This window comes from Mytilus galloprovincialis, chromosome 7 (genome assembly GCF_965363235.1).
Source record: "Mytilus galloprovincialis chromosome 7, xbMytGall1.hap1.1, whole genome shotgun sequence".
NCBI lineage: Eukaryota > Metazoa > Mollusca > Bivalvia > Mytilida > Mytilidae > Mytilus > Mytilus galloprovincialis.
The window spans coordinates 1,433,001-1,501,056 of record NC_134844.1 but is presented as its reverse complement, the minus strand read 5'-3'; the positions used below and the strand labels follow the sequence as shown (position 1 = coordinate 1,501,056).

The following is a 68,056-nucleotide window of genomic DNA, read 5'->3' as shown; positions in this document are numbered from 1 at the left end:
TCTATATATTTCAATTTTTGCTCTGAAACATAGTATGACTTGAAAATGCAAAAACCTAAAACTGTCAAAAAATAGTTAAAACCATAATAACCCTTATCTGATATTTTGTATCCAAAAACTAATTGTTTAACTGATATCTTATTTTTAAAATTGAGTTGTGCAAGAAGATGTTCCACTTTATTCCAAAAGTCTTTTAAAAAAGAACATGTTATAAAGAAATGGAAGTAATCTTCATCTTCTGTTTGACAAAAATTACATTTACTATAAGTAGAAATTTTCCATTTAAATAGTAATTGCTTTGTGGGAATAATATAATTTAGCAGTTTCCATCTAAACATTTTCATCTTATTCTCTCTTAAAAATTTAAATATAAAATCGTTTACGAATGACATATTTGGCTTGCTATCTAACTTTAAATTTCTTGTCCAAATATTAATACCAATTGGCTGTGTATATTTTTGATCTACTAGACTATTATATAACATTTTATTATAGATATCTTTTGCTTGTATTTGTTTGTTTCCCCATCTCAAGTTATTCTTATTGATACTGATTTTACTCTTTACAGAGTTTTCTTTAATTAGAACTTGCTGCCATTCCTTTGGGATGGAAGATTTTAATATCGTAAACTCTGCAATCCAATTAGACTTATTGCTTAATTTTTCTAAAATAAAACCCTCTGATAACTTTCCCTCACGATCAAGTATGTCGTTGATGTAAATCAACCCACTTGCTACCCAGTTTTGAAAGCACAAACTTTTGTTACAATGTTTAACGTATCTATTTCCCCAAATAATCTGTTTTCTAATATTTGAAAAATTATCTTTAAATTTTGTAAAACCTCCCCCTGTTTTCACCCTGCTTGAAATTACTTGCAAATAAAAGTCTGGTATATTTTCAAATTCTTTTAGTGATTTAACATTATCTAAATTCATGTTAAAGACAAGATAATTTTTTCCCAGATTGTTGAAATATTTGGTAGGAATAATCTTCCAGTTCGGCATAGTGGTTGAATTAAATTTGGAAACCCATGAAGCTTTCAGTGATGTAAAATAGCTATCAAAATCAACCATTTTTAACCCCCCTTTTTGATATTCGCCAATTAGTGTATTTCTTTTTACTTTGTCATTTTTACCTTCCCAAATATATTTAAAACAACAGCTTTCAATCTCTTTTATGTATTTGTTTGGAACAATACACAAAGTAGCCAAAAATGTAAATTTAGGTAAGATCAGAGATTTTATAATTAATATTTTTCCAATTGTAGTTAATTTTCTTTTTTTCCAAGCCTTAAGTAAGGATTTCATTTAATCAATTTTAGTTTCCCAATTTAACTTTTCACATTCGTTTGTGTTGTGACCAAAATAAATTCCTAATGCTTTAACTGGTTTGTCCGTCCAGCGTATTCCCTCAATTTTATCTTTACTATGGTTAAGCGCCCCTATCCATATTCCTTCTGTTTTACTACGATTCAATCTCAGTCCTGAGAAAGAACCAAACGTTTCTATTATATTCATAGCATTTGATATGTCAGTTTTTGAACTACAAAAAAGAGTTGTATCATCCGCCAATTGAGATATTTTTATGCTTTGTGTTTTTTTATCAATAGTAATTCGAATACCTTTGATGTCAGGGTTTTGTCGTAATCTCAAAGCCAAAATTTCTACTGACAAAACAAAAAGTAAAGCAGATAAAGGGCATCCTTGACGGATTCCTCTGGAGTTTTCAAAAATCTCAGATACCCATCCATTATTTATTACACATGTTTGTATTCCCTTATATAAAGTTTCCACCCATGATATAAATGATTCATTAAAACCGAAATGTTTTAGAACGCTTAACATGAATTCCCATTCCAAAGAATCAAAAGCTTTAGTAAAATCAACAAATACGATAGCCCCATGAATTCCGTATGATTCTGCATAGTCCATAATGTCTTGAATTTGCCTTAAATTGAATCCAATTAAACGATTTTTTACATACCCAGTTCGATCTTCATTAATTAGTTTAGGAAGCAGTTTTTTAAGTCTCTGAGCCAAAACATGGGATAGTATTTTCAAATCGACATTTAATAATGATATAGGACGATAATTGTCCAAAGATAATGGGTCATTCTTTTTAAATAATAAAGATAGTACACCTGTTCGTTGGGTATACGATAAAAGTTTTTCCTCGTGTCCCTTATTAAGAACTTTTACTAACATTAGTTTTAATTTTTCCCAGAAAGTCTTATAAAATTCCAAAGTGAAGCCGTCAAGACCTGGTGATTTATTAAGCTTCATCGTATAAATTTATTGCACTAGTGCATTCATCTATAGTTACATCCCCATCGCATTCTTTAAAGTCATCAATATTTATATCCTTTTCCATAATAGTATCAGAAACGTATGAATGTAACAAATTTTTATCGGGGCATGTTGTAGTGTATAATAGTTTATAATAATTCTTTATCATTTCCAAAATTTCTTCCTGGTTTGTTGTTACTTCGTTTCTTTCGTTTCTAAGCTTATTAATAGATTTTTTAACCTGTCGCTGTTTTTCTAATCCTAAAAAATAAGCGTTATTCTTCTCCCCTAATTCCACCCATTTTTCCCTTGATCTAATTTGAGCCCCCTTGGCTTTATATTTATAAATTTCTTCTAAATGCACCTCTAATTGTTTTATATCATTTGTTAACTTTTCATCTTCCTTTCATTGTTCATCTCTTAATTTCGTAAGTTGCTCTAATTCGTTTTCCAACTTTCTTGTTGTCTCCCTTGATAACTTTGATTTTCTTTTACAGTAAAGTATAGATTCGTACGGAAGCGTATTAGCGCCACACATTTTTTTTTTTTATTTTTCTTCCTTTGTTTGCGTTATAACGCAAACCTTTGCGTTATAACGCAAACATTTGCGTTATAACGCAAACCTTTGCGATATAACGCAAACCTTTGCGTTATAACGCAAACCTTTGCGTTTTAACGCAAACCTTTGCGATATAACGCAAAACCTTTTGCGTTATAACGCAAACCTTTGCGTTTTAACGCAAACCTTTGCGTTTTAACGCAAACCTTTGCGATATAACGCAAACCTTTGCGTTATAACGCAAACCTTTGCGTTATAACGCAAACATTTGTTTTATCTTATTTCTTATTTAAGATTCAAAGGAAACAGTAGTTATTAATGGAGGAGGCTGGATATAATAAAATTTATCACCTTTGTAGTAATTGCAAAGTAAACTACTTGAATAATTATATCATATCAATGACTAATAATGAGCATAATAATATAAGAAGATATGGTATGAGTGCCAATAAAGAAACTCTCCATCTAAGTCACTATTCGTAAAAGTAAACCATCATAGGCCGAATTACGGTCTTCAACACGGAGCATTGGCTCACACTAAACAACAAACTATAAGGTCCCCAAAAACGATATCCAAGTTACTACTAGTATATATATTACAAAGAAAATTGAGTAAATTGAGGTTATACCTAAGAAAAAAATCAACCCTGCTAATATAGCTATAACCGAATATAAATATACTTCCAAAGTAAGCTCTCGTTTGAGAACTGTGTAAAGTAGGTGACATTCAAACAAGCTACCCTTTGGCAATAAATGTATAGAATGAAGATGTTTCATTAATAAAATTATGTTCTCTATTCAAATTGCTACCCAAGCATCTTAAAAATACTTCATTATATTGAAATGAAAATTCAATGACTTTCTATCAAAGAATCTTGATCATATTCTGAGATTTAAAAAAAATGTTTCCTTATTAATAGTTCATTTTAAAGCAGAAAGATCATTTTGTCTATTTGACTTGGAGGTTTCACAATTGTATGACATTATTTTTGATCTTTCAATTTTAATATGACTATATACTATATCTATTTTCTTCTTAAAATATATACTTTTCTGATGCACAAATCAGTCTTAATTTATGTATAATTGCACTTCAATTATTCCATTATATCTATGCATATTTATTATAATGATTTGGCCTTGTATGTATGTTTCTTTTTTTATCTACTAGTAAATCACATCCGAAATGAATGACAGACGGACATATATACAAAACTTAATGAATAATTGAAATAAAGATGTTTGCGTTATAACGCAAAGGTTTGCGTTATATCGCAAAGGTTTGCGTTATAACGCAAAGGTTTGCGTTACAACGCAAACGTTTGCGTTATAACGCAAAAGGTTTGCGTTATAACGCAAAGGTTTGCGTTATATCGCAAAGGTTTGCGTTATATCGCAAATGTTTGCGTTATAACGCAAAGGTTTGCGTTATAACGCAAAGGTTTGCGTTATATCGCAAAGGTTTGCGTTATAACGCAAAAGGTTTGCGTTATAACGCAAAGGTTTGCGTTATATCGCAAAGGTTTGCGTTATAACGCAAATGTTTGCGTTATAACGCAAAGGTTTGCGTTATAACGCAAACATAGGAAGAAAAATTAAAAAAAAAAATGTGTGGCGCTAATACGCTTCCGTAGATTCGTCCCTAATTTCGACTTTTAAATTGTCCCATAGTAAACGGATATCACTGCTGTCGCTATTGATTATATGACCTTTAAACCTGTTTATCACATTATTGATTTTATCTTGATATTCAATATCTTTTAAAACAAAATTATTTAATTTCCAGTACCCATTTCCTCTTTCAGAATCTAAAACCCGAATGTTAACTACTACCCCTTGGTGGTCAGTCACTTTAATAAGCGCTGGTTTTATTTTACAATTCTCAACAAGAGACTGAAAGTCTTTCCAATTAAAATATAGTCTATCCTACTTGCTTGGGTCTTATCTTTTCTTCTCCATGTAAATTGTTGTGTGCAAATCTTTATAACATTGTTAAAGTTGCATATTGTATACTAGTTTACGCACATGGTTGAATATCAACTGATTTTACGAAATATGTTAAGCCGTTGGAAATTGTTTGAATATGTCTGAAATGCTGTTGCTTTCAACAATATTTTGAATACATGGCCTCGGTTGCAGAGTTGTCTAAGTTATTTATCACTGTATCACTAGCCTGTCAACACTGCGGTTCTGTGTTTGAATCCTGCACGTAGAAGATGCGTTCCATTCCAATCTTGATTGTTTAGTATTGTAAGTTTACATGTAGAAGGTTGTTAAGTCCCTTTGGGCACTCTGACTTCTTTCACCCATAAAAACTGGGTGCCACGAAATAGCAAAAAGTGCTGCAAAAGAGAGACGAAAGATACCAGAGGGACAGTCAAACTCATAGATTGAAAATAAACTGACAACGCCATGGCTAACAATTACATATAGAGAAACAGATAAATAACAGCACGCAACAAAGACTAAGCAACATGGCGTTAAAATTCAATTATCAATCAAGTAATCAATTAAAATCAGCACAACCTCTATAACAGAGCTTATTTTTCGATTTTCGTCGTTTATCGTGTTTACCATGCTTTGTCAGTCTATTTTGGGTTGATATGTCCTTTTTGTATTTTTACCTCTCTTTACATTTCGGAATCATACAAAGGGATGAAAAAATAAGGTTATCATTTGTATTTTTAAAAAAACTTCAGCTTAGAACGTTTATTTTTTCATTCGGAGACAAAATTAACCTACTGTTAATAAGAAAATGTGTTTTGTAAAGTAAAACCGGTTTGCAAATACTTTCAGGAGATGCTTTTAATTACAATGCAGCGATCCAAAATGGGCAAAAATTTACAACAAAAGATCAGGATAATGACAACTTTTATAGTGGAAACTGTGCTGTTCATTTCGAAGGAGGGTTTAATGCCCGTCATAATGCTTTTCTGAATGGAGATTCTGGAAACAACGGACGAAAATGGTATCCATGGGCTAATAAAGTTACATACAGTGTTATAATGATCAGACAACTCATTTGAAAGAAACTGTAATGGCAGATATTAATGTTAAAAGTAAAAGATCGTAATAATATTGATTTGTTTTTCGATATGTTTATCTGTGCTGAATATACCATGCTCGTTCTTGACCAACACGATGAGAAAAAATCTAAAGATAACAGTCTTTGATATATCGTAACTTTGGTCAGGTTGTTGTTAATTAGACACATTTGCCATTTCCATTCTATATTCTATCTTATCTGCTGTAAGCAATCTGTCAGTCATGCATATTTCCAATTGTCCTTGCGTAACACAAAACTGTTGATTGCACACAAATACTTTGAGAATGTCATAACTTACAATAAGAGTTTCTAAGTAGAACTGTCAGAATCAGTTCTAGGTAGAACTGACCAAATCAGTTCTAGTCGTAGAATTGTCAGCAGAACTGACCAAATCAGTTCGAACCGTAGAACTGTCAGCAGAACTATCAGGATTGTAGAACATTTCTAAATGACGTCACTGCAGTAAGGGCATTATTCAGTGCTATTAGTATATATACTTTATTCTTTTGGCTTATTTATATTTAAGACAAAGAGTTCTTAAAGCTGTTCTAAGGATAGTGCATTACGATATTTCTCCATTCGAGACAGTTAAATTTTATGATTAAAATTTAACTGTCGCAAGTGGAGAAATATCGTAAGACACGAGATATAGTTTTTGAATCTGTTTCTCTGATAATTTTTATCATTCTTTTTCAAAGATTATCAGAAACTTGTGTTCTTTATATGCGACGTCATCAGGCAAGTTCGTCTTTTTTCATGACGTTACAATATGAAAATTTAGAAGAAAACAAAACATTTTGACGTCAAAATCAAATTTCGACTAATCATTTACCGAGAACAGATATTTCACTAGTGAGGAGAAATATTTTTCTCACACCGGTCAAGAAATGTGAAAATAGCGCAAACATTATAGAAGGTCAGTTATAAAACTGATCTAGGGTAGACCTGTAAGGATCAGTTCTAGGTAGAACTGTCTAAATAAGTTCAAGGTTAGAACTGTTCTAGCTGGAACTTTCTAAAAGAAGTCAGGGTGACAGTTCTATATACTACCCTAGAGCAGTTCTATATACTCTCCTAGAGCAGTACTATATACTCTCCTAGAGCAGTTCTATATACTTTTCTAGAGCAGTTCTATATACTCTTCTAGAGCAGTTCTATATGCTCTCCAAGAACAGTTCTCCTGACAGTTCTATATATTCTCCTAGAGCAGTTCTCCTGACAGATTTGATGAGAGGTAAGAAGAGATATCCACTGTAAATGTGAATCTGAAATACAATTTCTATTTTAAAGTTTTAGGGCTTAAATACACGAAGGTCAAATGTCATTTTAAAAAATTGACGGCAGCTTAGGACAATGCAAAAATGAATCACGGAATGAATAAATAAATAAAGAAACACAGTTAAGAAACCTCCTTGTACTTGTGTATTCATCCAAACTGCAGTGCGAATAGGTTTACTTTGTTTGAAAGTATAATAAAAAACAAAATTATTATCTTTAATTCAAAGACAAACATGTAACAATATATTAACGATAAAACATATTCAAAAGATGAATATCACATGATGTGATGTATCAATTAAACCCGGAAACATATAATTAGTTTAATAAATACAAACAGTTGCCCTATTCCAACAAAAACATCGAAATAAATACAAATCACCAATATGTACGATGTATTACTATGCAAAAGAACAATAAGATACAGACACATATGAATAGTTTTCATCATGTTTATTGAAAATCTTGGTGATACTAATCCAAGAAATTTACATAAAATGTCATGCAAAAAGTAAAAGCAAGCATATTTATCTTTGGTATTAATACTCATGAAACATTTTTTTTTTTCTATATTCAATTAGTTTTTGATTGATTGCTAATCTTAATGGAGTATAATTAATTTTTTGATTACTGCGTTATAGTGACAATGGACCATGGATTTGATCTTTCTCGCATGTTTGTCGTATAAAGTTTTGGAAAACAGATAATATATCTCTTCAAAATAACATGGACATCCCCTTCAAAAACCCACAAAAAACAAACTTAGATTTTTGAACTTTTGAATATATGAAACTTCAATTGTAAAATCTGAGCATGCATCAAGTCTCACGCTATTGATACAATTCTCTCAAGTTTATCTCCCTTCTTTCATACATATTAAATGAATTTAGAGATTGGCACCAATAAGAGAGAGGCGAAAGATCAAACAGGAATATTCAAACACATAAATAGGAGAAAAACTAATTTCGATATGGCTGGAAACGAAAAACGAGTAAACGATACACAACATCATACACACCACTATATAAAAAAACTTAAGATTGAGCAACACAAACATTACCAAAACTTTGGTTGATCTCAGATGATCTGGAAAGGAAGTCTTGCTAAAAAGTATTATTTAATTTTTTTTTTAATTATTTAAAAAAATTAATTCTGAAGCATACCAGTTAAAGTGGTTTGAAATTTAAAAACTTTGACTGTCAAAAACTAAATTGTTAAATAATGCAGCTGTTATATCAAGTCATCCTTTTAAAAAAATAGATCTTTATAAAATCAACAAGAAAATATAAAAATTGATAACAACGATGGTAGGCAACAATAAAGAGAACAATAGTATATCGCTGTCCAATAGTCAAAATTCCATAAAAGGAAAACATTTCGGCATAACAAACTTAAAGCCAAATAAAATATCAGCAAACTGTTGTCGAGTCTTCTGCTACAAACGACTGAATAATAGTATCCGTGGTCGGATTTGGCGAGAGTGCTTGTCCTGTTAAGGCTGAACTAGCTTCTGCAACACTTTTCTAAAAATATAAAAATAAAATATCATTTTCCTGTATGCAAACACACGTCATTCAAATTTGAAGACAACCGGTTATGCTGGAGTAATATTTTATCCTAGAATTATCTCATTAGTTTGTTTTGAAAACTTCATTCTATGGTCCAAAGTGTAAGGCAATACCATTTGATCAGTCAGATCATAAATGTACGCGACAGTAGTTTACAAATGTTCCTGCACTCTCTTGTATTTTATGTTGCTATAATATAAGTGAATATATAGAGAATAATAGATGGCAAAATCCGTATCATATGTCGTATCATCCCGAGACATCAATATCAGCCCAAGGGCCTTTAGGCCCGAGGGATGATATTGGTCGAGGGTGATACGGCATGTGATACGGATTTTGCCATGTATTATACACTTTATCATATATTTCAACAGAAGAGTATTATATTATATGAACTGTTTTCTGATCCATAGCACTGGGTTACCTTCAGTTCTACTTTTGTCTTGTTTCAAAGGCCTTAAAAGAACTGCTCAATTACTTATCCGAAGCACCTGGGTTACCTTACAATTTGCGTGCTGTTGTTTTAAAAATATTTTGTTTATTATTGTATTACTGAATTTGTGTGTTTTGTATTTTTCATAGTTACATTTAGTGTGCCAAAAAATATGAAAACTTGACGTTCGTGACGTCACATACAATATGAAAACTCGACGTTCGTGACGTCACATACCAAACATTGACGTCATTCAAAAAATTTACCTATTTTGAGGAAAATTTTTCTTAAGCAAAAAAACAAAACAAAACTGACTATGTAAAAAAAAAAAAAAAAAAAAAAAATAGGGATGTGATAAAGGGTATGCGATAAAGGGTAGGGGTGTGATAAAGGGTATGCGATAAAGGGTGCGCATCAAAGTTGCGCGATATGGATTAAACAGCAGGCTATTTATCACATATGCAAAACTACTTGTATTTACTACTAAACATATGATAAATGAATATATTACATATGGCATGAATATAATTGATTCTCATTGGTTTATTTGAACACGTATTTTCCAATATATATGTAGGACTCTATTTATTAAAGTGCGATGGGGACGCTAAAATGCGATGGTCACGCTAAAGTGTGATGGCCTACGCTAATGTACGATGGTTTGATACGCTAAAGTGCGTTTTTCTGCAAATACATCGACGTTATAAACGTTCCACAGCATTATGACGAGAATGTTTGTCCAGATTAAGGATTTTTATTATACTTCAAGAGTTTTTTTCCTTATGAGTGCAGCAATGAAAAATAACCCAGATATTAATGGTATTAAGATAGATAACTCTGAATATTTGCTTAGTCAGTATGCAGATGACTCAACCTTAACTTTGGATGATGATGAAAAATCGTTAGAACAATCTCTATATATTTTAGAAAAATTCTCTGAGTGTTCTGGTTTACGAGCAAACTTAGAAAAAACTGAAGCCATTTGGATTGGGTCAAAAACGCATTCAAAAGAAATATTTCACCAAGGAGAAAGATTAAACTGGAATCAGACAGGGAAATTTAAACTCTTAGGTATAAACTATGATCTATTTGCTGTCGACAAGACTGCCTATAATTTTAAAGAAAAAATTGAAAAGATAAACTTATTATTAAATACTTGGATTTACCAAGATCTTACATACCTAGGAAAAATAACAGTCATAAAGTCTTTAGCATTGCCAATTCTCATTCAGTCATTAACAATATTGCCAAATCCCTCTTTTGAAAATTTTAAGAAAATTGAAAATATTTTTTTTAAGTTTCTATGGAATGGCAAACCAGATAAAATCAAAAGAAATGTACAAATTGGATCATATGATACTGGAGGACTAAAGATGCCTCATATTGAATCCTTCTGTTATTCATTAAAAATGACATGGATCTATAAATTATTAGACCCTTTCAATCTTTCTCCTTGGAAAATTCTTTTTAATGATAAGTATAGAAAATATGGGGCAGATAAAATATGGATGATGAATAAGGATAGTATTGAACAAATTTCAATATATTTTAATAGATTTTGGAAGGACATCCTTCTAAATTGGGCTAAACTGAGGAATGCTTCCCATGACCATAATGATTTAATGGGCCAACCTATTTGGTTTAATAAACTTTTAAAAATTGATAATAAAACTATTTTTTATGAAAAATGGTGTGAGGCAGGAATATTTTTTGTCAATGATTTACTGAATGAGAACAATGAATTTCTCTCTTTTAATCAATTTAAAGAAACATATGATATCGATACAAATTTTCTTCAATTCTATGGTATAAATCATATGATCCCAAGTAGTTGGAAGGACCAGATCAAAAACTGTGAATGAAAATCAACATTACTTGCGATAATTTAGACTTTTTGAAAACAAATCAGAAATCATGCCCATATTTTTATAAATTATTTTTGGCTACTTATCATAAAAACCCCACAAAATCACAAAATAAATGGAAAGAAATTTTGCATATGGAAATAGCTCACTGGGATCTTTTCTATATGCATCCTTTCAAGTGTTCTTTGAGTAATAAAATGATCATTTTTCAATACAAAATTCTGCAAAGAACTTTATGCACAAATAATCTGCTATATAAGTGTAAACTTAAAGAAACACAACTATGCAGTTTTTGCAATGAGACAAAAGAAACAATAGAACATATTTTTTGGGAACGTTACATTGTCAAAAACTTTTGGTTTCAACTAGTTGATACACTACATTCAAATTGCAATTATGAGCTTCTGATATCAAAACAAAACATTCTCTTGGGATCAGATATTATAGATATCTCAGGAAATTTTTTCACTGTTCTCATGAAGTACTATATTTATTCTTGTAGATTGAACTCACTGTTACCTTGTGTTAAGATTGCACTAAAGAAATTGAAAAATTATTACATTGTTGAAAAACTATCTTCCACTTTTCACAGTTCTCCTGCAATAGGTGAAAAAATAGAAAAAAATGGGAACCATTTCAACAACTAATTTTATGATACAAGAAAGATAACTCATACTTAACTGAAAATAAATGTGTAACACAACTTGATGCACATCACAATTGGACAGTGGTTAGTGTGCATCATATAGATAGTATATATATGTATGTATGGAAGAATTAAATATGTGTTACTATGTTATGATAATAGGAGTTGAAATACTGGTTGGTTTTTGTTTTTTGTTATGTGATTTCCAGATATTGTTAGAGTATGCCACTATATATATTACGATATGAGTACATGTATGAATAGAATAATTAGATTGCATAAATAATAATTATAATCGTTTCATACCAATTTAATCATTTATGAATATAAGTCAATGATTTTTTATATTTATTTTATTTTATTTATTTTTTGTTTGTTTGTTTTTAGTACCTTTTGTTTTTGTATTGTTCTTTTTTTTTCTTTTTTTTTTTTAGTTTAGTTTTTTGTTTTTTGTTTTTTTGTTTTTTTGTTGTTTTTTGGGGGGTTTATTTGGTATAGGGAGGGGGATGTTTATAAGCACTGACACTGACAGGTCTAAATGAATAAACTTGTATTGTATTCTTCTTTATAAAAAAAAATGCATATAGATATTGTATGAGATGAAGAAATACCAAATAAAGAATTATAAAAAAAAAGAGGTTTTTTTCCTATATAAAATAAATGAAATAGTTGTGCTATTTCATTCTAAAGACAATTTGCCAGTTAATAGTTTCAAAGACTATTGCCCCGGTTAATAGTTTCATAATCATCTTTCCCGTACTTTTCCATGCTTATTTTTCATTGGACGATAATGATGTCATTGACTACTCTGCTTGGTTACGTATGCTTTGCAACGTCAAACTCACTCTTATATTGTAAACGGTGGAAAAAGTTTTTTTTTTATTGTAATTTCACTTACAAGAAGCAATCATAAAAGAGAAAGAAAATCTTCATGGACATTTTTTAAAAGATCTAAAATATAGTACCTTATTCATAATATGGGTTCGCTCTCCGTATATTAAAAGTGAATTTGCGTTTGGTGTACTTTAACTAGGATTTATAATAAGCACGGAAAGTTTAACACAAGTATTTGTAGTCTTGATTGAAATTAATGAAATATTTATAAATACAAAACGAATTATAAAAAAAGTAAAGTTCATCATGTGCATGTAAAGTTATGTTACATTTTTTCTTTCTTTCAGATAAGATATATACCATTTAGAAAATTAGTTATTTGGTATATAAAAACACTTAATGGCTGTGTTCTTCAGTATAATAAAACACCTAATGACTGGTTGTGCGGGTAATAGCAAGTTTGTTGTCCCTTCGCATACCAACTATTGCTCTCGGCTTTGCCTCGAGTAATAGTTGGTACCTCAGGGACAACAAACTTGCTATTACCCTCACACCCAATCAATAGGTGTATATTATTACACGAGAAAAGAAAGAAGAGAAGAGAAAAACAAATGAATACAATCTAGAATTTTTTGTAGTTGTTGGAATAGGTTAACTTAATTTGTGAAATTGTAGAAATAACTTTAATCAAAACATTTACTTTCTAATTGAATTATTCAATACAAAAAAAAATACTATACGGTTTGTTATTTCTGTTAAATAATAAATACTAGCATATGTCAATTAGACAGCAACCTAACATACATGTACAGATGTGTAGTATCATCATACTATATGATTGTCAATAAGACAACTATCTAGCTTCGACCTAATGTCATTGAAATATGCAACTTTAAGTATGACCTTTAACACGGGGCATTGTCGTATAACATATTATTTTATTAAAAAACGACTTCCACTACATTCCAGATGTACTAACAATACTTCAGTGTAACCATTACGCATTTTGAACAATTATCGTACTTTAAATAAACATAAGAAGATGTAGAATAAACTATCCATTCAATCCCAAATGTCGTTCATGTATGCGGCTTATAATCCTACGGCCGTCAACATAATGCATTGGTCCATGCCGTTACAAGCTATATAGGGTTATACAATGACCAGTGTAAAACACCCCAAAAGATAAAGACTTCGGCTTGACACATAATCAAAACAATAAACGAAAATGTAATAGAAACTCAGCAACAAACGAAAACCATTGCCTGAACCCATTCCCGTTACACCATCGCACTTTAGCGTGTCATACCATCGCACTTTAGCGTGTCATACCATCGCACTTTAGCGTGATTTCTGATCGTACTTAAAAAACAAACAACCATCGCACTTTAGCGTCTGACACCATCGCACTTTAGCGTAGACCATCGTACTTTAGCGTGACCATCGCACTTTAGAGTACCATCGCACTTTAGAGTCCTACATATATATTTGGTATTTTTCACAATTATGCTATATTTACTCGACTTTACAATATTTAGAAATGATATTGACCCCATGTTACTAAAACTAGTATCAAGAGTCAATATCATTTCCAAAAAGTATAATACAGCGTTAATATCGTCCATATATAACGTAAAACCTCGTCAACAGTCAATACTTGATAAATTTCGGATTTACTTACATGGCCGTTTTTTGTTTGTTCTGAAGCACGGTATTTTACATCTGGATTGCTACCTACAATAATGTGTGAGACTCTTTCATATTTGTATTCAGCGTAACGTCTCTTTTATTGTCTACAATTTCCAATAATACATATAAGTGTTTTGCCGTCTTTGATACATCAGCACTTACCAAATTATATTCAAATTATTTGACACTCAAAGTAATTTTTTTAATATAAATACTGTCTGAGATTAGTTCGAATTATCTTTGTGACAGTATCAATTATTTTCTCTATATTAATAAATAATACGCAGGTGTTCTTCAATAAATTTCATTACTTTTATTTTGTTTGTTTAACACATTGCTACTTTTTGTTTTGTTTGATCTAGCAGTTCTTCGAAGTATTAAAATCGGATTTACTTTGACCGTCAGCTTCAGTAAAAAGATATTGATTTTTGAAATGCGCCTGTGTGGCAGGAAAATAATTAACGTTAATTAGTACTCTAGAAATATAAAATTCAACGTAAGGTATTTGAGCCAATAACGATGAATACAAAACATAGTAAAATGATATTATTTAATATTGGATGTATCATGAGTTATTTTACAAAAAACAGTGTCGTTCAATATCTAAAGCCTTCTGTCATTATTCGTTTTTCGTGGTGGTCTATCTTTTTAGGCAGAAATAGCCTCGAGGGAACATACTTTCATCGACACAAATCATACATGTGTAAAGTGTCTTACCTGAAGACGGTGCTTTAGTTTGCTGACTTGGTCTCACTGTTGATGTTATCTTGCCATTTAGTGATGGAACAAATTTTATATTGTCAGTCTCGTTTCTAAGTTTCAACTAATAAAAAAAAGAATAGAATATTATGAATAAAAGGAAATGTCGGATATGCGTCAATAGAAACACAAATCCTAAACTAAAATGTCGAAATTCATTTACAGTAAGATTTATAAAAGCATAGCTTCTCAAGAACACTTGGGGTCAAATTCTGCAAGGGCCAAAATTCGCAATACTGCATTGATGGTATAAATACAGATACACTTTTTTTTCAATTCTAATTGAATAGTATAACTTTTTATATAAAAGCATTTCTTATATATTTACAAACGGATGTTCAAATACGACATAAACAAATATCATATAATTCCACAACAAAATATTAGTATTCACATATAGAAACATGTCTTAATTACAGAATTTTTTTCCAAAATAGAATTGCAAACACTTTTTATCTAACTGTTTTCATGCATTCTTGCAAATATTAGTACATTATCGTACTATTGATAAATATATCCACAGAAACACAAATTATAATTACCTTGGGAATAAAAAGTATGCATAAAACTAAAGCTGTACAGAACATAACAAAACAATTCATCAGAACAAATCTTGCTGTCTTCTGCTCGTCGTCAAGTATATGATTTAATGGAACCCCAATAAGGCACACCACCACAATGTTATAAACACAGAATCCAATCAACTTGGAATCATTTAAGGCAGGAACCTCTACACGTCTGGTCTCCCATGCTAGGAATGTACCAAAGGCTAACAGGAGACCTTTGTAAACATACTGGACACATAACCAGTAGACCTGTGTAGAACTTGTACACACAGTATATATTTCTTTGTGTGTAATGTCATTTTCCTCATCCTGTAAATATAACAAGCAATAGTCTACAACCGACGATGAAAGAACATGAGTACCTACAGTAGAAGATTTTAATGTTAAATATTGTATGAATCCCCTCTGAATACAAAGTGAAAGGTGTACTTAATATATAACAGAGGAAAACAGCCCAATGGAGCTAGTCTTTTACGCGTTTGACCATGTGGAAACACACATCAATACGCACTGTAAAACTCTTGTCTAAAAGAAGTACGAATACTATGTTAGAAACTCAGTAAAATGACAATAATAAAGATAGATTAACAAAGTGCTGCTAACAGTTATTGACATGCCAGCTCCAGACCTCAATTGAACTTCATGATCGAACACAATAATCCCTTCCGTCACACAAATGTTTGATTGTCTTATATACTGAGATTTTACAGTTTGACATATCGTATGCACAATTGTCTTTTAATTTATATTGTGTGCTAACTATTTGTGAGAGAAGTATTGCTCGAAAATTTTGTTGATTTAACGATTTGTGTGATTTTGTTTGTAACACTTTCAAATTAAGTAATGCAAACACCATGTATTATACAAATTATATTCCTTTTTCGTATATCATTGAAGACAAAAACCATCATATGAATGCATCGAAGTATACTTAAATAAATGAGTGTACCTCAATTGTAACAACAACCTCTTTTCGTTGAAGAGAAAAAAATAGCGTCCATGGTACCATTATTGATAGATCTATAGCCATCAACACGCCACAAACTGCAAACAACTGAATATCTTTGATTACCTGAAGACGAACGAAATTATGTTAATAACCAGACAAAAATAAAACACATTACAAAATACTTCAAACCATAAAACTAAAATAAAGATCATTCTGGTTAATTCACATATTTGCAATTTATTTGTTTTACCATTGGATTTCTTGATATGAACTCATTATTTTGCTATTTACTGTTTTCTTGATGTAGCTGTTGTATTACTTTATATACTCTTTTCTTTAAGCTTATTTCAAAACTGTTTCATATATAATAACTACAAATATAAAAACGAAGATGTGGTATGATTGTCAATGAGACAACTCTCCGCAGATGACCAAATGACACAGGAATCACAACTATAGGTCACCGTACAGCCTTCGACAATAAACAAAGCCCATACCGCATAGTCAGCTATAAACGTTTTTGAAACGAAGATTATCTTAACTAAAGCAAATTGGTTAATAACGCTAACAGAGAAAGAAAACTCACCATATGATTAATCATATATACAAAATATATCCCCATTATATGTTTCATTGAATTAGCCTGAAATTGCCCATTTTGTCTTAAGAAAAATATTAAAATATCTACCTTCCAAACAAAAAAAAACCAAAAAAATCAAAAGGGAAAGTCCTTTATCATATGTCAAAATCAAACGCTTAAACATATTAAACAAATTTAAATCAATTGTCATATTTCTGACTTGGAACAGGCATTGCAATGCAGAAAACTAAACACTTATCTCGTCATCTTTAAAAACGATTTGAAGACTTTCCTTGACATTTTGATTGATAACCTTACATTAAAATAGATAGGAATAAGAAGTGTTATATACGCTTAAAATATTCAATAAACAAACCTTTTTTCTAATACTGTTATTGTGAAATAAGACATGAACCCTCCATGTCTTGGAAAACAATGCACCAAATGCTGAGGTAAATCCCACTGCTAAGAACCATGAGCTTAACTGAAATTCAAGTTAGTATACAATAATTCTGTAAATATACTAACTGAATGATAGTTGTGGTCAACTCCAGTCCCGGTGTCTCTTTTGTAAACAAAACTTGCGTCTGACTTAACAAACTTTAATCCTTGTATCTACCATGAGATTTTTTAAAACAATACCGCGGTTTGTGATTCGACAAATGCATGTCATTATAGTGAGTGTTAATCGTTAATAATTTAATGTTGGGTGTAACGCGTCTACTGATTGGCTGACGTTGTTTTGGTTATAAGAACATATACATAATTAAGTCATGTGACCGTGACGTCATCAACATTTTTTCATGATTTTCTCCGGTTTAAAATGCAATTTAGAATAAAATTATAACTGCAATATTTTTTCTGTGTATTCAAAATAACATAAAATGTGGTGCACACTTTAAAATAACACGCTACGCGGGTTATTTAGTGTGCACCACATTTTTGATGTTATTTCTTTATAGACAGAAAAAATATTACATTCATTCCTTTTAATACATTTACATTTAAGCAAACGTTTGCTTCTAATATGTTTTGTAGGAGTTTGATTTGAATCGAAGTTTTCAAAATGTCAACGCACTGAAAACTTTTATCGAACGCAAAATCAGGTGATACAGAGGACCTTTTTATCATTTGATTTTTTAATCGACCAAACTTTCTTACAGTCTTTTCAATAAGCTGTGTTGTCGCGCTTCTTGCCAAACTATTGCTAAGAGCAACTCTAATTTGACCAAAACATGTTTTTTTTATGGAAAGTTCAGTGCCACAAATTATCCCTCAAGAACCTATAAATCAATGTAGTTAAAAAAAGAGTTACTGTTATAAGAGAGACTCTAACTATATCAAAACAACAGCTCTTGTGTTAATTTAGATTATAGGGTAAGAAAAGACCAGTTACAATACAGACCAACATATTATATACTTTTCAAATGAATGATCTTTGTTTTAGATATAGTGTTCAAATTACTTTAATAACACCATGCACATGCCATCAGTACCAAAAAATCATCAGCGTGTTGCATTTGTAATATAGGGAATTTTATGACGTTAATCTTTCGAGAGAAAATGCCCGTCTATAACTGATAACGTTCGCTAGTTTAGTCCAGCATGATTACTTGTCTATGAACACACTATATTCCGTTATTTTCTTTTAAATCGATCAATGCTGCAAAAGACCACAAACGGGTTTCTTGTTGATGTAGCAAAAGACATTATATATAATTTCATTGTTAAGGGTTCGTGTTGCTGAGTCTTAAGTTCTCTATGTTGTGTTGTGTTATGTACTGTTGTTTGTATTTTGTCTTTTTTGTTTTTTGCCAGGGCGTGGTCAGTTTATTATCGACTGATGAGTTTGAATGTCCTTTTGGTATATCTCGTCTTTCCTCACCAAAGGGATCATAAAAATTCACATCGAAATAAACTGACAGAGTGATGTCAAGGAACGAAATAGGTCGAAAAGACAAACAAGTTAACAAAACACCACAAAGAAACTGTTTAACACAAACCAATACAAAGACTGGGGAGATGATTTAATGCGATTCGAAAGAACAGGCATATATTATTCTACTGTGTCTAATCTGTAACAAAAATTGAAAAACGAAAAACGAAGTGCAAGGAAAATTCAAAACTAATCAAACGGCTTAACAAAAAGCTTAAGGTAGATAGGGTGTCTTCCTCCATCTTGGTTTTTGAAATACTAGAAAATAAGGTCTAGACCTTTGATGAAATGTGCTAATTTTTATAGTAGTAGGTAATTCATGTGTAAGAATTTTCCTTCTAATATAGAAAATGCCATGTTTGATCATATTTATGATTGTATTTTACAAAAATAAGAATATTTTTGCTTGATTTATTTTTTCCAACTTTCTCAAATAAGGGAAGGCAACTCAAATGCAAGGGCAGATAATTCAGATAGTGTTACTTTTACAATAAAATCTGTTAGGAATTTACCCATTTTTACATGTAGCAAGAAAATGAATCCCGTGACCCCATTTTTTCTTTTTCTTATCTGAAAGCATAATATTGGAGCTATCTTCTCATATTTTATCTGAAAATTCTATGGTGTGGTTTGGGTTTTATGGCGGAAAAATTAGTTTTTCATGCATAATCTATACAAAATCTTGACAATTTTGCACAACCTGTAGTGTGAAAATAAGTCTGGTGACCCATTCTTTTTATAAATGTTTTTAAACAAGCAGGATATGAACTACATTTTGGCAAATTATTAAAAGATTCTATGGATTATAATTTAGACACCCCATCTACCTTAAACACATCAATCGAAGGAATAACAACTCTCTTATATTCCTGACTTGGTACATGCATTTTGTACTTTGTCTAGCGTCTATATTCTCTATTTATGCGTATTTACCATACAGAGTGCTCCATTCTCGACCAGGTTAAGATACTCCATCATAGATACATACACAGACACAAACATAATGATACCTCCACATATAATTATGTTGTTTATTTTTGGGCTTGACATCTTGATATGCCTATAACAAATAACAATTGTGAAAATCTGAAAATATGATGTTAATATACTTGCTTTTTACTTTTTCCAAACATTTGGACAAGGAATGGATACCTTTTAAAAATGTAATTAATTATTTAGTGTTACTTCGCATTTATCAGACATATTATCAGACTTATATCAGCGATAGGAAATATATATCTCCACTCTTAACATGCACGAACATCTGCCAATGCGTCAATTATTTGTCAAACAGACATGTCAAAATGGTCAACTGAACTTGTATTTTGAGTTTTGAATGTTAAATGTTAAATTGTTTACGATTGTATGTTGGTCTTTTAACTTTCGTTAGTTGTATGTGTCGTTGAAATGCGGACACATCTACAATTGTTCCCAAACTTAAAATATTCCCCGCATATTCACTTTATGAAGTCGTTTATTTGACATTTGATTGTTTTATTTACCTGTTTTTTCTATAGACAATGTTGAAAATGAGAAGTCCAATGGCGCCAAACAATCCGAAGGTTGTTAATATTCCAAGGATAATAACTGCAGCTATGGAAGATGCAAGCAATTCTGTTTGTGTTTTAGAGCCATCCTTTGGAATTTTATTACCTAGTTAATATACATATAAAAATGTATGTATATTTCATCGAAGTATTGATCTACCATAATTACATTTATAATTTCAAAATACCGCTTAATTTGCTTGAAAAAAGTGAAGTAGTAAGAAGACTACTCTACAACAAACGGAAAGTCCTTTATCAAATCTCAAAATCAAAATTTTAAACACATCAACCGAATGGAAAATAACTGACATATTCTTGACTTACAGGTCTTATCTAAGATATTGTTTTATGAAATATAAATGACGCAGAGATATTTTTGGGGTAAATTTGATGTTCAGAAAATGTTCAAACAAGTAACAAGAATTAAGTTTCCTCCGCTCAAATTAAGATGACCTTAACAAGACTGCCTCTGATTGTATATTTTTGGTTTAAAGTGTTCTGCAATTTCATCATTTACTTTGACTTTCAATTATTCTAATAAGATCGCCGATGTGAGTCTTTTGTAGACGAATTATTATAAGCCTTGTTTTTCTTTATTACTATCTATGTATATATTACTAACTCAACTGCATTGGATTTGTAGATTTAATAGTTGTTTACCTAATGGTTGTTAATTTCCATTGTTTAAGATATCAATCAGTCGCAACGGTTTGGTGTAAGCTTCTGAAAACAATATACAACTAGCTTCTCAAATGGAAAATATTTTAGAATTTCCTTTTATTTTTGTAGTTCGCCTTTACGAGAAAAAAAAACCAAACGTTAAAACTATACGAAGTCGTATTCAAAAACATGTTAATCAATAGATCATGTTTTAGCGCTTTGAATATTAATACCATTAGGACAAAGGGATAACATTACATTGATTCCAGCGCTTTGAATATTAGTACCATCAGGACAAAGGAATAACATTACATTGATTTTAGCGCTTTGAATATTAGTACCATCAGGACAAAGAGATAACACTACATTGATTTTAGCACTTTGAATATTAGTACCATCAGGACAAAGGAATAACATTACATTGATTTTAGCGCTTTGAATATTAGTACCATCAGGACAAAGGGATAACATTACATTGATTTTAGCGCTTTGAATATTAGTACCATCAGGACAAAGGGATAACATAACATTGATTTTAGCGCTTTGAATATCAGTACCATCAGGACAAAGGAATAACATTACATTGATTTTAGCGCTTTGAATATTAGTACCATTAGGACAAAGGGATAACATTACATTGATTTTAACGCTTTGAATATTAATACCATCAGGACAAAGAGATAACATTACATTGATTTTAACCTGTCTGTAGTACCATCAGGACAAAGGGATAACATTACATTGATTTTAACCTGTCTGTAGTACCATCAGGACAAAGGGATAACATTACATTGATTTTAACCTGTCTGTAGTACCATCAGGACAAAGGGATAACATTACATTGATTTTAACCTGTCTGTAGTACCATCAGGACAAAGGGATAACATTACATTGATTTTAACCTGTCTGTAGTACCATCAGGACAAAGGGATAACATTACATTGATTTTAACCTGTCTGTAGTACCATCAGGACAAAGGGATAACATTACATTGATTTTAACCTGTCTGTTGTACCATCAGGACAAAGGGATAACATTACATTGATTTTAGCGCTTTGCATATTAGTACCATCAGGACAAAGGGATAACATTACATTGATTTTAACCTGTCTGTAGTACCATCAGGACAAAGGGATAACATTACATTAATTTTAACCTGTCTGTTGTACCATCAGGACAAAGGGATAACATTACATTGATTTTAACCTGTCTGTAGTACCATCAGGACAAAGGGATAACATTACATTGATTTTAACCTGTCTGTAGTACCATCAGGACAAAGGGATAGCATTACATTGATTTTAACCTGTCTGTAGTACCATCAGGACAAAGGGATAACATTACATTGATTTTAACCTGTCTGTAGTACCATCAGGACAAAAGGATAACATTACATTGATTTTAACCTGTCTGTAGTACCATCAGGACAAAGGGATAACATTACATTGATTTTAACCTGTCTGTAGTACCATCAGGACAAAGGGATAACATTACATTGATTTTAACCTGTCTGTAGTACCATCAGGACAAAGGGATAGCATTACATTGATTTTAACCTGTCTGTAGTACCATCAGGACAAAGGGATAACATTACATTGATTTTAACCTGTCTGTAGTACCATCAGGACAAAGGGATAACATTCATTAATTCTAACCTGTCTGTAGTACCATCAGGACAAAGGGATAACATTACATTGATTTTAACCTGTCTGTTGTACCATCAGGACAAAGGGATAACATTCATTAATTCTAACCTGTCTGTAGTACCATCAGGACAAAGGGATAACATTACATTGATTTTAACCTGTCTATTGTACCATCAGGACAAAGGGATAACATTACATTGATTTTAACCTGTCTGTAGTACCATCAGGACAAAGGGATAACATTACACTGATTTTAACCTGTCTGTTGTACCATCAGGACAAAGGGATAACATTTCATTGATTTTAACCTGTCTGCTGTACGATCAGGTCAAAGGGATAACATTACATTGATTATCCCTTTTAACCTGTTAAAAATATATATATTTGCTTCAAATACTTTTGCCTTTTAATTTTTTTTATTCGAGCGTCACTGATGAGTTTTTTGTAGACGAAATGCGCGTGTGGCGCATACAAGAAATTGTAATCCTGGAATCTATGATAAAATTATTTTGAGGGTTGAATACTTACCTGGCCATAAAGACGATGGAGTCACATCCCACGTGATACTTCCGGTGTAAGGATCGAAACGACCAGCATCCGTTCTGTTGTCTTCTGTCAAATATAAAAACAAGATGATATATTGACAGATATCACATACATATTCATTAAAAAGATTCAACCCAGGGTAACATATAAACACTAAGAGAACAGTATGAAATAAAACAAAAAGAGCAAGATCCAGTAAGTCAGGGTATGTTACTGTTGAGCAACACGACGGGTACCACATGTGAAGCAGGATTTGCTTCCCTTCCGGAGCACCTTCGATCACCCCCAGTTTTTGGTCGGGTTCGTATTTCTTAGTCTATAGTTTTTATATGTTGTGTGTTGTGTACTATTATTTGTCTGTTTGTCTTTTTATTTTTCAGCCATGGCGTTGTCGTTTATTTTCGATCTATGAAGTTGGCTGTCCGTCTGGTATCTTTGAGAAATGGATAGTTGAAATCATCATGTTTGTCATAGATTCTGTTTGGAGTCGTCTATCTGTGTATTTTTCGCTGTGATATGAAATTGTGTTATATCAACATCATTTTATGGATTAATCCGCTTAACAATATTTATGTCGGTATCATTGTAAGAAATCTGATTATCACCATTATCCGCCTTAATAAGTTTGCATCTGGCGCAGATATAAAATTTCACTCCTGGTATCTATGATGAGTTTATTTATCTATAGTTTAATCAATATATGATCGGATTTAATGATGATTACAAAAAAAGTAGTAATTGAAGGTAATGTTTCACTAAGAACATGACTGGTTCGATTAAGGACCTTGATCAAATGTCGTATAATCGTCCGTGACATAAGACAAATACAATATAAGCAGATAAGTTTCAGTATTCGATATGGAATTACATTTAAATGATGGATTCAATAAAGATATGCGATATGATTGTTAGTAAGATCTAATGAGATAGTACATTACCTTTATTTAGTTGTATAAACGATTGTCCTATACGTCTCCCATCCTTGAATGATACTGGTCCCTACAATACAGTATCTTAAAAGTGTTTCTTCAAATGGAATATCTTCTTAATGACTAAACAACTAGACTAATTCGATCTACTGTCCATAGTTACTTACCCAGAAGAGTTTTATATACATTCATTGAACGAATACCAAACAATGAAAAGTAATCATATTAATCAATTACCTTAGCCGTATTTGGCACAATTTTTTGGAATTTTGGATCCTCAATGCTCTTCTTGTTTGTACTTGTTTGGCTTTATAAATATTTTGATATGAGCGTCACTGATGAGTCTAATGTAGACGAAACGCGCGTCTGGCGTACTAAATTATAATCCTGGTACCTTTGATAACTATTCAGACTTTTTGATTTCCCGTATATGACATGAAACAGCTTATTCTATATGACATTTCACAATACAAATCTTTTTTTAAAGTCAAACAGAAATGAAACAAATAGGCCATTTACACAAGCACCTAGTCACGAATCGGGGATTGATCTCAGGTGATCTTGAAGGGGAAGCAGACTAAGTAACAAACAAGTTTTGAAAATATCCACTACGTTAAATTTTCTGAGAATGTTGCATTTTCAATTACTTGAGTATAAAAGAAAATAAATACATGAACTTTATGACTTTGCATTACCAATTATATCAAAATGAAGAAATCTGGTACTATCCACAAAGAAACAGAATCTGTAAATCATGAGAATTCCATTTAAACAGTACATTCATATATCTGGGCAATTTACTTCATTTCAATTACTAAGTAGCATAGACGTAATAAAATTAATGTATCACATGGGAATTCGCCTTTGCATATTTTTCAACGTACCATAGATATACTAATAACACATCATTCTTGCAATGTTGAGTTAAAACTATATTTAGCATGGCCATAAAAGTGCGAGGTTTGGCATGCCACAAAACCAGGTTCAACCCACCATTTTTTCCTTTAAAAATGCCCTGTACCAAGTCAGGAATATGGCCATTGTTATATTATAGTTCGTTTCTGTGTGTATTACATTATAACGTTGTGTCGTTTGTTTTCTCTTATTTGTGAGTGTAAATTCACACTGCGATAAGACGTGTCACGGTACTTGTCTATCCCAAATTCATGTATTTGGTTTTGATGTTATATATATATATGTTATATTTGTTATTCTCGTGTGCTTTTGTCTATGTGTGTTACATTTCAGTGTTATGTCGTTGTTCTCCTCTTATATTTAATGCGTTTCCCTCGGTTTAAGTTTGTTACCCCGATTTTGTTTTTTGTCCATGGATTTATGAGTTTTGAACAGCGGTATACTACTGTTGCCTGTATTTATTGAACATTAAATTTAATTGATTTTTTTGTGTTTTAACGTCCTTTTTAGCACCTTTTTTGGGCTATTTTATATCGACCAGTTTTTATTGATGTAAGATGCTGGATACTACTCCATTCAAATAAGAGTAGAGTGCACCTGCACGAGCGGAAATTATTTAGACAACTTGTCATCATAAAAAAATGCCTATACCAAGTCAGCAATTTTTAACCCTTCGTTTGATGTATTTGAGCTTTTGATCTTTCCATTTGAATGTTGAATTTCCGTTTTTAATTTTCCTCGGAGTTCAGTATTTTTGGGATTCTACTTTTGAACATTGGACATAAAAATATAACACAATTATGCTTGATTAACATAGACACATCAAAACTCGCTTCAACCGTATTTGGTTTTGTTTTATACGTCAACTGTTGTGAATATTCATGTAATATTTCTATCTTTTCGGTCTGTTTGACATTTCTCGTTAAGCCTTTGCCATAAGACTTTTATATTTGCAGGCAGATATGATATATACTCAGATCCAATTATATCCAATTATATAAAATGATGTCAAACTAACCGATACTCCATCAAAACTAACTTCATCCATGCCTTTTATGATACATTCTCTTATGTCAGACCTGTCGTAGTTAAAATCTTCCAGTTTACTGCCATTCAGATATTTCAGACTATTGTTGAGGCCTAGTGCTAAAGCCCAGACTGCATCATATATCCAGGGATGAGATCTTGTTATACTGTACGGTGTATTAGATGCCTCACTTTTCATCCACGAATCATACTCAGCCGGTGTCTGATGAAAAGAAAACTAATTATCGTTTATGTTTGCCAAATTGTCATACGCATTATCGTCGTCGTTTGCTATAATTATTTTAAGTAAAATCACTTATGTACTTTTATAGAAAAAAAAATCATAACTATAAAGTTAGTGAATATCATTTCAAATTTCGTCATCGATTTATGAATGAAAGGTGTATATTTGTTAATGATAAATCTACTATAACTCTCATATATGCATTTAAATTACAAAATTAAATATCAACAGATGCTAATATACGAAATCTAACTGTACACCGATGCTTAGGAATAAACGAAAGCTAAATGTAAACATATGCTAAGGAATATACATTATTCTATTGAAGCTTCTATAAAGTAAGCCAAATAAGTCATAACACGAGACAACATAATAATGATAATATAAAGATAGATATAGGAAGATGTGGTGTGAGTGCCAATGAGAGAACTCTACATCCAAATAATAATTCATAAACGTAAACCATTATAGGTCAATGTACGGCCTTTAACACGGAGCCTTGGCTCACACAGAACATAAAGCTATAAACGGCCCCAAAACTACTAGTGTAAAACTGTTCAAACGGGATAACCAACGGTCTAATCTATATAAAAAAACGAGAAACGAGAAACACGTATAAATTACATTAACAAACGACAACTTTTGTACATCAGATACCTAACTTAAATGAACTGTAGCTTACCCTTCCAGATATAGTAACTTTGGTTTCTGAACTGAGTTGATTTTGGTCCAGTGTTATCATGTAATCAGCCGCTTCATACAAGTTAGCTTTAGTACAGGTAATATCCTTGACATCTGCATTTTTGATCCAGTTCCGGTACATTGAAGCACCGGTTAATATCCAGGTGTATCGTCTTCCGTACAGTTTCTGCTTATATACCTTAAAATTAGACAGCAAAACCTCGTTATCACTACATTTTGTCAATTAAGTTACTCTTTTAAAAATACAACCTCATGAGCACTACATTTTGTAAAACACAATTAAAAGTACAACTACATGATAACTACATTTTGTCAAACAATTTATATTATTATCAGTACAGCCTTATGATCACTACATTGTGTCGACCAAGTTATACCCTTAACAGTACAACCGCATAATCACTAGATTTTGTCGACCAAGCTACTTCATTCACAGTAAAACATCATGATCACTACATAGTGTCATATAAGTTACATGTTTAACAGAACAGCTCTTTAATCACTACATTTTGTCGAATGAGTTGCACAATTGACTGTTCAATATATTGGGAAATTGAATTTTAAAAACAAAATAATTGAGAAAAAATAAAGCGAAGAATTAAATAACTTAGTACTGAAAAGGGTAAATATCAAATACAGCCGAACTCGGCCAACAGTCAGTAAAAAGTGAAACGACAAAAATACATAATTTCGAATTCGAGGAATATGCAAAAGGAAAATAATTGAATGCCAAATTAAAAGCTAAAACACAAAAAACGCATAGATGTCATATTCCTGACTTGGTACAGACATTGCCTTATTTAGAAACTGGTGGATTAAACATATTAAAGACACTTGGCAAAATTAAAAGTATCTGTATAAGAATTTCTATAATAATAAGCAGGACATCTTTAATATAAATTTTCTACATGTTATATTTCAGTTTAGTCGATCGAAGGTAATCATAATGAATCGCGGTAGATATATTTACAATAAAAAAGAAAAGTCAAATGCCTGATTGCTCTTAACCTTTATAAACTGATTAGATTGCCTTTCACGAAATCTCTATTATATGGCTTGTTAACTTTAAGGCCCATAATGCTGGCTTATATGGGTTATATAAAGCATAGCTAAGTATATGATAAATTTGATAATCATTAAAGAGAGCCTTTTATGTCGACATAGTTACTAGTTTTCTTTATCATTTAAACAATGAAAACAAAACGGCAAAGTTATGTGTATTTTAAAAGTATGCCCAAAACAGTGTAACAAGAGTGACAGATGAAAAAACAACTATGACAATAAAAAGAATGTAAAATTGAGAATGGAAATGGGGAATGTGTCAAGGAGTCAACAACCCGACCATAGACCAGACAACAACAGAGGTTCACTAATAGGTCTTCAATGAAGCGAGATATTCTCGCACCCAGAGGCGTCCTGAAGCTGGCACATAAACAAATATATATACTAGTTCAGTGATAATGGACGTCATACTAAACTCCAAATTATACACAAGAAACTAAAGGTAAAAATAATACAAAACTAACAAAGGCTAGAGACTCCTGACTTGGGACAGGCGCAAAAATGCGGCGGGGTTTAACATGTTTATGAGATCTCAACCCTACCCCTATACCTCTAGCAATGTAATTGATTAATCTTTATATGAATATTCAATGACATTCCGAAATCAAATAATCGCCATATGTACAATTACCATGTATTGGTTTTATTTTCATAGGAATGATAATTGTTTAATAATAGCTTTAAGTACCAACCTTGCAAAAGAGAAAAAAGAACAAAAATATGAAACTCTGAGAAAATTCTAAACAAAAAGTCTCCAAGCTAATGGTAAAATCAAAGCTCAAACATATCAAACGAATGAATAACAACTATCATATTCCTTACTTGGTACAGGCATTTCATTATGTAGAAAATCGAGGTTTAAACCTGCATTTATAGCTAGCTAAACCCTACATGTGTATGACAATTCATTATAATGACATCCAATGTTTAAACAAAACAAACAGACATAATAGATAAAAATGGCCAAAAAAAGGGTTACAGCTGCCAACTTTGTATTTAAAAAAAATTCTTAATTACTAAAATGATTTTATTTATTAATATTACTTTTACTTATGTATCTTGTCATACTTTGAATGACAAAACTATTTTATCTATTAATACTACTATTTCTGTTAAGTCCGTTTTTTATGATATACATTTGACGTGACTCTGTACTTATGTATCCCGTCATACTTTGAACCAAATAATTATTTTATTTATTATTATTACTTTTACTGTTACGTCTGTTTTTTGTTATATCTACTTTACGTGACTCTACATTTATGTATGCCGTCATACTTTTAACGACAAATTTATTTTATGTCTACCTGTGCGAATTTCAAACGCGCAATTTTACACCAGTACTGAAAACCTTCCATCCTTTATGGGTAGATTTTACATAGATAAATAAATAGCTAAATGAGGATGTTAAATTTGATGTATGCCTTTTTGTGCTTCTTCGTTACATATGTTGTTTTTATAGTGATTGAGATGATAAGACAATGTTGACTGCTGAACCCCTATTTTTGAAATTTTTACTTATTGAGTCTGTTTGTTTTGTTCACGCAAAGGTTGACAATGTAATGGAATTTGATGCGACTGTCATACAAGTTAGAGGTTTAGCTAGATATAAAACCAGGTTCAATCCATCATTTTCTACATATGAAAATGTCTGTACCAAGTCAGGAATATGACAGTTGTTATCCATTCGTTTGATGTGTTTGGACTTTTGATTTTGCCATTTGATTTTGGACTTTCCTTTTTTAATGTTCCTCGGAGTTCAGTATTTTTGTGTTTTTACAATCAAATATGTCATAAATATAAACAAAAAATCGAACAGATAACGCATATTAGTATAAAGATAAGACAACAATACAAAATCTTTACTATAGCACAATAACACAATGACATGGTGTATAAGTATAAAGTTATGTTACATGAATATTGCCAAAAACAGGCTAATCAGTAAACGTAATAGTTTACAAAGACAAATATTTTTTTTACCATAACACGCGGACGTTATCACTATGATAAACAAAGTCAGTACCTAGAATATATAGAATATCGAATGAGTTGGGAAATGTATATCTCATATGCAAGTTGAGTGGTTATTCTGCTATCAAGGAAGGATATTGATAATTTCAAAATTAAAACCATCTTGTTTGTCATAGATTCTGGTACTGAGATGACGTTGTATGTCAAATTCGAGTATAAGTCTTAAAATAATGCACGGGTAGTTGTGTTTGTTTTTTCTTAAAGGAGTAGGTTCAGTAGGACCCCATAATATATCAGTTTTACAAAATTGTTATAATGTAAACATTTAGCTATTTATTGGAAAGTAGAATACTTCTGCCTCATAAATATGGTCTGTTTTTTACAATGCAAAGCACATATATTGGGTACTGGCATCATTAATTCATGCTGAAATACTGAAAGCTTCACAGTTTTATAAATTTGAAACGGTTTTCACCTGAAATGGAAGTGGCCACATTCGTGTTCATTCCTAATATTTGAATGTAAGTTGTATTTGATGATAATACATAACATATATATAAAGGTTGAGGGTAAACACGGATGCGGTCACTTTCATTTTTGACAAACACTATCTGAAAAGTCACATATTATGGCATATTTTATAGATTTTCCATATTTAAGCTTGAATATGAGCGTCTGAAATGACTTAATCAGTTAAAATTTTTCACACAAACTAATTGAGTCGACTGAAGTAGACACTTAAGTGTTTAAAAAGTGTACAAAATCATTCATCAGATGAAACTGAAATTTGAGACCAAAATGGGCCTTTACCGGACCTCGTCCTTTAGCATCGGTTAAGAAAAGGATATATTAATGAAACCAAATCAGAAAAAGTTTGGATTGTAAATGGAAAGAACATCATCAATATATCTGAATGTAAAATTAATTGAGCTGGCTTCTTTGATCTCCTTGTTTTAATAAGTGTATAAAAGAAATCCAACTCATTTAAAAAAAGAAGAGGTTTTAAAAAAGAGGCAATCCGTTCGTTCCCATAGAAATGCCGATAATTTGTTGAAAGAGTATAATTCCAAATTGAAATGTGTTGTCAATAAAAAAATCTCCAGCAAACTGGTCACTTGTTCCTTTATGTAGAAGCATGTTTTAACGTTTAGCCAAATATTAACAAAATATACCGTTTGGTATCACAGAGTAAAAAGCTTATAGGATATGTTACCATATTCATATTGAAAAGCATTGTGGATTATTTCTTTCAAACGATTTTTCACTTTCACTTAGATAATATTACGATGGTATACAAGGTTGAACAATCATAAGTTTTGATAGAACTTATTGCAGAGAAAGATCGAGATTTAGAATTATTCAGAAGTTCGATAAAGTTATTAAGAACCCATATATGGTTAATACCACTTCACGAGTAAACAGTTTACTGAAGGTCCTCTTTCACTGTCAATCTAATGGAAACTTATTGAGTTGAACTGGCAGATGAACCGGCAATGTTGTTTGTACGAAATTTTCTAAAGTTTAGTTATCCTATACAAAACAAGCATGGTTAGTCATCCGATTTGCTGTTCAATTAAAATGGTTATTAGGGAAACTTAGGTTGTGGAGCAGGATCTGCTTACCCTTCTGTAGCACCTGAGATCACCCCTAGTTTTTGGTGGGGTTCGTGTTGCTTATTCTTTAGTTTTCTATGTTGTGTGATGTGTACTGTTGTTTGTCTGTTTGTCCTTTTCATTTTTAGCCATGGCGTTGTCAGTTTATTTTCGATTTATGAGTTTGACTGTCCCTCTGGTATCTTTCGTCTCTCTTTTAGGATTCATGATTCATCAAAATCTCAGCCTAATCGAATGATATGTTATTGCATGTTGGAAAACTAGATTGCTTTTTTTATTCGTATTGCAACTAATTTTCTATCCTTATGAGGAATCTTCAACAAACGCATCAAAAGTCATCTGTGTCATTAAAGTACGGGAAATAATGTAAAACAAACGACATATAGACAAATAAAATAACATACAATAAAAAGAACGTAATTAATTGTGTTTTAATGAACGTTTATTCAGAAATCAAATGATCGCTATATGTATAGTTATTATTTTATATTGGAATAATCTTTGTTTTAGCTTTTTTTTATGCTAACCTTGCAACTATTTTCTTTTTTGTAGAGAAATCTTTAATTTTAAAAACAATTTCAACTCAGCAGTCATTTTAAGATCAACAATATTTTCCTCATTTCAGTTTTGTTAGTTTCATAATCCCAATTAACAATCGATCCTACCTCACAGAAAATAGTTGTCGCAGCTGAGCTTCTGAAGGCACCAACAATTACCCTGGAATCATATTGCTGTAAAATATGTAGAAAGCTTGTTATCTGTGATCTTTCTAGAATAAATTATTGATTTAATGCATGAACATAGACATAAATAAAGGAAACAGTAGTATACCGCTGTTTCAATTGTCATAATCCAATTTGTGGAAAACAAATAAGGATAATAAGCTAATACCGCGAAAAACTCTTAAACTATAAGAGGACAAAAACAAAAATACAGGAACACTGAAGTGCAAACAAAAACAAACTCAAACATACGTAGGAACGAACGATTTGATAACAATTCCATATCATTTTCCTTAATTGCGTTCTCTTCTTAATCTATAACGTAAGATAGACGCATAACATTTCGTGTAGTGATTGTTGATCGCAAGCTTATTACCAAGTTGCCGAAGATTACTGGATCATGACATTTATAAACAATCATTACAAAATCATGGAAACTGAATTGACCGAGTGATGTAATCTTTTTTAAAAATAAAAATAAAAAGTTATCGTCATGTTTTCAAAAATTACAGATATTGAGGATTGTTCCAAACTAATATGTACGTTTTACGCAGACGACTCTAATTGTTTGCATTTATTCCTATACACCATTTTCCAAAAACCGAGAATTGACAATGCACTTGTGAAATAATAGTTTTAGATTTTTCAGACAAGATTACATTAAGACTCCTGGTGTTGTAAAAAATAGTGATTGAAAACAGAAAATTATAAACACATAAACACTCGAAAAATTATTCGTCAACCGAGAACCAAAGTTATGATGAAAACAATCACGCTGTAATTAAAATTTTAAAAATTAAAAGCAAAATATCAAAATGATTCATTTCAGTATGCATAGTTATTCAGTTACCTTGATTTTCGTCTAATTTAAAAAGTAACCAATTGTGACATATCTCCCACCAACAAATATTTTTTAAATAAAAAATAGTGTTCAAATTCGTTAGTGGAAAATAAATACTGCTGGTTTTGTTGATACCATTGATCTAACGAATAAAATATGACTGTCATAATCCTGACTTGGCACAGGTATTTCTTGATGTAGAAAACGGTGAATTAAACCTGGCTTTGTAGCTAGCTAAACCTCTCTCTTGTTTGACAATTGCATTGTTCTTATCTTTAGCACAGGATACCTCAATAACATATAAGTATTGCAATATCAATCTATGTTCGCTCTGGTTGTGGTTTAATTTGTCAACACCTGAACGTTTTGCTGACAAATGATAACCCTTCAATGGACATAATATAACTGACCTATTTTATATATTATTATTGACCAACCTTATGGTCTGTGATATGATTTCTATATGTTACTGACCCACCTTGAGCCTGGTTATATGATTTTCTACATTCCTGAGGTCTGTTATAATCCCAGATGTTATAAGTGTCATGTTATTGTCTATGAGGGCCTGGTGAAACTCGTCTATTTGCTAAAATTGTAAACAACATTAAATGTGATTAAGGTTGTTTCGGGAAAGGCGTTTGACCAAAATAAATAAATTTTCGCCATTTGAAATTGTCAAGAAATATTTCGGTTAACTACATCCGGGGCTATTGTTTTTAAAAATCGCGGATAACTCTACCACTCCTTTCTAGACTCCCTTCCAAACTTGGAAAGCTTATTACAGTAAAGTAGAATTAACATTCGACTCGAGAATTTTATCACAAGCGTGGAAAGTTTACGTATTGAAATAGCAATGAAAAGTAAACATCAACACAAAAACGTTTTGCAAAAATATAAATATTTCCAATGGTCCAATGATATCACGCAGAGTCTTTTGATACATTAACACATGACATCGATGTTTTGTCGGAAGAAATAGGAAATATCTAATTGGTTAATTGATAAGAACTTCACATCCATTATTCAATAATTTAGAGATAAGTTCTTTAAGGATAGGTTTGGTTTCGAGAAAAACGAAACCTAGCGATTTATTAGGTTTCGGTGTTTAACAATTCAAGAATCGGTGGTCATATACCATATTGTGTACAACCATCAACTTGTGCTATGTGTTGGTTATAGTTGACCTTTAGTGAATGTTTTTTTTTCCAACCTTATTTCAACTGATATTTTATAAGGTTCTGTTTATTATCTTTCAAGCACATGTATACATAGAAGAGGGACAAAAGATCGCAAAGGGACAGTCAAACTCATAAATCTAAAACAAACTGACAACGCCATGATGTTTTGTGTGTTATCTTTCTAGTATATATGTACAGTTGTTAACTAATACATCATTTGGTCTCCTTTGTCTTTTTCAGTGATACTGAAGATTACTTGTCATAGTGCATGGGTGGATTACACTTAAAGTTATGTATCTTGCAAGAAAAAAATAAATCACAAAAATACTTTACTCTGAGGAAATTCAATCGGAAAGTTCATAATCAAATGGCAAAATGAAATGATAAAAAAACATCAAACGTCATATTCCTGACTTTGTACAGGCATTTTCAAATGTAGAAAATGGTGTACTGAGCCTGGTTCTATAGCGCTAAACATTTCATTGCATGACAGTAGCATCAAATTCCGTTATATTTACAATGATGTGTGAACAAAACAGACATAGTAAATAAAATAGTAAAAATATGGCGTACAGAAATGTCAAAGAGTAATAAATAATTTAATTGACAATATGTCCATGTATAAAAAAGTGGTTAAAATTAAAATCATTCTACAATATGTAATCTGGTTTAATCTTTTGAGATAATACACATTGTGTTAAGTGTACTCTGCAGCTTCCAACTGTGGTTGACATAATGTACGTCAAATTTAAGAATTGAATGTAGAGTAACTACCAAATATTAAGATGATGTGACGGATTAATAAACGGGTTCTTGTGGTTAGTTTTTTATCATTTGCAATGATACAAGATCTTCTTATTGTACTACACACACTTAGGCTTAGTGTATACTTACTGATGTAAATGAATCATCATTATACGCCAATGTAGCTACTCTGTTCCAACCAAAATGATTCATTAAAGCTATACGTAATGGATTCAGGTCATCTTCTATATAATTGGTAGAGTATAAGGTGGAATATACGGATTTATCTTTCGTGGTGGATGTTTTGGCAACGAAATTCATCTAAACATATAAACATAAACAAGACAATAAACCATTTATCTGTTGTTACTAATTATTAGGGATGTCAAAATATCTGAAATTTAATACTCGGATACTCGGGCATGATACTCGAGAACTCGCGAGTACTCGGATGAATCTTAAACGTCTATTGAAAAGTTCAGGTTTTAGGTGGGATGCAGTGCTTTGTTACTACCTTTCATAAACATATTAACGAAAGACAAAAGTACTACATTAAACATAGCTTGATCCTCTTTTTTGTCGATTAAACACTGAATTATCGACTGTCGTGTCTACAACTGAATAACCTATCATAATAGCAATCATAGTTTGTGTACGTGTTCATGAACCAAATTCCAATAAAATCAAAAATATTTGCAAATAAAGTCCGATAAAGTAGACAATATATGTATCATCTGTTCCTAAGAAATTGGAACTTTTTATAATACGACTTTTTGCAATAGAGCTTTTCTAGCCATGACGTTGACAGTCTATTTTCAACTTTTGGGTTTAAATGTCGCACTCATACTTTCGGCTATCTTTACATTGTAAATTAAACAATTATAAGTTAAGTTTCAAATACAGAGTAATTTTAAATTAATTTAAATGTACATCTCATACCAATCACGTTTACATGTTCTATCATTGAATAACCCATGTTTCAGCCAAAACCTACATTTCATATATCCCAGTGAACTTGAAATTAAGGATACTACTGATACTAGAAGGATTGCTTCATACCTTGATCTTTTCCTCAATATTGACGAAGATGGACGACTTCACATGAACATTTATGATAAGCGGGACGATTTCAACTTCCCAATTATCAATTTCCCATTTCTCAGCAGTAACATACCCTCTGCCCCTTCGTATGGTGTTTACATATCACAATTGATACGTTATTCTCGTGCTTGTTCACACTATACGGACTTCATATACAGGAGTGTGCTCCTTACGCAGAAACTGCTCCAACAAAGTTATGAGGAGGACAGATTAAAATTGACACTCCGTAAATTTTATGGACACCATCACGAATTGGTGGATCCATACGATGTGTCTTTAACCAAACTAGCTAAGGACATTTTTACCACATGGTAGATTGTGGTTTGTCATTATGTCGTCTAATCTTTTAATTACCAAACGTGACTTATTCCCGATTGTGACTGTTTTGCTGAGTGTGAATTCGCATTACTATAAGACGTGTTACGGTACTTGTCTATCCCAAATTCATGTATTTAGTTTAAATGTTTTATGTTATATTTGTAATTCTCATCGGATTTTGTCAAATGTGTTAACGTCTTTTCTATTATATTTATGTGTTATGGTAAAGAAAATTAATCACCGCATTCGATTTTGTTCAACGTAATCAGTACGATATTTTACGTTTGAAGTTAGATTCAAAACAAACCGGACATAGCTTTATAATAAATAGTTAATTGCTTCCTTAGTTTGCTATTTATAAGTATTAAAATGTGCATTGTTATTAAATGCAATATCAGTATTTAGTTCAAATATAATCTTAAATCAATCCTAATTCTATCTTATTCATTCAAATGTGACGTCATTTTTCATTTTTTGATGATCCGTTTTCAAATTTCATAAATTCAAATGTGACGTAATTTTCGTGCTTTTTCACCATCGTATGTGACGTCATTATTATGATTTATTGCGTTGAGGCCTGGACTGAGTCGGGTGTGTCTATTCAGTGTTGGTCTTTCAATTATGTATTCGTGTTTGTTTTCTGTAATTAGTTAATACTTCAGTTTCATTATGTATATCAATTATATTCATTTAATAAAATCTACTGTTTGCAATAGCATTAATTGTTCTAAATGATAAGGATGTTCTTATCCCAAGCTTAAAAACATAGGCGTATTTGACACAACCTTTTTCAACTTTTGATCTTCAGTGCTGTACAACTTTGTACTTTTTTTCACTTTCGATCTTTTATATCTGGGCGTCACTGGTGAGTATTGTGGACTAGGCGCGTTTTTGGCGTAGTGAATTTTAAACCTGATGCTTTTTGTTATCCATTAATCATGTGTTTCTTTGTCTAATACGTTCTCCTATTTATTTGTATTGTAGTCCTGTAATATTATGTTGTCATTTCAATGTTATATTTAACATTGCCATTCAAGTGCGAGGTTTGGCATGCCACTAAACCAGGTTCAACCCACCATTTTTTCCTTTATAAATGTTCTGTACCAAGTCAGGAATATGGCCATTGTTATATTATTGTTCGTTTCTGTGTGTGTTACATTTTAACGTTGCGTCGTTTGTTTTCTCTTATTTTTTAGTGTAAATTCACATTGCGACAAGACATGTCACGGTACTTGTCTATCCCAAATTCATGTATTTGGTTTTGATGTTATATTTGTTATTCTCGTGGGATTTTGTCTGATGCTTGGTCCGTTTCTGTGTGTGTTACATTGTAGTGTTGTGTCGTTGTTCTCCTCTTATGTTTGGTGCGTTTCCCTCAGTTTTAGTTTGTTACCCCGATTTTGTTTTTTGGCCATGGATTTATGAGTTTGAACAGCGGTATACTACTGTTGCCTTTATTTACATAGAAGTCTTGATTAACAATCAAAGGTAAGTTTTACGGCTTGTGATGAGTTAATTATTAATCCATGAAAGTGTTGATCCGTGTACAAACACCGTTAAAAATGTCTCTAATCAGAGATTATGTTGTTAATTGACTTTATTTAGTAATACGAGGTGGATATTTCAACGGAAGTAAAGTGAGTGGAAATGTGAAGAGACATATCTCAAGATGTATAACTTGCAAACGAGTATTCGAGTACTAAAACAGTACTCGGTACTTGGCCTTCCGAGAGAGTACCCGAGTACTCGAGTTCTCGTTGCCATCCCTACTAATTATCAATAAAAACACTTATATATAATGTTTATCTAAAACTTATAGACTATTATTTTCTTTTTTATAACAAAAACGTAAAATAACAAAAATTCAGAATTCCAAGGAATACTCAAAACGAAAAGTTTCAAATCAAAAGGCAAAATCAAAAGTTCAAACACACCGAAAATGGTCAACTGTCACATTCTTGCGTGTTACAGGCGTTTTCTTATGTAGAAATAGGTGGATAAAATCTGGTTTCTATAGCTAGCAAATGTTTATTCAAGTCAACAATGTTCTGTTTGACAACTTATGACATATTATGCATATGGTACTTAACTATGGCTGCTCACAAAAGAGATGCTTGAAGACACAGAATGACATTTCCTATAGTTAAATTGACCGCTTAATGACAGTTTTCATAATGCGAATATAACTTCTTACTGAGACACTACTTCCTTGCTTATACACCTATTTGTATTAGACGGTAAGAAACGACCAATAAATCATGTATCAGACTAAACGGAAACGTATTCATCATGAGTTATTAGACACATTCTTCCATTTAATTTGTTAACCTTTTACAATGTAGCACAAAAAAATCAAAGAAATACATTACATATGTTCAAATACTTGTCCTGCTGTCTTTTATAGCAATTAAGATTACAGCCATCGTTTAACACAAATATGACAACTATTTCTTTACACTTGTAATGCATGGACTGACACTATTTAATCAATACTTATCTTCCTGTCTGAAGGTTACCTTTATTTTTTATGGATGTTTTATTGTAAATTCTTAGCAAGACCGGTAGTAACAATAAAGTATAACATGTCAGGGATTAACACGTTGTAATTACGCAACAGTCAAATTCGTACTTAACGATAGATATGTTTTGTTTAATTACAAATCGTATCAAGAAATGACATTTTTCAATTTCGAAGATATTAAAAATTCATTGAATCATATTGATTTTGGGATAAAAATGAACAGCAATCTTTAAATGAAAATGAATTTAGTCTATTAAACTGTTTGGTTAACGGAATTTAAGATTCTATGTATCGATCTTAATTTAATATGTTATCAAGGATAATTCTATGATCGTGATGATTAGTTAAATATTAATTTATTTTAGTGGATTGATGCAAATAATATTTAACGGTAAATAATCTGTTGAACGACACACCAGCTCATGTGTACTTAATAATCCTTTTAGTTAAATTTAGTTTGATGCACAAGCCAGACGGTGATTGATTGAATAACTGTTTGTTCATCTTTGTGTCTAAGTAGCAAGTAGCATTTCGGAGTGTTGAGAAAGGTCGTACAAGAGGCATACATATACCCCTTTTTGACATTTTAACCGTAGCTATTACATTGAAATAAGAATATGTAGTATGAATGTAAATGAGACAAATCTCCTAGTCACACTGGGCAATAGGTTAACAAATACTTTTTTTTTAACACTATAATTGATTCTTTATTGCACATATTGCTGTTTAACAATTAAACTTGGTGTGCAGCATTTCATCAAGTTTCCCTGTTAAATTACCACTGAATACCCAGGGATAATATTCAGTAAAATTAACTAATACATTACATTGGTTTAATTCACATATTAAACTATTATTATAGTTGTTACAAATAGTCTTTGCATCTTCACAAAAAGTATTTTTTGATATATTCATAAAAAAATATCTACACAATAATTTTTGTACGGAAATTGATCATTCATCCGGAATGACTTTTTGGGTTCTTTTATTAACTAATATTAACAAGTACTAGCCAAAGAACGGCCATCATCACGGAGCCTTGGCACACACATTGTTAAACTATAAAACACCCTTAAATGACTCATTTAAAACAATAAAAATATGAACATCAGTGGTCTCATCTATATAAATCAAAGTACTGACGTACTGAACATCGGATGACCGCACGTTTTAGAGGATGGTCACAAGCACTTGTCTCAGACGAAATAATCACATCTTTATACCTGAAATAGTTATCAACGGTATCAGAATTATAATTCTGTACGTCAGACGCGCGTTTCGTTTACATAAGCTTATCAGTGACTCTCATATCGAAAATAAAGTGAGGTTAATGTACAGATGTAGTTTTTATTCTGAGACAAGTTCTTGTGTGGAAGATACATAAATGAAAGGGAACTCAACATCACCGTAATAACTATTATATAAGTAGGATTCTAAAGTGCGATTGGGACGTTAAAGTACGATGGTCACGCTAAAGTGCGATGGTCTACGCTATTTAAAGTGCGATGCTTCCATACGCTTAAGTCCGATTGTCCGCGAAAAATATAGACGTTAGAAACGCAGTTGGATTATGACGTTAACAGTCGTTTTTATAAACCAAAAATGTACATGCCGTAACATAATATTTAATCTACATCTATTTTTAAACCAAATGTCTATGACATTATTTCAAACCTTACTGTGATTTGTCGGCCGAAGCAAATGCGTTTTTTTAGTGCTGAAAGAAGATCCGTGTCCTGCACCCGACCTGGCATTTTACTATATAGATACAAAATAGAATACGCATAGGTTTCCTGTGTCCTGTTTCTATTGGAAGCGAGCAAATCCAATCATATCATTGTATACGTTGAAATTTATTTTGCGATCCCCGTGAAAATATATATGTCGATTTTATTGAAAATTAAGCGTAAATGATAAACTGTCGGCTAAAACTGTAGGAAAATATAACATGTATTCATACTCGTTTCTAAGACGGAGAAAGCTTGGCGAATATTGCATTTTTCTTGCATTTAGATTAAAGCTTGTACAAATAAATATTACTTATTCTGAAATTTTGTATTTTAAATTTACAATTACGACTGTAAAAGAAGAGGGGGGGGGGTAGAATATTGATGAGCTGTATGAACAGCAAGCTTTGCCAATTATTCAAATATTTCTAAATACGCCTGAACTTTAAAAAAATGATTGAACAGGAAATACTGTATTTTGTCACACCTAAAGTACCTTTTTTAGCAATTATTACGTGGTTGGTATTCTGTAAACAATCACTTAATCCTACACTACAGTCCAGTATGTTATAAAGCCTAAATGTACCACCTTTGTTATACCTTAGCATACTAACTTTTTTTGCAAAACAAATATTTAAAAAAACCATTGTACAACGTTTAAATCCCTCGAACCTTACCCTATTGGTGCATTGAACTTTAGTGTGATATACCATCGTACTTTAGCAAACAAACTACCATCGCACATTAACGTGAGACACCATCGTACTTTAGCAAATTAACAACCATCATACTTTAGCAAACAAACAACCATCGCACTTTGCGTGAGACATCATCGTACTTTAGCGTCGACCATCGCACTTTAGCTTGCCCATCGCACTTTAGAGTACCATCGCACTTTAGAGTGCTGCATATATACATTGTAATGATACAAATCAATATACTCTGGTATACTAGTATATCATATCAATATTTGTATATTACAGTAACATGTATATATAATTTTGATTCATTTGTATATCATTCTATTCTACTAGTTATTAATATAGCAGTGCAAGTGTATGGTGGACATTCTTCTATAATAATTTAATTTTTCTTATAGATTGGATTTGGGTAGGCATTCCTATTTCCCGCAAAGCGAGAAAGCAAGGACCATTAACTCTGCATGTATTTGTATATAATCTTCACCTCCTTTATATGAGATTGTAATCGTTCTTTAGATATTCTTTCGCATGCGTTAATTTTTCTGTACGTCTGCATAGATATTAATAATTTTTACTTACATAGATATAAAACATTGTAATATTATTAAATTATGTTCAAAAAATATATTTGATGAGTATTCATTGAAGAAATGAATTTAAAGCAACCGATAAGGAATATTATTTTGCACTCGATGATGTCGGCGTATTTATCATGTTTATAGATCGGTTAAAAACCCAAAACTAATTTACATAATGGTAAATTAGGCGATAGCAATACACCGGAATGCCCTCATCGGTCATCCGCTGTAAAAATGAGAAAAAAAACTTATAAACTACATAAACAAACGACAACCCTGACCAACAGGCTCCTGACTTTGGACAGGTGTAAATAAATACAGCGTCATGTCCGTTTGTTTCTGCTCACACATTGTTGTCAATATGATGGAATGTAATGCGACAGTCATACAAGTAGACAGGTTAAGCTAGCCCTAAAATAAGGCTTAATCCACTATTTTCTATATAAAGAAATGTCTGTACCAATTCAGGAATATTACAGTTGTTATTCATTCATTTCATGTGTTTGAGTTTTTAATTTTGCGCTTTAATAAGGGACTTGTCGGTTTGAAATTTCTTTTTGTTACTTTAATATTTTTCAAAAAGGTATAAAACTTTGACCTGTTGTTTTTCAATTCATATAATCATAATTTTAGGCTACAACAATGAACTTGGGAGTGATTCAAGCTTCTTTATTGTGTGCTTGGTTGATAAATTTTCGCGGACAGTTTATTGATCATGATGATGCAATAAAAGGTAAGTTTATTTTCGATTTATGAGTTTGACTGTCCCTCTGGTATCTTTCGTCCCTCCTTTATATAGATAGGCATGTTGGTTTTCCTGTTTGAATGCTTTTACACAAGCTATTTTGGGGTCCTTTGTATCATGCTGTTCGGTGTGAGCAAAGAGTTCGTGTTAAAGACCGTACTTTGACATTTAATGGTTTACTTTTACAAATGGTAACTGAGAGTTGTTTCATTTGCACTTTAACTACATCTTCTTATATCTATGTATGAAACCAGGTGCGAATGGTATATTAAAGAAAACAATTTTCAGTTCATTAATCAAGATATCACGTAGAAAATAAGGTTCCAACTACCTCGGGCAATATTGACTGTTTATTTACTAGCACTGGGTATCTGCCGCAGATGGACTGTTTGCATGCAGGGTATTATCAGTTCATTAGTGAACAATTCAACTTGACATCGTTTATATGACCTACCGAATTAGACTATTTACCGGATTTGTAATCACATAAGCAACACGACGGGTGCCACATGTGGAGCAGGATCTGCTTACCCTTCCGGAGCACCTGAGATCACCCCTAGTTTTTGGTGGGGTTCGTGTTGTTTATTCTTTAGTTTTCTATGTTGTGTCGTGTGTACTATTGTTTTTCTGTTTGTCTTTTTCATTTTTAGCCATGGCGTTGTCAGTTTGTTTTAGATTTATGAGTTTGACTGTCCCTATGGTATCTTTCGTCCCTCTTTTATAGATATTTTTTCTAAAATTCTTCAATGGTAAATTGGAATGTTGATTATGTTTTTCCTTCTAGGGTTTGTTTCTCATTGTCATATATACGTATCTCCTAACGGTTTATACATCACTGGCTATTAGATGTTTGAGATTGAGCATTCCTGGTAAAGATAAATCATGAAGACTGCTTCGGATGCACGAATTCTATAAAACCTTATGCGCATTTACCTTACGCATAATATCGTAAAATCTAATGTCAGGTGTCACCAGTCTGTTAAAAATCTAATTCATTTTAAGTATAATATTATGATAGTGTAAAAAGTTTAATTTACCTGGATTGTATTATAGAATGGTGTAATAGCTCCTGCTAGTTTCACTTCGTCAGACATCTGAGGTCCAAACACTGCTATTTTTGGCGGAGACGCAGACAATACTTCATTCAAGACTTTCCCTGCCAAACCTTCTTTGCCCTAAAACACAAGCAAATGTATTTTATTGTTTTTCTAATTATCATTATTGTCACTTACATTATTATTCTGTCCTTCTAAAAAATGTATAATTCTAGTTATGCTTGACAAATTTCACAGTTATTCATGTAACTATTTCATGAATGAATATATGTCTATGCTTAATTTCAATATTCGTTTTACTCATTGTTGAACACTGCTCTATTGGTATTTTACATCCTGTTTGTTGGTCTCCGGTGTATATTGTTCTCAATGACAATCATACTACATCTCTTAGATTTTGTGTTATCTAGATTGCTTCACCATGAGGATAACTTTCAACATCCGATAAGTATATTCGACCGGCGCATAGGACATTGTCATGAGTTATATTACAATTCTGCGAAATCAATACTTCACTTAAACATATTTACTTCCTTTTCCTGGATTAGGAAAATAGATTTGATCCCGCTTTCATCAATTTCATTATTATTTGAATACAATCATTTATTTTACAAGATACTTAAACGTCTATTTCAATGTTCATGACCGCTGCAGATTCTTATCACGGCTACATAGCACTTTAGGCAATAGTATCAAAAACAATTTATACTACAATCTAAATCAGAAAGTGCGCGCATAATTAAACTGATCACAAGTAAGTGTGCAGTTATCCATTATATGGTAGAAGAAAACATCTTAACACAAGGCGCTTTATAACTATACTAATGTAATAGACGATTTGATTTTTTTTAAAGCGAAAGCACACGCCGACTGAACAAAAACCCGAACTGGGGTGCATATATATCCCACAAACAAAATAACTTTACTTTAGGCGAACTTACAATAACGAAACAACCTTCCAGACAAGAAAGATCAAAGAGCAAAAGATCAGCAATGAATCGTGACGAAATCTAGACAAGAAGAGATAACATTTAGTAGATTTTACCGAAAACTCTAAATTTCTTAAAAACATTGAGTTGCTATTAACGATTTTTTTTTTAACATTGGACAGGTCCATATACAGTTGTAAGCAGTAGGGTTGTGTTGAGCTCGAGCTCGATTAGTTGAATAAAAAAATGTTCATTGAAGAAGTTGCAATAAACAGGCAATTATTGTAAGCTATATTATTGTTCTTGTTGTTTCGAAACTATGTCATGTGTTACGATCATGAGGATAGTAAGACACATGCTATTATATTTGTAATAACATGAGCAACATGAGGGGTGCCAAATGTAGAGCAATATCTGCTTACCCTTCCGGATCACCTAAGATCATCGCCAATTTTTGGAGGAGTTCGTGCTGCTAAATATTTAGTTTTATTTATTGTGTCTTGTGTACTATCATTTGTCTTTTGTATTTTTCTTAGCCATGTCGTTGTCAGTTTCTTTAAGATCTATGAGTTTGACTATTCAAAGGTATCTTTCGGCCCTCTCTGACATCTCTCCCAAAAAATGAGAATATTTCATGTCGGAATGTGATTCGTGCATCTTTCAATTGCAATATTTTTTTAAACTGGAGTTTATCCTGGCTTTTTTGGGGTTAGTTATACCCAGTCTTCACTTTTTCTTTATGGTTTTGTAGCTTGTTGTTCGTTTTTTAATCATTTTAATGATTTGACATGTCAGTTTGTCTTTGCTTTATGAGTTTGAATATGACTTGTGTGGTATATTTCGCCTCTCCTCTATTCCAAATTAGGTTCGAACTACATTTACAGATATATCATATATATATAGTAAGGGTTCAATTTGACAAATACTACTTTTAATAACCTATTTGTCGATTTTCATGAATTAATATTTCGACAAACAGTTCGTATTTTAATAGGTTATATTTGTTTTAAAACAATATGAAGCAGAACTAATGCAAAACCTTCCTAAAGATAAAATGTTATATGCACTATTGTCAATATCTCTAATTTCACGGTCAGACAACCATATATTTGCTATTCTCTTTAACAGAAAAAACTATACTTCAGTGTATTTTTGCATCTTTTGTAACGTATAGACCATGACATTAAGATAACTTATGAAAGCTTACTGTATGTTCATAACAGAATGTTTCTCTTGATATTTATAGGTGGATTGACGAATTCAAACATCAGAAAACTTCTATTGGTGGAAATCGTATGTAATTTATGCCTCTGTTGACATTTGGAAAATGGTAAACGGTACTTGAAAATTAATATACATCAGGTACGACGATGTAGGTTTGAAATTGTGCGAAACGAGACACATCAATTATATCAGCAGTGTTCAATTGAAATATGATTTAAGATATAAATATTTGATTTTGTTTTCCGACAGAACTTTCGCGTAGGCAGATTAAAGTGCATATCGAAAAAATCCATGTATGAGACGTATTGAAAATGTTTTTATATATGTGGTCCACTTATTTTGTACGTGAATGACATGCCTTTCGTTTAATAACAAAGGGTAGATAACGGCAACAGTAGTATCCCGCTGTTAAAAAGTCATAAATCGAAAGGGAAAAAATAAATACGCGTTACAAACTTAAACCGAGAGAAACATTCCAACTATAAGAGGAAAGCAACAGAACAGCAGAAACACTGACGTGCAACATAAACAAACGTCAATAACCTGGGGTGTACAGACAATTCCATGCTAATATATCTAATAACCCGGGGTGTACAAACAATTCCATGCTAATATATCTTATAAGTACAGCTCCAACCGGAATTACTATTCAATTGGGTTGGTTCTGATGTTTAAAAATGCAGTGTCGCCTGACGAATACAATAGCACAATAATAGTAGTAGATAACAAGCATCACGAAAAGAATCAAAGCTGATAAAACACTGCAGATAATAACGAGTCCAAAAGATAAGGAACAGTCCACAGAACACTAGAATAAAAAGTCCAAAAGATAAGGAACAGTCCACAGAAATCTAGAATAAAGAGTCCAAAAGATAAGGAACAGTCCACAGAACACTATAATAAAGAGTCCAAATAGATAAGGAACAGTCCATATAACACTATAATAAAGAGTCCAAAAGATAAGGAACAGTCCACAGAACACTATAATAAAGAGTCCAAAAGATAAGGAACAGTCCACAGAACACTATACGGAAAATTAAAGATGTATCTACACTAACCTCAACATTATAAGAGGCGAACAGAATGCTTCGGAAGGCAATGCAGTTCCTGATCCAGTAGTTACACCCGTTGTGTTGTTACTCATTCCAAGTTAAATTTCAATTTAAGTTGCAATTTGTAATATACCGATAGAGAAGAGGACAGGATTGTAATTATAGGTTTATTGTTTACTCGGCAAAAAAGAATCCGAAATCATTAATCGCAAGAACACTTGATATTCTAAACCCCTAACGGGAGGGACTGTGCCTGATTTTCATATGATGAAGACATAATCTTTCAATCAGTTTACTTGAGGTCTGGAGCTGGCATGTCAGTTAACTGCTAGTCGTCTGTTGTTATTTATGTATTATTGACATTTTATTTATTTTCTTTTCTTACATCTTCTGACATCGGACTCGGACTTCTCTTGAACTGAATTTTAATGTGCGTATTGTTATGCGTTTACTTTTCGACATTGGCTAGAGGTAAAGGGGGAGGGTTGAGATCTCATAAACATGTTTAACCCCGCCGCAATTTTGCGCATGTCCCAAGTCAGGAGCCTCTGGCCTTTGTTAGTCTTGTATAATTTGTAATTTTAGTTTCTTGTGTATAATTCGGAGTTTAGTATGACGTCCATTATCACTGTACTAGTATACATATTTTTTAAGGGCCAGCTGAAGGACGCCTACGGATGCGGGAGTTTCTCGCTACATTTAAGACCCATTGGTGGCCTTTGGCTGTTGTCTGCTCTATGGTCGGGTTGTTGTCGCTTTGACACATTCCCCATTTCCTTTCTAAATTTTATCAGTCAAAACGAATATTTTTGTTAAAACCCTTTTAATCATAAATCCATGTTTCCATTAGTTGATTATAATTTATACAAAAAGTTCATACACGTTTCGGTTGTTGAATTTTAGAGTTTTATATTATGCTGTCCTTCGATGTGCATTTCGACAATCTAGGTACCTTCAGAGATGCTGTATGCAACCGTGTACTGTCAATAATGATCCATTATCATCATTTGTTTGAATTTGCCTCGAAGGTAAAAATAAATACAAAATAGAAAGAGTTTAGACAAATTGTGATAAACATTTTTAATGATACTCTGGCGATTAAAAGAAAAGGATTATACATGAAATAGAAGAATGATATGAAGCCATCCAAATAAAAAGACCAAATACAAATAGGATTTTATATAAAAGGTTCTTGTTCTACAGATAAAACATTATTTATAAGAACCGATGACAGTCAACTTTAAAAATAAAAACTACGCGTTTATCAGTTTGCAAGCCTTGTGTTCAGTACAGTTTTAATCCTATACTTATTTCAGTAATTCATCTCTTTGCTATAACATTCAAATTAGCTGCTTACATAAACTGAACGTTTTCAGAATAATCCATTTTGGAACTGGATAAATTACAGAGTCGTGTCTTTTCCAACTTTTCACAAACTTATGACATTTATTTTTTCGTAGAATCGTTATTTATGCTTGTCAAAGATGACATTTGAAACGAAGAAGTTAATAAGATATATGATAAAGTTGAATCTAAAACAAATCTGATTTAAAACGAAAAGAAATACACAATGACTGACTTAAATGCATTTTCAATATTGCTGTCCATTTAGCACAAAACGCAGAAGACATCGGAAGCATCAAATCATTTAACAAAAGGGAGAAACAATGAAAAATCTGTGTGATGATAAAATAGAAACATAAATGATAGTCAATGCTTTTGATAATGCCATTTACTCATGTATTTCCGTTTTGAATTTCCTCTGCGTTCGATATTGTTGTGAATTTACGTTTAAGTCCTTCTTCGAAAAAATACATAAAAGGAGGGAGAGTTTTCGATACATAAACATAACACATTTTAATAGTTAAAAATAATCATGGTATTTTCGTCCGTTCTTCGCTCTTATCCGACAGATATCCCTTAACAGATTCAGAGACAAATTAATTTTCTTACTAAAAAAGTCCGTAATAAACGATAAACTTTCATTTGTCTGCATCTATTTAGAAAATAAAAATACATATTGATTATTCTTCAGTGAATCATACTGCAAATATCATAAAACTGATATTTGTATATGAAAAATGTGAGCCGAAAATTTAAGTATACATTATTTGCGGTATTAAATATATTTCACCAGATGTGCATTTCATTCATTAATGTCTCTTAAATGATAATCGAAATATTTCAAATCCAAAAAGTAATACAAACATATATCAATATCGGTAAAAAAAAACAATGCTTCTGCTGATATCTTTCAATTGAGGGTTTTGTTATTCACAGTTTGATGATGCAAGCTAAAATCAAGAATACAATCAAGACAAAAAAAAGGTGAATGATTTTATAATATGGCTGTCTGTTTTTAAAATGCATTGCATTCAAGTATACCGTAAATAGCATATGGTCCGTTTAATTTCTATAAATCTAAAAAATTACCCTAAAGCAATTAACTATTTCATCCAATGTACAAATCTCATTATCGAAATAAATGAACGGTAATGATTTGGCTGTAAGTGACAGCTATTGGTTAGTGATTCTACTGATAAATCTGTAAGACATAATTGAAGTTAAAAAGACTATAATATTGGTCATTGGTCTTTCATGTTCATTTGAGTGAAGAGTATTGCGTGCGATAATTGAATGGTTTGCAGTCACCATTTAACGTATCTTCCTTTGTGTAGGCTAGATTGGAAAATTTAAGATACTCTTTTGTATTCATTGGCAAAAATTCTGGCAAAAATTGTCAAAAGATATATGATATGTTTTGTAATTGACGTTTGCAATTTTGATAAATAAAGAAATTACACAAGAGACGGGTCTTGCGAAATCTTAACAGTCTTGCCTCGCAAAGTAGCATTGCGTATTGGTATTTCCCTCCATCCGTCATTTTGTTCTACGTCTTTATTTTACACATTTCCTAGTTTTTGCCATTTTTTCTAGTGATCTTCTTGCTTTAGGTATGTTCTTATCGTTTATTATATTTTTTAGTATGTGCTTCGTTTAAACATTATATCACTAAATTAAATCATTGTGAAACATTTGTTTTGGGTATGGAATTCCCTAGATAGAAACACATTTTGTTATCCTTATAATCCCATTAATGCAAATGCACAACTTATTCAACAAATTGTTGATTATAATAATTCAATAACTGATAACAATAATGTCGTAGCTTATAGACTATTTTAAACTCAAACTATATGAAACAATGAATAATGTATTCCGTTCATATGCACTTAACGCGTTACGTTATTAGCGAGACAACATAAAATGTGATAACGAAGGCACCATGAAAACCCATATCTATTATCATTCAACGTAATTTATCTTTTAAAACCACATGGGTATTAGTCCATGCTTATTCCAATTGAAGGCTATACTATAACATTATGAATATATAAGTTGAAATGTTGTAAAAGATATACAGATACAAAATCGCTTTAATCAATCTGTAAAGGATTCCGTTATTGTTTGAGAATGTACCAAACACGTCAAGATTTCATTTTAACCACCCATGAATACGTAAGATTAATCTGAGTAACTAAATATTTACATATATATATATATATATATAATACCGTTTCGATTCCTAACAATACTGAAGAGACATTTATTGTCGAAACCCGGATCTGGTGTACAAAAATAATGCTTGCAACTCATGTTGTGGTATAACATCTTTGCCACAAGTTTATTTTTTTCTGTTTAGTATTGAATTTAAGATCCATTTTGTTACATCTTGTGATCAATTTATTTGGCAATCGTCAATGGCAGTCAGCAGGGTTTAAGAACAGTTGTTCGATCTGTTAGTCAAATGCGTTTTGTTAAAATATACTTTTCACTTCATTGTCTTTTACAAAAATGTTGTCTGTGCTGTATTTAGACCCTTCTACAACGAAATTTGTTTGAAATGCACACGTATAAAATCCAACGCAATCATAGGTTTGAACGTATGTGTTTATATATTTATGTTAATTATTTCTATCGTACCATGTATGGCAAAAACATTTTAAAAAACCCATATGTATCTAACGTTATGACGATCGACACTTTAGAACTATTAATTTGCAGTAATGTCAAAAATTATCGATATTCATGTAATAAAAAGAGAAATAAACCCCAGAAGTTCTACGCACGCCATCACGAGTTGGTTGACCGTTATGGAATTACCGTTTCAGAGATGATATCGGATATGTTCCTTATGTGATAACTGCAATACCTTTCCCTTTTCACGAATGTGACCTATCGAATTAGACTATTAACTGGATTTGTAATAACATAAGTAACACGACGGTTGCTACATGTGGAGCAGGATCTGCTTACCCTTCCGGAGCAGCTGAGATCACCCCCAGTTTTTGATGGGGTTCGTGTTACTTAGTCTTTAGTTTGTATGTTGTGTCTTCTGTACTATTATTTGTCTGTTTTCCTTTTTTATTTTTTAGCTATGGCGCTGCCAGTTTATTTTCAATCTATTAGTTTGACTGTCCCTCCGGTATCGCCCTTCTTTTTCAATAATACTGGGCATAAGAAATTTTTCTTACAAATACCAAAAAGGGAATCATACCATTACCACAAAATATCATTTAATTGTGTAAAATTCTCTATATAAAAAAATGAAATAGCATAAAATTTTAAGATCATGACCTCTCTTGTATATTAACAACGCTATTCAAAAATATACATTTTATTTCATCATCCTGTTGCAGTTTCGTTTAACTCCAATTTTAATTGATTTATTAAAAACAAATAATCACAATTTTACATAATTTTGTAGGTGCTACACTTCCGTAGCAATCACCCCGACCCCCATTTCCCCACTCCCCCATTGTTAAAATTTTATGAGAGCTCTTTTTCTGCATGTTTAGATTACTAAATTTCATCTTTTTCGGACACTCTTTTATATAGTTTCATACTTCTCTGTACACTCACACACACACATATATAAATATATAACTTTTCTCTTGTCGTGTGTAGTTCTCTAAAATTCGATTGTATACTGTTCACTATTTTTTGTAGTTCCTGTTATTATTTTTATGTATTAAGTGATTTTATTGAAATGTACCCCAACTGATTTCTTGTATCTGTTCAGTGCCATCTACTCGAATCGTCTGATATTGAAATTCAAAAATTCACAGTTCATCAATGTCGTTCGAATAAAAAAAGTATATAAAGTCCGTAGTCAAATGGCAAAATCGATAGCTCAAATATATCAAAAGAATGGATAACGACAGTCATATTCCTGGCTTGGTACAGGCCAAATAAAGAATTAAGTTGGAAATCATTGATGTGGTCATAATTCCAAAGGCTTTCGTCAAATACAGCCAATGTGATCTATTCCTTTGATATGATCCTTAGTATTTGGTTATAGTTTTCTATGACTGAGACCATATCAATGATTCTTCATTTTATCACAAAATCATTCATATTTCGAAAACATGATTGTCATTAAATAAAATATGATGAATGAGGGACTTAATCATTAAGTAATTTTGTTAAAGTCAATAGCCTCTGGCCTTTATTAGTCTTGTATTGTTTTTAATTTTAGTTTCTTGTGTACAATTTGGAAATTAGTATGGCGTTCATTATCACTGAACTAGCATATATTTGTTATGGGGCCAGCTGAAGGACGCCTCCGGGTGCGGGAATTTCTCGCTACATTGAAGACCTGTTGGTGACCTTCTGCTGTTGTTTTTTTTCTATGGTCGGGTTGTTGTCTCTTTGGCATATTCCCCATTTCCATTCTCAATTTAAATATCCTGTTAATGTTCACCTTTGACGCTGACCTTGTTTGTTCAGTCGTAGATTTCTTTTTATTGTGCTGAATTTAATCTAGATTTATGTTTTACTGAATTTGCTTTCTTCAAAATAGAGGTTCATTTCTATATATTGTTTATTTTAGCCTGATGGAATATTTTTACTGATCATAGTACATCATCTTGATGTAGATCAATAATCTTAAAATCATAGTCAGTTAAACAAACACCTTTTGGCACTTTATTTATTTCTGTTGATATTATGTTAACTTTCAATGTATTCCTTAATTTTGGTGTTTGTGTAATATTTTTGATACATATATACGATTAAAGTGTGTTTTATACGTTTTGGAAAATATAATTTAGAAGAAACAACAACTTGTCTAAAAATTATCTTTAACTTTCAACTCTTCACCTGTGTACTTGTTTGGCTTTATAACTATTTTGATCTGAGCGTCACTGATGAGTCGTTTGTAGACGAAACTAATCAGGCGTATTAAATTATAATCCTTGTACCTTTAATAACTTTTTATCGTTAATATGTTTATATAACTATTAATTGTAGTATATTGTTGAAATTTTCTGTAAATGATTTTCGGAAAGGAAACATATTGTATTTCTATATAATTTCGAACACGAAAACATGTTCACAAATTACCATGTGAGTTAAATAAGACCATAGTAGTATACCTCTGTTCAACAGACAAAACTGTTTGAGATAACACAAATATGAGTAACAAACTAAAACCGAGGTCGATTCATTTTATAAATAGTTTGATGTTTGATGATTTTATAGCATAAAGAAAATGACTATAACACGTTTTAAATTTCATGTGTCCGATACGCCTTTTTTGATTTGCCTTCATCCGAATATTTGAAAGCAATTGATGTATAAATACCGCGGCATTTGTAGAGCTATAAAACCAAAAAGGACCTAGAAAAAATACCAATCCATTAAATCCATGTTTATGACCTACTTAAAAAAAACTCATGACAAAACCCAAGAAGAAGATACAAAATAACTTGATAACGCTCAGTAAAATTTTCAGGCCTACTTGAAGGAACTTCATTTGTTAGGAAAACGGGTGAAAACCTCTCATTAAGACATCATTTGTGAGAAAAACGGGTAAAAATCTCTCATTAGGACATCATTTGTGAGGAAAACAGGGGAAAACCTGTCATTAAGACATCATTTGTGAGGAAAACAGGAGAAAACCTCTCATTAAGACATCATTTAATAGACGATTTGTTGATGGTGGGGAAAACAGGGGAAAACCTCACATTTAGACATCATTTCATAGATGATTTGTCGATGGTTACATGATAAAAAAATATCTGATTTAAAAGAAGATGTGGTATGACTGCCAATGAGACAATTTTCCAAAAGATACCCAATAACACAGAAATTAACAGCTATAGGTCACAAATGAGCAAATTAAAGTCCATATCACATAGTCAGCTACAAAAAGCCTCGAAATCACAAATGTAATACATTTTCAACGAAAAAACTAATTATAACAGCATAATAAATGTACAAAATATTAACGAAAATAAAATCTGTAAAACATCAACAAACAAAAACTGCTGAATTACAGACTCCTGACTTGGGACAGGCACATACATACATAATATTGCATTCTGGGAAATTTAATGTGTCTTACCTTGGTATCCCCATACACAAATTTTAATTCATATCCGTCCAAAATGTCCGTTCGATTAAATATTTCGTCCGCAGCGGATTGGAACAAAGTAGGCAAGAAATTGGCATATTTACTCCACCAATGATCTGACATTTCTAACAATCCGGCAACATACAAAGTCTTGGTAGCATGGTATGACGATGTTGATAAAAACAATCCTAGTAGACTCAGAAACAACATTTTCAAAGAAATGATTTAACACATTGATGTAATATAGATATATTTATATAGATCAATACCTCAATCCAAGATTCCTAACATCCAATCGAACGGCGTACTTTAGTACAAAGATTATATAGTCGCACTGCTGTTTAAAGCTTTATGTATAAACCTTTCCATATTAGATAATTAAATAATCATGAATGCTTACATCATCATGTTAATAGCAAAATGAAATTAAAAAGACATCTATAGTTTTTATTTCGAAGGATTAATTATTCTCATGGTATTGTTTTACACCAATCTAAAATTCTGTGCGCCGTGTTTATAACACCCACTTATATCATTTGCATGTCAGGTGTTTTTTAAATCTCTTGAACTCTTTTAAGCAATAGCATTTTGAAGCAGAATAGTATGAAGGAATAATTATACACAATCTTAGGGAAAAAAATAATTATATGAAAAATACCAATGCATGATTGAAATACGAGTGATTGTTGGATAAATTAAGTTGTCATTACATGTTTCCAATACGAGTGATTTTTGGCTAAACTAATCAAAAGCTAATTGCAATTAAAAACATATGTTTCACAATTCGAGGGTTTAGTTGACTTCTACGATTTAAAACAATTCACAAAAAAATAGGATATTGATATAATTTATGTCGAAAAGTTTCACATATTTTATCGAGTTGGTTGACCGTTATGGAATAACCGTTTCACAAATGATATCGGATATGTTCCTTACGTCGTAACTACAATCCCCTTCCCTTTCATGAATATGACCTACCGAATTAGACTATTTACCGGATTTGCAATCACATAAGCAACACGACGGGTGCCACATGTGGAGCAGGATCTGCTGATCTGCTTACCCTTCCGAGCACCTGAGATCACCCCTAGTTTTTGGTGGGGTTCGTGTTGTTTATTCTTTAGTTTTCTATGTTGTGTCGTGTGTACTATTGTTTTTCTGTTTGTCTTTTTCATTTTTAGCCATGGTGTTGTCAGTTTGTTTTAGATTTATGAGTTTGACTGTCCCTTTGGTATCTTTCGTCCCTTTTTTATCACATGTATTGATATTCGTGTTTAAAGTATTTTTCACTTTGGCATTTGATAAAAGGTATAATGTCTGTGTTATTTTGGTCTTTTGTGGATAGTTGTCTCATTGGCAATCATACCACATCTTCTTTTTTATATAATTATACATCATACTATTTGCAGATATGATTGAACTGCTTCATTTGAGTTTGCCGATTAATTCCAAAAACATCGATGTCCCTAGATAGATATTTAATATCAAAATGAATTTTGAAAAGAAGAGACAAAAAGGTTACATGCACGTATTCCTACATATGAACATTTGAATTAAACATGATTTCTCGTTTCTTTAATTTTCCAATGATTTTTAAAATATTTTATTAAAAAGGGATTTAATGTGAACATCTTTTAAAAAAGAATTTTATTGTATGTTAATGCAGTGTAGTTAAGGAATAACAGTACTGTAGTTGAAGAGTTGCCACCGTCAATTGTAGATTTGACGGTCGCAAATGCAGTTTTACTGGCGACGCGTAGCGGAGACAGTAAAACGGAGATTTGCGACCGTCAAATCAATATTGACGGTGGCAACTCTTCAACAACAGTACTGTTATTCCGATTCGGATGCATTACAAAAAGAAAAAATACGATAAAACTTGAAAAATTGTCTTAATTTGACAAATAGAAAAAAATCCGCGAAACTTCATGAATGCGTTTTGGCACAAAGACGTCATGGCTAAACGTGACGTCATACAAATGAAAACTTACAAACTGGAGGTTATTACGTTACCTGTACGCTTTAAATTCGGATAAAATTACATTAAAATGGCGAATTCGAGGTAGGTGTTGTTTTATTTTCGATTATATAGTAGTAATCGAACATTTGTTGATTCAACCAATTCAAAATGGAGGGTCCCTCCTTAGTTAAGCCTGGTCAACTGTGGATTTGACGGCAACATTTAGCCAATGAAAAAAATTGTTACATCCAAATTGCATTAGAATTTTAAGTATCTAAACAAATATGAAAAGTAAAATGAAAAATTAAGCTGTAAATTTTTAAAACAGAAAATTTGAAGAAGCTAAAAAAAAAAAAATGAAAAACAGATGACTGACTAGACTAACTTAAAATATGGTGTTGACAGCAAATCTTGTGTTGAGTTGATTACATCTATGGGATTGACTTTTTAGATTTGTAAGAAGCTCTAAAACAAATAACCAAAATAACAGATTATCGTTTTAAGACTACATCTATGAAGTCGGTATTTTTATTAGCAGATATTCTTTTTGATTTTTCTTATCTAGTTGTCATAAATAAGACACAAATCTTTGTGGTCATACTTTGAGGAATTAGTAACTGTCCATATTATTCAAATCTACTTAGAAGATATATGAATATCTATGGATCATAATTGTATTATCATTCAGAATTGTGACAAAAAACGTTAACGTGCTACAGATAATAGATTAAATCAAGAAATAAATTGTATAAATATGCATAGAATATTGGTTAAAACGACTTAAATACTCCTAGGACAAAGGATTTGCCTATTTTTATTGACGATCGCATAAAAAAGACAAGTATGCTTTGGCCAATGTGTTAACGTTGTTGTCTGTTTTGCAACACCAACGGATGTAAAAGAAAAAAAAGGAAATTTGGTTTTAAATTCAGTTTTGTGCGTTACATTGTGATAAAATACAATTTTAAGTAAACGTTTGGTAGACTTTTTGCTATTTTTGTTTACTGTTTCATTAAAACAAAACCAAATTAATAATATTTATTATAATAATAATAGTATCGATTTCTAAATCTGTTTTTTTTAACCGTGAGAGATGGAAAGAGAGGCGAAAGATTATACCAGAAAGACATTCTAACTCATAAATCGAAACCAAACCGTTATGTCTAAAAACAAAAAAGAAACACAACAGCACAAAGTCATAACATTGAAAACTTTAAACTGAGCAACACGAATCCTCTTATTGTTGTATTTTAATCAGTTTGTGACTCGGATTAGTTTTTGCTTAATCGATTTGTGACTATTGAACAATAGCTGTACTGTATATCGGTACTTCACCACAAAAGATTATACACGTAAATCGGGATTTGAATTGTTTGCTAAAAATTGTCATTTAATAAACTACAGAAACATATCTACATTTTGTAAAGAAGGACCAGAGACCATAGAACATTTATTTTGGAGCTGTCCGATGGTTGCAAGTCTCTGGCATGCACTTAACATCTGGATTTTTGAAATGACAAATATTGAACTGCCTTTGAATATTATGATTATTTTATTTGGTATCTACGAAAATGTTAAATTGAATTTTGTTAAAAATAAGATTATTCTACTTTCAAAATACTACTACTAATTTACCGAACAAACTACAAGACGTTTTGCCAAATTTAAATGCTTTCAAAAACTGTTTTAAGGAACACTTGAACTTACATTTCATTTAAAAACCTCTCTGTAGAGGAATATAACAAATACCCTATCATAGAATAAATAATAAATGTTAAAATTTGATTTAAACACCACTTATGTATATTACAAGAACATATAAGATTTCAATGTTATAAGATATTTATTTATTTTCAACCTATTATTGCACCATCATATATATTCAATTGTTGTTTTATTATTTAAATCTTCCTTTGTGTGAAAATGCCTGTACACATTTGTTCATACATGTTGTGCTAGTCTATTTGTTACAATAAAAAAAATTCATTATAAAAAAAACCTACAGAAACGAAACAGATCATGTATCGAAACTATTTGATTATAATGTATAACTGAGACCAATCATCTTGGGATATTTAGAACAGCATATATTCAGAATTCATCTAGAGAGGGTCGAAATGTTTATTTTTACTTAGTGGGTACTAAATCCTGTTTGTTAAATTCGTTACATGAGTGTAACCTGACCAATAAAATAGTTATTTCTTGACTTTTAAGGATATGAGCTTTGGAATGAGTTAAAACTATAAACCAGAGGGAGAGGGACAACAATTTTATCAGATTTCTAAGATTAGCCGAAACTAATGACTACAAGTTCATGTAGCGGTATGCTAAAACTTTTGTAATAATTTTAACAAAGAACTTGAGGATAATCCCTAAAACACAGGGACCCTTGGTATGTAATCGATTAGTTGACTTGATTAGTGGAAAGTTATTCGAGGCTTTTTTCAATATTTTACGAGACCACTCCATAGTTGTCTGTTTGTTTTGTTTAATCACCAGAGCATTGATAGAAAGTCCTAAACGAATGCTTTTCCCGTCTAGAATGATGTACACTGTAATAAGTATTCTGCCCAAAACATTAAGTGACAGTCTTATTTATAATTTCAAGCTTTATAATTGTACATAATGTATGTTGCGTTTGTCATTCTCACATAGAAGGGAATAAAGTATGATGCTGATGATTTGACAAAGCATACGTCTAAAAAAGTAGATAGCCATATGAATATTCTAATGAATAGTTAGGAATTTGATTATATATATCTTAATCATATTTTTGAAAAATAAAGGATATAGTAATATACCGCTGTTCGAAATTCATAAATTAATTGAGACAAAAACAAATCCGGGTTACAAACACATCAAATATAAGAGGAGAATTACGACACAAAAGAAACACAACATTTAAACACACGGGAACGAACTATAATATAACAATGCCCATTTACCTGACTTGGTAGAAGACATTTAAAAAAATGGTGGGTTAAACCTGGTTTGTGGTATGCCAAACTTCCCCCTTTTATGGCAATGTTAAATATAACATTAAAATAACAACATTACATGACATGACTACAATACGAATAAATGGGAGAACATATATAATAATAATAATAATAATAAATTCTTTATTTAAAGAGGGTAAACTCAGTTAGTTACAATCAACTAATCTTCCCTGAGGCCCTCAAAAATATAGGATAGAGAAACGCACGAATAATAGCTACCAAAGGGTGTCAGGTTTAAAAATTTAATACGCCGGACGCGCATTTCGTCCACTCAAGACTAACCAGTGACGCTCAGATAACAAAAGTTCGAAAGCCAAAACAAGTAAAAAGTTGAAGAGCATTGAGGACCAAATGTTCCAAAAGTTGAGCCCAATACGGCTATTGTTTTCTGGATATGAAATTTATTTGGCTGCTGGTAATTTCTATGGAAAATGACATGTAATTACGCAACTGAAGTTTATTTCATGTTACTGTACGGCCATGCCTTTTCCCGTTTTTTTAATATTTCATTTTTGTCATTATCTAAGGTGAAATCGCCTTCTAGCTAAACATAACAATCCTTGAATGGTGTAAATTTCCCACTAACACCATACACCATTATACAATGCACCATACAACATACACCCTGTGTCAATACATCATACACGTTACATCTTTGCACCATACACCTTACACATTACACCATAATGCAATTGGATTTTTGTTTTAAAGCGTGTGACTACAAAATTATTTGTTTATTTAAAAAAAAAAAATTTGATCACAATATTGTAAATTAATATATAAAATTAAAAATTAGTTCTTATCAATATTTTGGATAGTTTTAATTGTCGTACACCACTCCCCATCTCACGTTACACAATGACACCATTTCCCTTACACTATAAACCATAGAACCATACACCTTCTACCATTGCAACATACACCACAGAACCATACACCTTCTACCATTGCAACATACACCACAGCACCATACACCTTCTACCATATGCCATACACCATAAACCATAGAACCATACACCACATACCATTGCAACATACACCACAGCACCTTTCACCTTCTACCATTGCAACATACACCACAGCACCATTCACCTTTTACCATATGCCATTCACCTTCTACCATATGCCATACAACACAAACCATAGCACCATACACCCCAAACCATTGCAACATACACCACAGCACAATTTACCTTCTACCATATGCCATACACCATAAACCATAGCACCATACACCATAAACCATAGCACCATACACCTTCTACCATTGCAACATACACCACAGCACCATTCACCTTCTACCATAGCACCATACACCATAAACCATAGCACCATACACCTTCTACCATTGCAACATACACCACAGCACCATTCACCTTCTACCGTTGCACCATACACCATAAACCATAGCACCATACACCTTCTACCATTGCAACATACATCACAGCACCATATGCCATACACCATAAACCATAGCACCATACACCTTCTACCATAGTAGTACATACATAATTAAACTATTCATGTTTTTTTGGGGAAGTTTACACCATCCAAGGGCTGTACATGTACAACAGATACATATCTTTTTAATTTAAAAGCACAAACATATTATGTACAATTCCCTAGAAATTCTTTTTAACTTTCGTAAAGTTAAACCATCAATTTGTTTTACAAAGAAAGCTGTCCTATCGAGGGAATCAGAGAATCTTTTAATACCAAACGTGTCGTTTAGGATTTTTTTTAATGCTGGCGTTTTCATGGATCTTGTCTAAAATCTATTAGGAATGGAAGTATGGGTTTACAATTTGCCTTGTTAAGGCTTGCAACATTGTCTTGAAAATAAGCCATTTACAAGTGATACATTAATTAATTTTCATGCAATTAGTTCATTCAATTTGTTATATCCAAAATGAAAATTGTTGATAAATCAAATAGATTGAACAGGCATGAAAAAATAAATGGTACTACTATAAGTAACTAATTCATAAGACATCACCAAAATTCTTTAACCATCTTTACTTTAAAATTGTCCAATCCTAAACGTTGACTGAGTGCACACTATGGTTTTACATGCTTTATTATTGTTAAGCTTGCTATAAAACCGGGTTTAAACCCCTTCCTTACATCAGAAATTCCTGTACCCAGTCAGGAATTTGACAGATGTTATCCATTCGGAAAATGTGTTTGAACTTTTGATTTTTTCATTTGATTATGGACTTTCCGTTTTGGATTTGGATGACTGTAGCTGTATACATAAAATTGATATTGAAATGATTATCTGTTCACTGGATGCTGCCCATATATCATGAACGTGGTATTTGGATTTTGAATATATTTCATTCATTAAGATATGACGAAGATTGAGCAACAAGCTCACTCAATATTACATGTACAAGTTAAAATTCAAGTATCAACAACTGTATTTAAAAATAATATAATATAGTGGAACATGCATGACTCTGATGAGCACACACGAGCAAATATATGTTAACAGTGTTATGTACTAAATGTATATTTTAGTATATATAAGTATATTCAGGTCAGTAGGCAATTACTCATCATTTTTCAGGTACCTTGAAACATGGAAATATCTATTATTAATTTACTGTTAACAAAACTTTTGAATTTTTGTAATACTAAGGCTTTTCGACCTCATGAACAGATTACCTTAGCTGTATTTGGCAAAACCTTTAGGAATCTTGGTCCTCAATGCTCTTCAATGTTGTGTTTTATTTGGCCTTTTTAACTTTTTTGGATTCGAGCGTCACTGGTGAGTCTTTTGTAGACGATAAGCACGTCTGGCGTAAATACTTTATTTAATCCTGGTATCTATGATCTATGAGTTTATTTGGAATACATGTTGAAATGGAGGGGAAAGAAATAAAATGACAATAAATAAAAAAATAAGTTGTGAACGTGGTATGACTAGCTGAAAACTCGTATACTTATATACTATAATAATAAATATGAAATTCTTCGACATAGTTTGTATGATTATACCTCATAACCACATAACAATAAAATTCTTCGACATAGTTTGTATGATTATACCTCATAACCACATAACAATAAAATTCTTCGACATAGTTTGTATGATTATACCTCATAACCACATAACAATAAAATTCTTCAACATAGTGTGTATGATTATACCTCATAACCACATAACAATAAAATTCTTCAACATAGTGTGTATGATTATACCTCATAACCACATAACAATAAAATTCTTCGACATAGTGTGTATGATTATACCTCATAACCACATAACAATAAAATTCTTCGACATAGTTTGTATGATTATACCTCATAACCACATAACAATAAAGTTCTTCGACATAGTTTGTATGATTATACCTCATAACCACATAACAATAAAATTCTTCGACATAGTTTGTATGATTATACCTCATAACCACATAACAATACCTCATAACCACATAACAATAAAATTCTTCAACATAGTTTGTATGATTATACCTCATAACCACATAACAATAAAATTCTTCAACATAGTTTGTATGATTATACATCATAACCACATAACAATAAAATTCGCATTGATTATTGATTACTTTTTATTTCTTATAACTTTTTTTTAGTTATGCTCATTTTGTATCAACTTAATGAAAAGCATGAGTTATTCTACTATCAAAGGAATCATTTAATAATAATGTTGTCCTTCGTATAGATGTTTCCATTCCTAAGGATATAGATAGATAAATAGACATCAAACTTTCATGTACGTTAATAACAAGATGTAGTGATAAATATGTCATTAACCTGAAATGCATTTCAATGTCATTAAACATTTAGATTTCCTTTATATCGACTAGATGAAATTCTAAATTATTTACAAGCTTTATATTCAGTTTCATTCAGGTGGATACATACTAAGAATTGAAAGACTGTGTTATCAATTTATTGACTATCAAGAAAAAGTGAGATTTAAAACATTTGATTAATGACGGATGCAGACACGTAAATTTAACATTACAAATAAACTTTTTCTATTGTTAACATAATTACTGATATTAAAGTATTTTGACAGATTCCTTATCGCTCGACCACCAAACATTTTTATAGATTATCTCCCCTTTTTAATTGCCTGCTGATATTACTTTGGTCTTTAATATGAGGCAGGCATTACCTGTAAATGGGGACGAAGTCTGTATGAATTATTTTTTTGTAACTTAAATATTTGTTTAAAAAAAAAGAAACGGAAATACCGTAACGTTTCCGATTTTGGTTCAGTTGTTAGGGATTTAGTTGTGACGTTATTTAAATTATGACGTCATATGCAATGTAAACAAAGAAACGCTATCATCAGGTAACGTTTTTTCATATCAAGGAATTATTAAAAATGAAATTGGTATTGCGCGTTCCTTCCTATTTTATACTAGACTGATAAATATATATTTTACTCAAAGTTTCATACAAACGAGACCGGAAAAAGGAAGTACATTGTACATTTCTGCGCAGGTCCGGGATTTCAAAACACGACAAAAAAAATTTGAACGATTTTGAGTTCATTAGTACAATGAAAAATTCGGGAAATTTTCCCGTATTTTTTTTTTATTGAATTTTCTACTGTTATTGGGGACTCCGTCCCCATATAATTCCTTATTCAATAATGAACATTATTTTATCAATTGTTCTAATATGAGGCAGACATAACCTGTGAATGGGGACGAAGTCTGTATGTATTATTTTTTTTAATTCAATCACGTTGATAAAAGAAACCGAAATACCATACGTAACGTTCCCGATTTTGATTCTGTTGTTAGGGAATATTAGCTGTGACGTTCTTTAAGTTATGACGTCATATTCGATGTAAACAAAAGAAACGCTTTCATCAGGTAACGTTTTTTCATATCAAACAATTATTAAAATTGAATTCGTATTGAGATCCAATCTTATATTTTACTACTAGACTGATAAATTAAAAAAATTTCAAAGTCTCATGCAAACAAGAAAGATATCTGCGCATAAGCGGAGAAAACCGGAACAGGAAGTAGATCTGATCAAAAAAGTTAACGATTTTGAGTTCATTAGTAGAATGAAAAATTCGGGAAATTTTCCCGATTTTGTTTTTTTTTATTTATTTTTTTATTGATTTTTCTACCGTAATTGGGGACTTCGTCCCCATAATATGAGGCAGGCATTACCTGTAAATGGGGACGAAGTCTGTATGAATTATTTTTTTGTAACTTAAATATTTGTTAAAAAAAAGAAACGGAAATACCGTAACGTTTCCGATTTTGGTTCTGTTGTTAGGGATTTTAGTTGTGACGTTATTTAAATTATGACGTCATATGCAATGTAAACAAAGAAACGCTATCATCAGGTAACGTTTTTTCATATCAAGGAATTATTAAAAATGAAATTGGTATTGCGCGTTCCTTCCTATTTTATACTAGACTGATAAATATTTATTTTACTCAAAGTTTCATACAAACGAGACCGGAAAAAGAAAGTACATTGTACATTTCTGCGCATGTCCGGGATTTCAAAACATGACATAAAAAAAATTGAACGATTTTGAGTTCATTAGTACAATGAAAAATTCGGGAAATTTTCCCCAAATTTTTTTTTATTGAATTTTCTACTGTTATTGGGGACTTCGTCCCCATATTATAGGTCATTTCTGTGCGTGTAGCATTTGAGTGTTTCTATTGTGTCGTTGTACTCCTCTTATATTTGATGTATTTCCCTCAGTTTTAGTTTGTAACCCGAATTTGTTTTTTTCTCAATCGATTTATGAAATTCAAACAGTTGTATACCACTGTTGACTTTATTTACCTAATGTGTCTGTTAGTTTTGTTCACGCATCGTTGTCAATATAATGGCATTTGATACGACTGTCGTACAAGTGAGAGGTTTAGCTAGCTGTAGAACCAGGTTTAATCCACCATTTTCTAAATTAGAACTGTCTGTACAAAATCAGGAATATGACTGTTGTTATCCATTCGTTTGATGTGTTTTATCTTTTGAATTTGCCATTTGCTTAGGGACTTTCCTTTTTAAATTTTCCTCGGAGTTCAGTATTTCTTTTTCCTTTTATAATACATACTGATTGGGCATGGATAGAAGTAATGAAAGTGGTAATGGTTTTGCTGGCTTATATTAATGTTATTTCGGAGATAAAGCTGACTGCCGAGTGATTGATAATCCGATAAGGAGATGTCTTCGAACATCAGATATCAAATGTGTCTTAGTTTTCTCGTTTGAATTGTTTAACATATATTTCGGGGCCTTTTATAGCTGACTATGCGGTATGGGCTTGGCGCATTGTTGAAGACCGTACGGTGACCTACATTGTATAGTTGTTCATTTGTGTGTCATTTTGGTTTCTTTGAGAGAGTGTTCTTATTTGCAATCATACCACATCTTCTTTTTTATACTTATGCTTCTGTAAATCAAAATAATAGAAAGATAATATAATAAGTTTCATACGAAACAGGACAGTTTTTTCCTTTCCTTTTGTGAACTTTCTTTTCCTGGACAGTGATGTAAATTCAGCTCTTTGTTATTGAGTGTTTTTGTTCGATCTAGTTAATTAATTCATAGTTTTATTGGAATCTCAATGATTCAGAGATATTGGTGTTAGTGAACTATTGCTTGTTTGTTTGTGTGTTTGTCTTATTCGTTTTTAGCCATGGCGTTGTTAGTTTATTTTCGACTTGAGTTGGATATCCCTCTGTTATCTTATGAACACCTTCCATAGTCTACTGCTGTCTACTTTTATTCGTATCAGTGAAGTATATCCTAAATAAATCTTCTTGTATTCATTGTAGAGCAAAGAAATCATGTTTTATTCATTCATAAGATGTGTGTTGTTTAATTTTATCTTAAGCTACCGTTTTTTATTAGCATTAGTGTATGACTATTCATGAATTGTTTGCCAAGTTTGTTTCATCTCTGATTGGTTTTGGTTACTCTCCGTTTCTATATTGCACAAACAAATCACGCTAAAACTACACTTTTTCTAAAAAGTTACCAATTCAAAAATATGATTAGATCTTTAAATATTGTTTAATCGGTAGACAAATAAATACAACATTAGTATACCGTTGCTCGAGTGTCATTAATCGAATGAAAGAAAACAGATCCTTGTTACAAACTTAAACCGAGGGAAACACTGTATAAGGAAAACAACGAGACAACAGAAACACTGGTTGTTTCTGGACAGTTTGAAACGGTTGGAATTTTATATCGCGTTTCAAGTTGTATTTTTCTAAATGTTGATAAATCCAACTTTTGCATTTCTTCTCTCTGCGTAGGCGATACTAATGTTCATAAGCTTTTAAAAAAAGTGTTTCAATTTTTATTTCTTATGTCTATTCCAATGATGAAGATGTCTTTAGTAATTGCATTTGGAAATTCCCACGTGAGGTAATATAAAAACAGATTCTTAAAAGACAATTAATTCCAAAAGATGACTTTGTACATCAACGTAATCAGGTAGATATCCAATTTCAAACACACCAGTTCGTTATGATCACAAATTTGTCATCTTAACCACAAATCTGATTCCTTTATCGTAAAAGACAATTTCAACATATTAAACCATAATTATTTTTTGTTTCTTGTATTTTCCCATGGAGCTAGAGCAGTACATTTGTCCTACTAAAGAGGAGAAAAGATTGATATAATATACTCATGTTACTTCTTTATAACATAATCGTTATCATAAATAACAGACATATGTTGCAGTGTTTGAGCTTTTGATTTTGCCATTTGATAAGGAACTCTCCGTTTTGAATTTTCCTCGGAGGTCAATATTTTTTTGATATAACTTTTTTTGCAAGTCAACATATGACTTTGATTTCTTGTTATTCTGAGAAATGAAATCTTTAAAACATAGCTGAGAGGATAATAGAACAGGTTGATACCCCGAAGAAACATTGTCAACTGAGTCGAAGCCGAGGCTGACATTCTTTTTTCAATGGGTATTATTCGCTCTATAAACCTCTTAGCTTTGTGTTATTTAATTTAATACACTGAATGATCTATCATTATTGTCTTTTACAGTTAAGTTGTAAGTTGACAGAACTTAACTATGACGTCACAAACCTATCAACGAAACAGCTATAAAAGAACAGAAAAGAAGCAAGACAATTTGTTTTTTATTTTGATGTCTATGATAAAGTTCAGTCAAGACTAAAAAGACGACCATGAGGTTGTTCTTAATTTATTGATGTAAATTCAATTAACTGTCCTTTTAATTAGCAAGTGTTGGTTTGTCTGCACTCGGTGTTGACATTCGTAGAATTGTCTCCCGCTTAGCCTTGAGACAGAGAACATTATCTCCCTCGTACTATCCTATCAAAATATTGCATTTTGACGTGAATTATAATAAAAAAACAAATATCATATACTATTAA

At 31.6% G+C, this 68,056-nt stretch overlaps 1 protein-coding gene across 1 annotated transcript; it reads right to left on the bottom strand.

Annotated features, from left to right (window-relative positions):
* Window positions 1-8,368: 8,368 nt before the first annotated feature.
* LOC143084098 (gamma-aminobutyric acid type B receptor subunit 2-like) lies at window positions 8,369-54,909 on the bottom strand. The gene is made up of 17 exons (XM_076260505.1): window positions 54,702-54,909; window positions 44,071-44,208; window positions 35,493-35,663; window positions 33,899-34,006; window positions 32,523-32,588; window positions 27,189-27,386; window positions 26,255-26,485; window positions 24,331-24,391; window positions 23,375-23,458; window positions 20,496-20,646; window positions 19,927-20,053; window positions 17,434-17,541; window positions 16,478-16,600; window positions 15,505-15,837; window positions 14,921-15,026; window positions 14,196-14,248; window positions 8,369-8,691 (listed from the first exon to the last, which is right to left on the bottom strand). The coding sequence occupies exons 1-17, from the start codon at window positions 54,831-54,833 to the stop codon at window positions 8,578-8,580; spliced, it is 2,304 nt and encodes a 767-aa protein (XP_076116620.1). The 5' UTR covers window positions 54,834-54,909; the 3' UTR covers window positions 8,369-8,577.
* Between the last annotated feature and the right edge of the window lie 13,147 nt (window positions 54,910-68,056).

Bases quoted from the DNA above. Each gene is read 5' to 3' on its own strand.
- LOC143084098 (XM_076260505.1), bottom strand. From the start codon at position 54,833: ATGTCAGATCATTGGTGGAGTAAATATGCCAATTTCTTGCCTACTTTG. The intron at 15,838-16,477 runs GTACACTCATTT...TTATATTTACAG, and splicing joins AGGTTGTTGTTACAATTGAG to GATGAGGAAAATGACATTAC. The intron at 8,692-14,195 runs GTAAGTAAATCC...TTATATTTTTAG, and splicing joins AACAAACAAAAAACGGCCAT to AAAAGTGTTGCAGAAGCTAG.